Source organism: Thalia democratica, chromosome 9, assembly GCF_965202585.1.
Source record: "Thalia democratica chromosome 9, ktThaDemo2.hap1.1, whole genome shotgun sequence".
Lineage (NCBI taxonomy): Eukaryota > Metazoa > Chordata > Thaliacea > Salpida > Salpidae > Thalia > Thalia democratica.
Genome location: NC_139173.1, coordinates 20204589 through 20265536, shown reverse-complemented (window position 1 = coordinate 20265536; position 60948 = coordinate 20204589). Strand labels below are relative to the sequence as shown.

Below are 60948 nucleotides of genomic sequence, written 5' to 3'. Positions count from 1 at the left end.
TCAAATAGCTTTGCTAAGAATTTAGGTAAAACTTGTATGGATCATATATTTAGAATACAATAATTAGTTGGGAAAAAATCTAATTACATCATGAAACTTAACTATACAACTCTGTTAAAAAAAGATATTAAAAAAAATATTTTTGCACAAAAGTCTGTAAACCTAAAAATCAAAAATTGTGCAAAATTGGAATTTTTCTGAAAAATTTATTCAGGCTTATGGTATGAAAAAAAAAATTGGAAAAAAATAAATAATTACAATTTTCAACTTAGTTTATTAAGTATGTTAAAAAAAAATTGGAAAAGAAATTATTATTTTGGAGAAAAATTTGTAAAATTAAATAAATTGAAAAAAACTCAAAATTTTTAAAGGGGCCCCACTACAAAAGTAAAAGCCCAATTTTATGGAAATTATTATGAAAAGCAATGCAAAAGAACAATCTTTAGAATAAAAAAAAAGTTCCAAGTTAGCATTAAAGAATTTGAAAATAATTGTTTAGTTAAAAAAAAATACAAAAAAAGCCATTTAAGCCAAGTTCATGCTTGTTAGTATTTCTCATTTATAAATGTTAAAATCATGTTTACCAACCAATTAGTTTATGTAATATGTTTTGATTTTCAGAAAAAAAATAAAGAGATCTCAACTCAGAAGGAGAGATAATATATTTTTTCTTTCAAGACTTTATTCTGCAAACTTAGTTTCTGTCAAAGACCTCATCAGTGCTTAAAAAAAAAATCTAAACAGATATGTAACAGTGATGGAAAATAGTATTTTATTTAAACAAGTTTTTATTTAAGATTTTACTTAAAATTTTCAATTAAAAGCAAAACAAATTAGACTTTAATCTTAAGGTTGAATTTATGCTTAAGTTAAAGTTTCAAATCAATATAATAATAAGAAAAATAATAAAAACCTATATGTATCTGTGTGTCAACGAATCAACACACTTCAATAAATAAAGGAAGATTACTGTATAATTTGTTTTTATTTATATTCCAGTGAAGTTACTTTACTAGGATCTTTTATTAGCAAACAATTAAAACTATATTTTGAACAGTTAAAAACCTATATGTAATTGTAGGCTTATTTTTTCTTCTAGTTAGTTTTCAAAATAAACATTGCTTAAATAAAAATGTAGTTAATAGTAGTGAATGAGCTTTAAGTTGGGATACATTTAAATATAGCTAATTTTAATTGTGACATAACTATTGAAAATTAAAAATTTCTTTTAATTGGAATAACTATGAAAGTTTGAAATTTTGCATGAATGCTTTATAAAAACTTTTAGTTTAAAGAAAACAGTAGCTACATAAAACCTTTTTAAGAGCATGCATAAGACCTATATTATAAAAAATTTAAGACTTAAGTTTTTTGAAGTGCAGACAGGAATAAAAGAGTTTGTACCATTTATTTAAGTTATGCTTTCTGATGACTTTGGCAATTGTGACCTTTTCTAGTATGCAAATACTGCAAATACTTTGTGGGGTTTTGGTTTTGCCAGTATTGTGAAAAAATTCCCAGTCTATTTTAAAATCAATGTTGTTATTTTTAAGTTTCCATATGTAATCAACATTTCTGTACCGTTTTCTTTGTAGTTTTTAAAATCACTGATATGGTTGTACCATCTTTTTTTGAAAGTCCCACCTATTGATACTGAATAGTTTTTTGCTTCGTTTTCCAATCTGATTGTGGCTTTATTTTATATTCAACATATTCAACAAAACATTTGTTATTAAGAGGACATTTATTTTTTGTTTGGCAGTTCCAGAGTTTCTCGTTTTCTTCATTGTTTTTGGTTTTAAGTATTTTTGATTATGTTTTAAGGATTAATTTCTTAGTATTGTTATGCAGCTATATCAAATTTTACAATTATTTCTAATTATTTTTTTACCTTGTAATCTTCTTTAAAATGTTAATCTATTAGTTGCAGAAATGCTTTACCCATATAGGTTTTTACTGACTGGCAGTAGGGTGGGTTGAAGTAGATTGTTGGTTTCATTTTTTTAAATTGTTTTAATGATTTGAGTGTTTAAGTTTGTGTTTGAAATTTGTGATACTTAAAGCATTCTGGTGTATCTGGTTAATTATTCTTTGAAAATTTCTCAGTTTTTGACAGTCTGTTGAGTCTTTTTCCAATCATTTTTAGGGGTTTTTATTTTTTATAATGGACGGATAGTTCGAATAATTCTTAATATAATTGGTGCTGGAGTTTTATTTTTGGTATGGTTTGAATATATTGTTAGCAGTATCTAGGGATATATCTAGGAAATTACATTTAATCGCCCCAATTAGTTTATGTTAAAGTGTGCATAGATGCAGTACAGTACCTTCTATTTTGTTCAGATGAAACAAGTGTAATATTTTACTTTAAATTTGTAAAATAAGAAAAAAATGATTTGAATTTACCTGTTATCAATAATGTAATAAGATTTATTTTTAGCTAGCTGTGTGTAACTTGATGACTAAAAAAGATGTGTGGTCTGACGGTGTACGGGTCCTAATAATGGCTTTTAAAACTCTCTTAGTTGTTTCAAGATCAAAACCCATGGCCAACATATATACAAAAATCAAATCCATGCATATCAATAGTTTTGAATGTTCACTTTTTTCTTTCTTACTTTTTCTTAAATTACATTTCGAGGGTTTAACATTAAACAAAACAATATTTTTTTGCCTTTAGAGTTTTTTTTCTGAAAATAAAGTAGATTTTTAGTTAGTTATAAGTGAGTTTTTGTTTACATATAGCTGAAGTAAAAACTTAATTTTGATAGATATATACAGATTGAAAACAATTTTTTTTAGCCAAATTTTTAAAAGTTTTATCCTAAAGATTTTTACTTCTTAAATCAACAAAAAAGATGTTTTTTGATCATAAATTATTATTATTTTTTAAATCTGTTTAGTCATTTGTAATATTGAGAATAATATTTACTAACAAGTTTAAATTTATTTAAAGACTTAGAAGAAAATATATTTTTAGTAAATTTTTGTAATCTCTGAGAAAATTGGTTTTAACAAATTATTTTTTATACATTTGTTGAATAAACTTTTTACAAAACTGATTATACCTCAAAATTTATTTGATTTTTGGTTGAATAAAATGTATTTAGTTTAAAAGTTATTATAGAGAATTATTAATTTTGATAACTACTTAGGAGTAAAAACTTTTATAAAGGTTTAGTTATTCATTACTTATCAAGTTTTAAAGCTCTATAATATCTTGCTTTAATTATAAAATAAATAATTTCTTGATTAAAACTGTTTTATTAATAGCAGTTTAAAAAGTTTTGTATAAATCAGTAGAATGTTTAATAAAATGTATAAAATAAATTGATATTTAAAATTAAAACACCACTACTCAAAATGGAGAATGTTCCAACAAGAGTTAACCTGGTCAAGAGTGGAAAAACATACAGACAGCTGTTTGATGCTGAAGTTCAACTAATGGAGTCGTTAGGCAAATCTCCTTTCAATAACTTGAAAATTTTACCTGAGATAAAAAAGAATGAAGAATCATTGCAGTATGTTAAAACAAATGGCGGAGGTCTGACTAATGCAAGTATACTAGATGATAGGCAACTTATGTGGGTTAATGGAAACTATGATGATTCGAAAACCGAGAATCCAGTTTTAAAAAAGTGAGTAGTTTTTTTTTTGTTTTAGCTATAAAATCTAATTTGCTTTTTTATTTTTAAAACTTACTTTTTTGTTAACCAAAGATAACTTTGCTCCAATTTTGTTTGTAAATAGCAGAGTATGTTGTGTTTGTAGTTTTTCTACACAAAGCTTAAGCATTTAATATTACATTGATATCCTAAGAGTTCTAGACCTTATTAATTAATGTTTAACAAACAATAAATACATAACAATTTTACTGGTATATAAGTTATATTAAAATTTTTAAATTACATCAATAGCTATGTGATGTCAAGTGATTTTTAAAATAAGGCCGTATTTAATCTAAATAAAATAGCTTAAAATATTTTTGCTTTAAAGATTTTATACCCAAAAAAAGTTGTCAAAAAGTTAAGTTAAATCATATTAAAATTTGAAACAACTTTTTAAGTAATTTATTTTACTAACTCAAGTTTCTTTTTAAGAAGTTTAAAAATTTCGGTTAAAGTTTTTATTTCTATATAGTAATGGTGTAACTTTTTTTAATAGTGCTAAAAATATTCATAACGTTTCTTTGTAAGTTATAGTGTGTAAAAACAATAGACAAAAACTAAACCAACAAACAGTTGAACCCATCTCAGAATAGATTTGTAATAAAGTTTTTAATTGCCTATGTTAAACTATTTGTTTTATATAATATGAAAAGTTGACTTAAACAAACTCACATATAAAGGTAGTTGATACTTTGTTTTGTTATTTTCTGACTTAATTAAAATGATTTTGTGTTTAAAATAGAAACAGTTTTATCTCTAGTATACATGTACATCTGAAACTCATTATCCTTGGAACTTTTTCAAAAATTAAACAATTAGGTAGAAAAATAAGAAAAAATAAACTAAGTAATAATATAGTTTGTTCTTAAAGTTATTTTTATACACTTGGTCAAGTTTTTTTACTTCACAATTTGGCCAAATATAAATTTTTAGTATACTATGTATAATTAATCACATATTTATATATATTTCTTGTATAGTAAGATATGAATTGTTTGTAATGGTCTGACTAATGCATTTCAGACATTTAGTACAAGTTTTTACTAACACTCTAAAAATTTGTAAATTGTATTACAAACTTTTTCAGTAACTAATATTTAATCAATATTATAATTTTTGTAATTTTTGAGAAGTTCAAGTCAAGTTTATACTTTTGAAAATAAATAGTGTTGTAACCTTTTTAATCATTCAAAGGAAGTTTGAAAACGGAATATTGAAAAAGCAAAACATGTTTAAGACAGAAGAAAATGAAGTAAGAGGACTTCCGAATGAGCTGGAAGTAATTGAGACTCCAAACAAAGATAATGTTACAAGCCGTATTAAAGTTGTTTGTCAACAAAAGTAAGTATTTAGTTTTTGTACTTAATTACTTTTTAGATATTTTGTGATTAATCTTTAAGTTTATACAGTAACATAGTCATCACAAAGTTCTTCTATCTTATAAGTTTGAATTTAGCTTTTTAAAATTAATTATTTATTATTTTATAGGTATGACAATCACCTATTTGATATGTATAATCAAATTGGCAGTGTTAAAAATGAAATCAATCCAAAAATATCTTTGTTGTGTGCAAATATTAAAGAACAGTTTGAAAAAGTTGATAAAAAAGTAGAAAAAGTATTTAAGTAAGTAAACTGTTTTAATTATGTTTTGGCGTTTAAAAGCTCTATTCTTTTTATTACTATAAATTTACATCCAGTAGTTTTATTTCAACCTTAATTTAAAAGATAATTCTATTTTTATGTTTCTGTTTTGCTATATTTAGCTAGTCTAACTTACATTTATTAAACTCTTAAAGTATAAAATATAATGTTTATTCATACATTAAGGCTTATACATTGCTTATACGTGATACATTTTATTTTCTGAGCTTTCAGCACATAAATTTAAGGGCGTAGGGGAGTCTGACATTTTTTTTAAATAAAAATAAAATTGGATCTTATATGAAAGCTTGAAGTACAAATTACAAACCAGTTTTTATAGAATTAAAAAATATTATTTAACGTTTAAGATATTGTAATTGTTATAAAAAGTTTTCGATACAAACATATGGACCGCAAGTTTTTAGGGGTCAATTTTCTTGAAAATTTAAAAAATTACTACAAACCTATCTCCTTCTTCATTTTTTGAGCTAGAGACTTCAAACTTTCAGAAAAAATTCCTTTTGTAGTTTAAAAGACTTTGAATGTTGGAATTTTTAAAATATTAAATAATATAAGTGTTATACAAAAAAAAAACAAATAGTTGGTTATTTTTATTTAAAACTTTATTTTTTAAAATTAAAAAAGTTCCTGCATTCAATATTTTTAAAATTTAATTATAGACTTTCTGTAAAAATTTAAAGAAAATTACTTAGAAAATGAAGGAGGAGATAGATTTTTAGTGAAATGGTCTTTTTTTGTATTTTTAGTTTGCGCTTTCCATTAGAAACCTATTGCGGTCACCGACTTTGATCGCTTATATCTCAAAAATTACTTTGAATTTTTTGAAGCAGTTAAAAATTTCTGATAGCTTAGATAAAACTCTATAAAATAAGATCAACTTGTAAAAACCAAGGTGGACCCCCTATGCCCTTAATAACTTTGTTTATTTTAAGCAGCTAAAAGCAGCTAATTTTTTAGAAGTATTCAAATATTAATGTTTTTAAGTGGTGTTGTTGAAATTAAAAAATTATAATACTTTTTGTCCGTGAAAAAGTTTTAAGCGACCAATACTTTAGTAAATTATAAAATTTGTTTTTATTGTTTCATTATTAAACTTAAATGTTTTAAAACTAAAGGGTTATCGCAGAGGATAACACATTAGTAAACAAAGATGTTAAAGATTTTGAAGAATTTTGGTCTTCAATTGAAAAGTTGTTAAAAAAGAAAACAAATTTAGTTGTAGTGCTCAGTGAAGACTTACACAACCTTGAAGAAACCCGTCTAAACCTAGTATGTTTTTTAATCAAATGTTGATGATTTTGTAACAAAATTTCTATTTCTTATAATCTTTCCTTTAATTTTCACTCATATTCTAACAGTTTTCAACATATTCGTAGTTTGTATATAAAGTAAAAATAAAATTTGTTTTACTTACGTTTCAGATTAGATTGTTAAACATAAACATAAATCACACGCCAAAATACCGTATGTTTTTATTTTCAATACAATTTGCTTTATTTCTTTAGTATCGAGCTCTATAAAACAAACTTTAAACATTGTATTACAAAATCCAATCATAGTTTATATACATTCCTTAATGTCTCTTTTTTATAATTTTTGTATTTATTTTATGTAGTTTATGAGTTTTAAATAATATATTCAACAAACCTTACTGATATTCTAGTTGATATTAAAGTATATTATAAAAAATACGTTACTAAAAGTATGTTTATAGTTAAATGAAGTAAGTTTTCATACAATTTATTATAATGTTTTCTTTATTGTGGTCAATAAATTATTCATTAGTTGTTAAACTTTTTTATGTAAAACTTTATAAATTGTTTTATCACCTTATCAAATTTAAAAAAAGTTTACTTAGAATATATTATTAAATACATAAGTATGAAATTATAGCTTTTAAATTTTATTTCTTCTTAAAAAGTTGATGTTATTTGTCTTTATTTAAATGGTACTTTGAAATTTTTTCCAGTTTCTTTTTATTATAGTTTTGGATCATGAACATAATTTCAAAGTCAGTTTTTCAGGGTTGCCACTCGGTCAGGAAAAGTCAGGAAATCAGGAAAAGTCAGGAAAAAATTTAAAAAATGACAAAAGTCATGAAAAGTCAGGAAAAAATGGGGGGTTTTGAAAAAAAGTCAGGAAAAGTCAGGAAATTCTATAAAATTAAAAAAAAAATCAGATTTTTTTAGTTTAAATTTACAAAGTTCTTTCTTTTCCAAAGCCTTCAAATGGTAAAAATTAATTAAAAGTCTAATAAAGTCAGAAAAAAATTCCAAAATTTTCCTAAAAATTTACAAAAATATTTACTATCCTAAATAGTATCCGTAAAATATCCTTTATAAAACTGCAAAAAAATTCTATTAACATATTAAACAAATACCCTACTTGAACAAGCAGATTTTATAAACTTTTTAGTATTGATGATCTGTAGCAAGGACAATTCCATAGTAAAAATGTGATACACAAAAGTTTATCTAGCATAATTTTAGAATCAAGGTTTTAATTGTAAAAGTTCCTTATATGTCGTTTGTTTATCTAGATACATTTATGCTAGGAAATGCTAAAAAATGTGTCTTTTTTCAGACAAGCTGTGTTTATAAGGTAATAATACAAGTATTTTGCTGATAGAGCTGTTTATTACAAACATCAATCATACATAGATGGTTTAAGTGATGTACTGGAAGATAGACGATAGAATTCGGCAAAAACTGTTGTTTTTAACCTGTATTAAAATTAGATTCAAAGCTTTATATAATTTCAAGTGTTAGATTATGTATTTTAGGATAAGTTTAATTTAAGATTGTTGATTTAAAAAAAGTCAGGAAAATTTTGGTAAAATGTCAGGAAAAAGTCAGGAAAAGTCAGGAAATTTTTCTCAGCTTGATCAGTGGCAACCATGGTTTTTATGTAAACTTTGTACAATTGAATTTGTGGTTTGTAGTTGCTATTTCTTTTAAGCTTTGTACAGTAAAAGTCAGATTATTTATAGTTATTTACTTTGCTAGTACAGTATTTACAATCTACTTGAGTTAACACTTAAGATTTATTTAAAATTTTATTGCAAATTATTAGCTTGTAATTTGCTACTTGTTCTATACTTTTTTTCTTTTGTCAGATCTCTGAAGTCCTTAATAAGTACGGTAAGTTATTAAAAGAAGTAGCGATGATTCCAGTCAACGAAACTTACAGCCTGCTGGAAAACGAGTCAATGTTGCTAAACCAGACTTGCATTGCAAACAGGTAGGAAAAGTTTAAACTTTTCTTGATTATTTGGTACTATTCTTAACGCCAATGTTTATATGCCACTTTTACAAGCTAAGTAGTTTTCGTTTAAACTATTTGTAATATTTGATTTAAAAATTTTTATGGTGTGCTTTGCTTTCCTATCCTGTCAAAAGTACAAAAAAAAAAAGGGCATAGGGGGGAGGGGGAAAATCTTTACTTAGTTAAAAGCATTGTTAGTAAAACCACTCAAGTGTTTAAATAAGCATTTACTTATAAACTATGGTTTAAAATTAGTTTTTTATGTTAATATCAAAAAGTATTTAAATTAATTTGATGCAAACTTTACAGTACATAAAATACAGTAGAACATATTTCTTTTTTTAAACAAGCTTTATTGATTTGTTATTTACGAATATTTTTTCTTCTTTTATCCTAGTCCTGATCTAGAAAAGGTCACAATATTACTTTTTTTGTGTTAAACGAGTTATTGTATTTCAAAATTGTTAGTACATAATCTGTTTCCCGGTAATAAAATTTTTTAATTAGTTTTCAAATGGTGCTCAAATATAAGCTTTCAAGAATAGTTTTAGCCAACTTATTCTTTGAAAACACCATTGTTAATTATCTTTAAAACTTTCATTTAATAGTTTAAGTAGAAAGTATTTTTTACATTAAAAAAAAAATTAATGTAAAAAATACTATATTTATCATATACTTAACATTTTCAACCACTTACAAAACAAAAATAGTTAGAATATGAGTTTACCTTGCCTAGTTTTTTTTTGAAACTTTTATTTTATTAAAAAACCATAAATCAAAAATATTTTAAGGATCTACCTTTTAAAGTATGATAAGTTTTGATTTAATAGGGCTTGTTTTTAATTAAGTTTAAAAAATCATTAGGTATGATCACATTTAAATTTCATATTTTAAAGTTCACAAATTTTTGCAAAATTTCATTCTTTATTTCGAGCTAAGTGCAACTTAAGCCCACCGTATTTATAGTCTATCTGGTACTTAGTGAGCCTGCAATTTAAAATAGCAAAAATAAAGGAATTTCTCTTTAAAAATTTGTGGTTAAAAAAAGATTTTAGCGCATTCAGTGCTTCAAACATAGTTAACAAAAACAAAAGTTATGCCAGTTGGCAAGAGACAATTAATTTGAAAGGTTTTTGCTTAGCTCATTTAAAAAATGGGAACTGGCCAGAAAGCACGGGTGTCTTTTTACCACGAGGTGACACTATGGCACAGAGTGACACTTTAGCACGTTGTAATATTTTAGCACGGATCGACACTTTAGTACGGAGTGACACTGTTGTACGGCGTCACTTTTGCACAGCATGACACTTCAGCACGGAGTGACAATTTAGCACAGAGTGACACTTTAGCACAGAGTGACACTCTTAGTATTTATTCCAACCTTGTCAGCCAAGCTAAATGTCTAAGTAAATTGTATGTAAAATATTAGTACTTTATTATGTAAATTAAGATAGTATTATGTTTAAGAACGTTTAGTTAAGTATTTTAAAGTTCAATTATCATTTAATTTAAGAACTTCTTGTTTTCTAGTTCTTATTTTTATTATTATATATAGTTCTTCTCAAAAAAATTACCAAAAAAAGGATGTTTTCTAACTTGTTGCTACCTATCAGTAATTTCTCAAAACATAATTCGTAATTTACTTTAAAAGGCTGCCTAGCTTTGTCTTACAATTTACTTACAAAAAGTTAAGTTTTAAACATTTATTATATATATTCTTAATTAATATTTGATTTAATTACTTAAAAGTATTGATCGTGCTAAAGTGTCACCCCGTGCTAAAGAATCAGTCCGTACTAAAGTCTCACTCTGTGTTTTAGTGTTGCTCTGTGCTAAAGTGCCGAACCATGCTAAAGTGACGCTGTGCTTTACTGACACCTACCCTTAAAAGTTAACAATTAAGTAAAAAATACTAAAAAAAAATTTAACTTAATAGTATTTTATAACTTTTTTCATAGTTTAAAAATAAAGAATTTTGTAAGTTTTCGTTACTTTTTTTGTAAAAAAAGTACTTTTTGTAGTTTTTTTATCAACATTCTAGTATACTTTCTAAAATCATAGTAGCTTCCTACATATGCATATAAGCTTTAAATGCTCAGATTTATTAACTAACAAAACTAAGTGCCAGTATGCGGTTTATTTATATAAAGTAATTATTCTAGAAATAATTAGCCGATATATTTTTCAAAAACACCCTAATAGAACCTGTTCTTTTCAATTTTAATCAAATTATTTTAGTAGAAAAATTTATTGGTATTACAATTTTACATTTAGTACCTACTAAACATCTACAAACTTTTAAAAAACGAAATTAAGTAAAATAAGAGTTTAATTTACCTAATTTTTTAATTTAAAACAGTGATATCTATAAAACTTAGAAGGCATAGAGCAAAAATATTTTATAATAGCTAATATTTAAAGTTCGAATGTTAAATAATAAATTTTATTAAGTTTGTTTGAGAATTTATTAGACACAACCTCACTTTGAATAAGATTTAAGTATTTGTAAAGGTTATGAAATTTTGATATTTAGAAATTTCATTTCTATTTCTATTCATTTTGACCTACTGTGTGATAGTGATTCTGTTTTTTAAATTATATAAACTTTTGAGTTTTTTTAAATTTTGATTTCAAAAATGTAAATATTGTTTTATGTTTTTAAAAAATTATTAACATGTAACATTTTAACTATTTTTTGTTCATTTTTAACAACTTTTTTAAAGAATTTTTATTAATAAATAAATTTAACGATTCAATAATTTTTAGGAAAGTATTAGGAAAGCTAAAAAGAAATCTGAATGAAGAAATTATTAACCAAGAAATAACGATGAAAAGAAATTTAGCACAGATTATTGAAAATTGGAAAAAACTATCAAAAGATAAAATAATAAATAAATTTGTGTTTGTTGATTTGTAACTTATTTAAAGTTTTTAAGTTTGTATGTTATTTCCATGATTTTAAACTTGATTAATCATGTTTTATTTTAATTGAGATAGCTTTTATTTGACAAAAAGATAAAACTATTTTTTATATTTTTAAAAGTTTTGATTTAAAGAATTCCAAACACATGTATTTAAATCCTATATTTAAAGCCAATTAATAAATTACTTCATTACTGCATATTTTAAAGTTAACTGTAGCGTAGTTTTCGATAGAAAACTTTTAATTTTTATAACATTTCGACTATAATTAACAAATCATACTATAAATAGAGTTTCTTAAACTTAACCATGTTTTAATAAATTATTCCAAAGCAAAATTTTAGTATCAAATTTCTTCTTATTTTGCTTTTTATAATAAACTTTTATAAAATTAAAGTATAAAATAAGAATATTTCAGTGAGTAAGTTATGAAAATTATATTGTATATGTAGTTTATTTTATACTTTAATGTTTTCTTTTTTAAGGAAAAACCCTTAAGTATTGTATGTTATTAAAAATGATAAAGATAACTTTTCAAAACAAAAACAAACTAAGCTTAATTAAAATAACTCGATGAAAAACTTTAGGAATTATATGAACTCTGATGAAGTAAAGAACCCCTTTGAAGCTGTAGAAATAAATAAAAGACATTTAGAAGAACAGAAACATCTTGTACTAGAAAGAGATTCCGTTTTGAAACAACTACTACATTTTCAAGTATTTATAGTTTTTTACCAATGAATTATTGATATAGTTTTTGTAGTTTTAAAGTTCATGAAAGTTTATGAATAAAGCTGGACAAAGCTCATGTTTATTCGAAAAGAGTTTTATTGTTCGTAAAGTTTTAAACGAAAATAAAAAATAAATTTCAAAATACAACCAGTTTTGTTTTATTTTTAATGAAATGCTGTGAAATCTGTATTCAGTGAATTTAAGACCATTTATTTTATAATTTTTTTTTTTATAATTTACTAACATACCAAATATCTTATTCTTCAACTCGAATTTCACGTTTTACTTTTAAAAAAATGTTTTATGTCTTTAAAAGTTTTTCGCACAAATTAAACTTTTTTAAGTAAGATGGTATTTAAATTCTTTGCAGTATAAAGTCAGCTTTGTTTAAGTATTAAACTATTAAACTTAAGCAACTATTTTGTAAGAAGTCAAAGTTTTCTTCAAAGTATATACAAAAAAGAGTATTTCGATGTGAACTAAAACTTTATTCAGCCTCCGGTGAGCACCAAGCCGTCCGTGTACAAGTGGAACTCAACTTTGACTAACATTCAGCAGAAACTTGAAAATTTGCACAAAAGCTGGATTGAAGAGCTGCAGACGGTCTACGAAAAATGTTGTCAAAACAGCTTAGATCAAGTCGAAGTGGCAAAGGTACTGAGTGAAATTTTAAGACTCAAGCAACAAAAAAGTGTTATTTTAACTAAAATTTTTTTTTTTCGTAGTGACTTATTTAAACTTATAATTTTCAAAAAAAAAAACTGAAAAGTTTTTTTCTTTTTTTTTTTTAAATAAAAAATCGATAGTAATGCTTTAAAATTATGATCAATTCAAAGTAATTGTTCTATGAATTTAACTTATAAAAAAATTGTTATTATGATAAATAGATGTTATGTAAATGAGTTGATTAAAACGTTTTGATAGTATTTCAAGAGTATAAACATATTTAAACTTAAGAAGTGTTTTTGATGTTTAAGGAACTTCAACTATTAAAAATAAATATTATGATCAAATTATTATATCTAGAGGAAGGTTTTTCAAACTGGTTCATATGGTCCCCTTAAGGGGCCGTTACAGAAACTTAAGAGCAAAGGCGGGGGGGGGGGGGGGGCATGAGTAATAAAGGGGCTACAGGGGGCCATGAAGACATAGTTTGAAACTTACATTAGATATTCTGGATTTAATTATTTTGAGCAAAAACCAAGGTTTCAGGCTAATTTAAGGTTAGTTTTGAAACTTATACTATATATTCTAGAGTTGGTAGTGAAATGCAAAAAAAAAAGTTTTAGGATTTAAGGGTAGTTTTTTGAGATGTCTTGTTGTAGGGGCCATAGTTTTTTTTAGTTTCTTTAAAGGGGGCCTTATGAAAATAAGTTTGGGAAACCTTGATCTAGAGTGATTAGAAATGATAGTCATTTGTTGTTTAGACCATAAACTTATTTTGTTAAATGTTACTATTCTGAAAAAATAACGTTCTTTGTTCTTTTAAATAGTTTGAAACTTTCAAAGAAACTATTTATTTATTAACATTTAAACAACCAAGCTAACCTAAATAGCTATTGGCATACTAAAAAAGTACAAGTATTTTTACTAAGCATACTTTAATTTAAATAACAAGTAATATTTTTAGTAATGTTAAAAGTTATTTTACAAAAGTTATTCATTTTGGTCAAAAGGTAAATTTTCAGTCTAATTTTTAACTATTTTAATGCCGCTTAAATTAATTAATTTTTGTTTGTATTCGAAAGTACTTTTTATGAAAATTATTACATCTAGTTTGAAAGAAATAAAAAATAAACTTTTTTATGATCAGGTTTATTTTAGGTTTCCAGAGAAACCGTGTTATTAGTTTGTTTTTACTAAATTTATTACAACTTGAATTGTTTTTATGCATAAATTACGACTATGTGTTCTAGTTTGTTAGTTTTCGAACTTTTATTACGCATATAACATTAATTTTACTTTAAGTCTGACAACTTACATCTTAAAACTTTAAGTTGATCATATACATACAATCATACATTATATAGCTTTTTAAAATTCATTAATATAAACAAACAATAGGCAGATTTGGAGCTAGTTTCTGATGATTTTTCTACTGTTATCAATGAGAAATTTCTGACAAGAGTTGGAAATCAACTGAAAGTATTTGAACATCGCATTCATAGTATGGAGGTAAGAGAACTGTATTGAAATTTAATTATCTAGATAAGCTAGTTTTGTTATCAGGTGTTATAGAAATTTATAAGAACTAGTTAAATTTAAAGTTTATTTAGCTAAAAAATTTAAACATAAGTCAGTCATTTAAAAAAGGTTTAACAATTAAAATCGTTTAGCTTATCATCAGAATAAACTTGCTAAAAAATGATAATATTATAGTGTAAATTTAGTTATAAACAATAATTTTGAAATACCTAGCTAAAAATTGTTACGTCATAGGCAAATAAGTCTGTTTAAAATGTTTAAATTAGAGTTGAATTATACTTATGAATTTGAAGTTGTTTGTAAAACAAAACTATTAAAACAAAAACATTTAAGATAGTAGAAATTTTACCGGAAACAAAATTAAATAAAAAGTATATTACAAAAAATACGACAATAAAAGATAACAATAATCCTAAAAACACGCTATTTATAAAGTTTTAAATTGTAAAAATTTCTTTGTTTGCAAACTTTCGGCTCACGACTTCTAATAAACAAAGATTCTAGAACTGAGAGATGGTGAATGTTTCTCGCTCTAGATAGAATTTTGAACCTACTATCCAGGTAGTTCTCAGCACAAACAGGGTTGTTGAGGAGGTGCTCTTGGATAGATGACTGTTTACCGTTCGGCTTAACGTCGTCATTAAAAATAAATCTTTTTAGTTATTTTAGTTTTGAAATTATATATTTGTAACAAAGAAACTAATATCTAGATCAGTGGTCGGCACGGTGTACACTGGTGCACACTAGTGTACATGAAATTTCTTTTAGGGTGCACGAGACTTTTGGGGTGCATGAAACTTATTTTGGGGTACATGAATTTTTTTTTTTGCGCAGAAACTAAATTAGTATATTTTTTATCTTTCTACATTTAAGACATATTCAACCTTGAAATCTAATTGACCATTTTGTTGTTAATAAAATGACCATTTTTGTTCTCTCCTAGTTCTATTCTGTTACATTATGTAAAAATTCTTCCACCCTTAGCCGCCCAAAGAAAAACCAAAGTGAGCAAATCTCATAGATTCTTAAAGATTTCGTTACTTGGACGTGGCAATACCTTTGTTAAACACAGATAGTAATCGCTTAATAAAATATTATTAAGTTAACTAAACTAAATATTTAAACTTACCATTCAATAAAAAGTACCAAGACTACTGATTGTTAATTTGGGTAGTGGCAATGTATTGAATTAATTTAGTTAGTATTTTAGACCTGTTTGATACAAGTAAAATATTGTTGTAAAAATTAGATCATCGATATTAAAAATTTATTGAAATGGATAGGGTAAACTGGTAAATTTAAAGTTAGCGTATAAAATTAACTGGGTGTTACCTAATTATTAGTAAAAAATACAATTAAAAGTGTTTCCATATTCTTAAACACTAACGGCGCTAAAGAATACAAATTGGGGTGCACAGTATTTTAATTTTATGGTTTAGGGTTCACGGATTCGAAGTGGCGTACCGACCACTGCTTTACAATATTCTATAACAATGTTTTAACAGCTTAACATTTATTGTGCCGCTTTTTACAAAAAAAGTCAACCTGGCATAGCTGAACTAAAATTCAGTTAAGATATTTTAGTTTAGCTAAACTTGAGTTTGCGATGCTGTTTACTTCATTTATATTGCAGATAGATTTTGAAAATTGCGCCAAAAATTCATCAAACAGCCTGCACAGCTTGTTCCAGTTTGTGCAGAGTGTAGCTCATCTGTGGGATATCCACGAGATCAATATGGCGAGAAAAGACAGAGAAATTGAAGTAAATTTGTTTTGAAACTACCTTGTAATTTTTAAATTTGTTGGGTTATTTTTTGAATTTTTATTTTATGGGAAAAATTTAAGTTTTTTATAAAATTTTCATGGAATGAACAAATTTGTTTACGTATTACAAACTACTTATTTTTTTTCCATATTTTTTGATGATCGTCTTCATAATTTAAAATTTTTGACAATTACATCAGTAAAAAAATAGGGAAAATTAATTTGTAATGATTTTGAAATTGTTTTAACATAATGTTTTTACAAGGTTTCCACTGGTCAGGCAAAGTCAGTTTTTTTAGCCTAAAAATGGCTAAAGCGATTTTTATTTGTTAAAATGGCAAAAAGACATTTTTTCCGGTCAAAAAAACCAAATTGCAGATTTTTTTAGTTAAAATTTACAAAATTCCTTTATTTCCAAAGTCTTTAAAGTAAAAAATAATAAAAAATCCTTTAAAGCCAGAATAAAACTGCAAAAGTTTCCTAGAAACTTACAAAACTCCTTTATCTCAAAGCCTGTAAATATAAATGAAAAATCCTTTATAAAGTCAATATAAAATTGCAAAATTTTCCTAGAAATATGTTGAGCAATTACCCTATTTGAACGAGCAGTTTTTGAATACTTTTTAGTATTGATGATCAGTGGCAAGGACACTTCCGTAGTGAAGCTGTGATATATAAAGAAAAGTTTATTTTATAGAATTTTAGAATCAAGCTGTTTTTTGTTTAAGTAAATTATAAGGTTCTGTATAATTAAGCACTTGGTTTAGTATTTTATGTAACAAGTTTATGTGTATGGTTTACATCATTATAATTTTTATTTATTTATTTAAATTTGAAAAATAAATAAAAGCAGATTATGTTATTTTTTTCGTATTTTAAAGGTTTTATAATAAGTATAAGAAGAGATAGTGTTCTATAAAATAGTTATTAAAGTAATTGTGCTAAAACAGAAATGTTTAGTTTCGAAATTATTTAAGGTTTCAATGGAACAATCACGATCATTTTTCGACAAATTGAACGAAGAGAAAGAAACCAGTTTGGATGTACTGGCTGACAGGCTGCGTCAGGAAAACACAGCAGAAAGTTTAAGAAATTGTCAGGAGCTGTGTTTTCATTTGTTGACTGAAATTAAAAGCAGGTATGAACTTATATAATAATATTTAAAACCATTTATGATGGAGTTAGTTATAGTTATAAAATAATGTTTCACTGTTTTAAAATAAACCTTTTCAAACAATTTTTTAAAGAAGTGTTTGCTAACATTCTTTTCGTGTTCTTAAGATAATGTTTAATTTAACCATTTAAATCAGGGTTTCCCAAACTCATTTACTAAATCGCCCCCTTTTAAGTAACTTGAAAAAAAAATCGTCCCCACGATTTTACAAAGTAGTTTTTCTTTTGAGTACAAACTTTTGAGCTAAAAAAAGTTGTGTTCGAAATGTAATTTAGTCTTGTACTTCTTATGCACGCACTTTTGTGTTCAAAGTAGTTTACAGGGCTTGAGAAAATAATTTACAGTTATTTTCTTAGAAGCCCAGTAAAGTGTATTAAAATTAGTGATGTACCGGACTCACTATCCGGGTCCGGGTCCGGCCGGATATTGCCATTTTTGTCTGATATCCGGATCCGGCCGGATTCTAATTTGAAAAAAAAGTCCGGATCCGGTTCCGGCCGGATTCTAATTTGAAAAAAAAGTCCGGGTCCGGTTCTGGCCGGATTCTAATTAAAAAAAAAAGTCCGGACCCGGATCTTGTTAGTCAAAAAGATCATACTGAAAAGTATTATTTCAAAAACAAACCCTGTGTAAATTAATAAGAGTCATTTTCGTCAGTTAAAATTAAACACCTACCGTGATTGGCTCATTTTGTACACGTGACTAATTTACATTTGTTTACATTTAAACTATGAAATAAACATTTCATGAAATGCAACTCTTTACATATGTTGTAAAATTGAAAACTTTGGAATGAGTACTTTCATTATTTATTGTTTAAAGTTGAGCTCAGAGAATATTTAGAGTTAATACGGTTGAATGTACGAGCCAATGAGAGTCATATGACGAAATGTTTCAAGCTTAATACTGATGCAACAAAACATCAGAACATGACAGGCAGTTTATATGTAAGCAGTTAGTTAGTTTGGTGTGCAGCTTGAAGCAACAAAATATTTTGAACGTTTTTGTGAATGCTTATTGTAAGTAGTGTTTTGTTTTAAAAGTGAATATTTCAACAGGTGTTTAATTGTTTAAATATTTAAGCCAGGTTTATAGTTTGTAGTTTATTTAAAATTTTACAGTTTCTTGTTTACTTAAAGTTTTATTTAATTTTGAGTTTTTTATTTTAAGTCTTTTGATATAGATTTAAATGGCTTCCAGTTTTTAAAGTGTTACCAAAGTAATTAATAGTTTTTATATGCTAGTATTTCTTGTTGTGTTTTATATAAAAGATTCATCACTCAAGACTGTCGTGTCTGATTATTAAAAGTAGTCTCAGTTAGAATTTAGCATGTGTTAGATATTAATTAAATAAGGTGGGATTTAATTATGATTGGTAGTACTAATAAGATAAGTGTACCACAATCAGTCCACAACTTTACTACCAAATTGTCAACCTTTGCTAGCTGTTCTACTGGTTATTAGATTAGAGTAATTTTTTCAGTTTTTAAAAACCCCATTCTGACTCAGGCTTGTTTATACTAACTCTAGCTAGTTTTATTGACTTAAACAAGGGCAACCCTGCTAGTTTGAAAATTTTTGGGAATTTTAGAAAGTCTTGGATTGCCTCAGGCTAGTTTAGTTTTTTAAAAAAACTCAGGCTAGTTTTTTTTATATTTTGAATGAGTTTGAGCTGATCCAGTTTTCAATGTTTTGTAATTTTCTAGTGTATTTTGTTCAAGAACTTGATTTCAGATTTTTACTTGTAAATAACACCTAAATTTGTAAACCTTGTGGCTAGCTGTTCTACTTATTATTAGATTACAGTTATTTTTTTTTATTTTTTAAAAACCTCATTCTGACTCAGGCTAGTTTGTTCTAGTGATGTACCAGACTCACTATCCGGGTCCGGGTCCGGCCGGATATTGCCATTTTTGTCTGATATTCGGATCCGGCCGGATTCTAACTTGAAAAAAAAGTCCGGATCCGGTTCCGGCCGGACTCTAATTTGAAAAAAAAGTCCGGATCCGGTTCCGGCCGGATATTAATTTGAAAAAAAAGTCCGGATCCGGTTCCGGCCGGATTCTAATTTGAAAAAAAAGTCCGGGTCCGGGTCCGGCCGGACCCGAAATTGTGGGTCCGGTACATCACTAATTAAAATACTTAATTATCAAAAAGCCTTGAGTAATCTGTAATCAATCCTGTTTAAATATGATCTGTTTTGAAACTATTGAAACTTTTAGGTCAGTGGTGGACAACTTTTGTAGTCAGCAATTCATTTTTACTAAAAAATATTTTCTATTTTCAACTCGTTAGAAAATGTAATTGCGGGCTGCATGATTTAGAAAAATTACAAATAAGAAAATTAAAAAACTCGAGCAAAATTGTAATAAAATGATTTATTATTATTGTGATCTAGGAAATACTTTTGTGAAGTTAAAACGAAATGAAAGCGTATATCAAAATATTAAATATCAAAAAACTAAATTTTATTTATTTTGCACAAGTAGTTTTCAATTTACTTAGCGGGTCGAAATTCGACTGGATCTGCGACTGGATCTTAGCCGTACGTTATCCACCTGAAATCTTAACTTAAACCTGACATTTTAATAATATCTCATATAACAAATTTCGGACATTTAGAAGTTAATACTAAGTAACTTATTCAAGCCGCTCAAAATACTTAAATTTTTTTATAAATAGGCTTTTTTAAAATATCTATACCAGAGATTAAAAAACTATAAAAGAATTAATAGTTTATTTTACACATAATGAAATAAATATTAAAACATTATATCTGATCTAGTTAAAGGAAGTTTGACCGACTGGTTGATTATCTCACATGAAAAGTGGTTTCATCAACAGCTTCAGTTAATGCAGTAAATTTACTATTTTCAATGCTAAATATATTGTAAGCAAGTTAGTTGTACAGTTAAAAATTTAATTTTTACCTTTTTAAACTATTTGTTTCTGAGTAGAATACCATGAAATAGCATTTGACTTGGAATAATCTTTAGGGAACTAAACCTTAATTCTAACAATTTTTTTTCTTTATTTATATTCAAAAAAAAATCCAATGTTTTACAATTAATTCTGTGAACAGTTTCAGAACTTTTAACTAGGTTTAAATTTTGTTTTGTAACTGTGGCAGTCTTTTTGATGGCTTATTTAATTATGTTTAAAAAGTTTTTTTTCTAGCTATTAGCCTACAATAATTTAACAGAGGAAAATAGTGAAAAACTAAAAGCTAGTGTTGAAGTATTAAAATAAACTAAGTATATTCTAATTGCTAAAATATATTGAATTAAGACAAAACAAAAAACAGTTGTATTAATAGTTTAAAACTCCTTATATTATAATAAACTTTTGAACAATAATAAATTAAGTTAGAAAATAAAATTGTGTTTAAGAAACTTTTAAATGAAAAAGAAGAAGTCTTTTCAAATAGAAATATCAAATTTATACTCTTTTAAAACCAAAAAAATCTTTTTAGAAATAAAAACTTTAATGGTTGTCAAAATATTACAATCAGATAATAGTTTTATAGTGATATAAGTTGTATACAGATTAAACTAGTAATAGCAAAAACCTGTCAAATAAAGGTCTTTCAAACAAATATTTTAATCACTATGCTATAAAAACTTTTAGTGTAATGTAAAACAACGAATATCAACTACAAAATTAACCAGGTCAAAATAAAATTATTAAAATTTTTAAAACATAAACCATTTAATAAATATAGTAGACTTCCGTTTGAGTTCGCACTTTGAAAAAAATCAAAAAGTGCAAACTCAAAAAATTATTACCATATTTTTTTTTACAAAATGACAAATTTCAATTTGTTATATGCAATGATGTTATGAATAAACATGAAATCCACTAAAACATAAAACAAACTTTCATTAAAAAAAAATAGATCTATATAAGCTATTAAATATTATATATATTTTGTTTTATTAATATTTAGTTACTAATAGACTTTACTTTAGTTAAATTTAAGAAAATATAAATTTGCACTTTTTTTGGTAAAAAATGCGAACTCAAGAGGAAGTCTACCGTAAATAATATTTATTAGGCATTATGCAAACCTGTTGTAGAATAAATAGCTTAATAAAGTTGTTTTTATAAAAAGACTACTTAAATACAATACAAACCAGGTTAAATACTTCAAAAGATCAAATAAAATTAAAAAACTTTCATAAAACAATGTCTGCTACTGAAGTCTAATATAATGTGAAGGATGAGGAATATGACTGCTTGCAAGTTTTTCTAATCTGATTCTTAATTAGTAAAATAGAGCCTTAATTCACCTCCTTTATAAATATCTAGATTAGACCTTTTGCTCAAGATGTTGATAACTGAACTGAAAGCTTTCTCAACAACATAGCTAGAAGGAAAAGCTATAAACAACAATCTAAATTCCTCTAAAATGATTGGATACTTTTGCCTTAGTTTTTGTTGAGTCCAAAAGCTTTCATATCGTCTTTGGAAGAATTTACTTTAAGTTCAAGGTCAGTTTGTAAGTCTGAGAAGGTTTCCTGTAAGTTGTTTACTTCAAAAGTATTTGCCTCGAAGGGATCCTTACTTTTATCTATATGATAGCTTTTTTGTGTCAAATCTAAATTTTACTACTTAATATGTAAAAATTGTTAAAAATTCCACATGTTTTCCAGGTTTTTTTTGCTTAAATTGTCAAATTCTAGGTTTTTCCAGGTTTCTAGGTAAATTGGCAACCCTGTATAGTTTTATTTCTTAGTCTAACTTAGTGACTTTTCAAAAAGCAACTGGAAATATCATGAGGTGATAGTTAGTAATAAATAACATAGACTTTTACGAACCATTTATAACCCCAAATAACATATATGTCAGGTTATAAAATAGTGAGAGGGATTCCAATCGTCTATGATATAAGTAATTGTTTTATATGGAAATATATAAATGAAAATATAGTATTTACTTGAAAGTAGGAGTCATAAGCACTAGATTTTTTTTTTTTTTTCATAAATAAAATGAACTTTTTTGTTAAAGTTTTAACTCAGGGTCAAATAATTAATAGCAAGCTAAAAATAGTAATTTAGCAGGAAAAAAAGTAAAAATCTTATGACAACCCAAAATTTCAAAATCGCCCCCTTTTCGCCCCCTTACTAGTTATCGCCCACCCTTTCGCCCCCTTACTAATTATCGCCCCCCAAAATACTAAAATCGCCCCCAGGGGGGCGATATCGCCCACTTTGGGAAACCCTGATTTAAATTAAACTATTTATAAAAGCAATTAAAGTAAACAATTATTTTACAGCTACTTTGAATTTTGTGAGGATCAGGTGGAAAAAGTGCAACACTTACCGACCCTAGTTGCAGATGAAATTAAAAGGTACCAAGAAGCTGTTTGCAGTTTTTTTTGCGTCAAAAGAAAAGTTTGTCGTTTGTTTTGAATTGTGCTTATTACATCTAATCCAAATATTGGTTTTGTCTAAAAGTTATACTGTTGAAATTAGTTATTTATGCTTCTTCCATCAAAGTTAGTGTAAACTTTTAGGTAAAAAATAACTTGTGTTTAGCTTAATTCTTTAAACTTTTACTAGTGCACACGTGTTTTTAAAGTTTTTTTTTTGAAGAAATTATTGTACACTTTATTAAAATAATTGTAAACAACTTTACTTATGTTTAGAAATGAAAAAAATTATATAAAATAAATGTTATATAGTATTATTGAGTTACTTTAGTAACATTTGCTATTTTATAGTTTTACGTTAAAATAATAACGGTAGAGTTGAAAACTGCCAAACCTAAAAACTAAAAGGTGTAAAAAACTTAAACATCAACACGAAAGGATGAAGCTGAAGAAGCCGAAGACACAACTGAAAACGAAGTGGAACCGGAAATCGACCGAAAAGAGTCAAACGGCTCAGACGCAGCCAACGCATCTGAAATTCCCAAGTTAAATTTGATCGAAGAGCCCACCCCGCACGAGCTTCTCACAACTGCGCTCGGAGTGGTTTACGAAGTGTACAGCAGCAACGACGTCACTAAAACTGAGGAAGAAGCTCCGCAAAATGACGACTTTTTGGGAGGTCGTTTTCTGCTGTTGAACTCTGTTGTTGCGATTTTAATTAGCAACCTTGTATAACATAGTAATGTTGTAAGTAAACAGTGTATTTTTGACATAGTCAATAAATTGAGTCATTACTACATCTGTTACAATTAGTAAAAATTAAAAAGTTTTATAAAATTTTAATGAGTGCGTGTTGCTTACACTCATCCTTTTTAAGGTTTAGGGAATTTTTATATGGAAATTACGTGCTAAACTATCTAAAAATGACTACTTAATTGATAAAAATCAGTTTCAAAAAATTTTTGAGCAATCTCCTTGAGCTTTGACAATTAACCGTAACTCGATTTTAGAAACAATACAGTAACCCGCCACATAGGTACGCACTTCCAAGGTACCAACTGCGGTATGGTACGCATTTTTCAACCGAAAAACGTTGTATTCAAAATGGCAATTTCTTTAATATAAAGTTAAAAAAAACATACCTAGAATTAGTAGTACAAAAGTATTATATTTTCAAATAAAATCTAGTGTTTTAAACTTAATTTAATAGCAACTAAAGGAACTAGAAAATAAGTTATGAACTAAAATTGTATAAGAAATCCAATTATTTAAACAAACATATTACAGTTTATTTATTCAACGAAAACAACGAACAGTGCAATTTAAACTTGCTTACCCCATTATTAAATTGTAGCAATAAAAAATACCTAATTTATTCATAAAAAATTTATGTAAACGAAAATAATGAACAGTGAAATTAACATTTACATACCCAATGATTGAAACGTAAGTGTAAAAAGCGATATTAAGGAAAATAAAGAGCAATGTGTTGGCTATTTACATACGTTATGATTGAAATAAAAATTCAAAAAACGATATTAGTTAAAATAAATAAAATTGCAATTGAGATTTATTTAGAACTAAATGCCTTGGAAAACATAACATGTCTGCCAGTGTAGCTTGTCGTTGGAGTTTAGCAGACGCTTTTTGTTGCGCGCTAGTTTTTTATTTTTTTAAAGTTTTTTTAAGTCCATTGTAGCTTTCCATAGTTGTTACCAGCAGCTACTTGCGTTTCTGCTTAGGACTCTCTTTCTAGAACGACAAACTTTGTGTTAATGTTATCAATAGTATCGGTAGCCTGTAAACTTTGGCTAATTTTTCAAACCTCTATTGGCTCATCCTCATTTGAGTTAATATTTTCTTGTTCACTTAATGAACACACAATATAATAAAATTTTAATCACTCAATTTATTAGAATATGATCAATGTTGAAATAAATCGTTATTTAAAATTAGTATTTAATTATATGTACCATGTAAATTTTAAAGGTACACGGAAATACAAGGTAAATTAGAAAACTGTGTGGTTTCAATATAAACATGCGTACATAATTAAGTACTAACATGTAGATAAATAGATTAAATAAACACTTAAGGCTTCTAATATACTTTCAACAAATACATTGTGTTTTTATGACTAAAAAAATTGTTTTGGGGGATTTTACTTTAATACCAATTTGAAAACGTTAGTGGCTCTTAACATGTTTGTATTAGGCATAATGTAGGTAATTAAAGATCAAAATTTCCTAGGTACGCACTTTTACGCTGTGTTCAAAGTGCGTACCTAGGTAGCAGATTACTGTAAATAAAAAGTTACCTGTACTTTAAAAATATTTGTGTTTTTAAATATTTGGAAAACTGTTTTAATAATTAGTTTTTCATAACAATTAAAAGGATGATCTTATGTCGTCATCTCAATAGAAGATAAATTTTTAAATGTTTTTATTAAAATTTCCCTTTCTTAGTTTCTAATCAAATATTTATGTAAACATGAAGTTTTTTTAATTTGTTTACAACTGTATATTCAAAAACTTAATTTTTTCAAACTCGGTCATTTGAAAAATTAAGTAGTTTTTCTTATAAAAATATTAGTTTTTACTATTATTCTTAACTAATTTTTGATATTTAAAATTAACTTATTTTAAAATTTTAGTAAATCCACCAAAGTAATAAACTTAAATTGTTAAATATTAAATTTAAACTTTTACAGTTCCAAGAATGCCATCAATGTTGGGAACTTTTTCATCAACAAGCGTGACAGAAAATAAAAACCCAAAAGAAATTTGTGATTATTTAGAAAAAGTTGCTATTGAAAACGAAGTTCTGAGTGACCTGAAAAAAAAGTACTTTTTTCATTTATTTTTTTTACTTTGCTGCATATTATGTTTTTCGTCAAACAACTCTCAATATTTCTATAAGCTTACGTAGTAGTTTGTTCGTTGTTATTGTAATTGTTATATGTATATTTTTAAACTGTTCCTTTCAAAGAAAAAAAAGTTCACGTATTGGTCATTAAGTTTGTAGTAACAAAATTTTGTAAAACATGATTATCTCTTATTATATGTATGTCTTTGTTACTATAATGCTTGATAGAACTGTATAATAAATAGAAAGATAATAGTTTTGGCAAACAAAAGATCATTTAAATAACTGCATTTAAAATATTATTATGCACACTGTTTAGTCCATGTACGTTTTGGAGAAACACACTCAACTTGTGTGTTGTATAATGTTTACTAGTAGTTTTAGAACACTACTGTTTGAAATATTTTTTGTTAGAAAAAAAAAAGTGAATCACAAAATATAATTTACTATAATTTTATTCAAAATTTTGACAAAACGTTTCATTATCTTTGCGAAATTTGTTATAACGTTTGCGTACTTATGACAATCACTAGCAATTTAGATGATTAGTTTGCCATTCTTCAGAAAATATTGTCGCTATACAAGAGTCTGTCAGTTTAGTTCGCACTTTGAAGACAGCCTAAAAGTGCAAACTAAACCGGCAGTGATAAATCAGTATAATCCTCATACATTGAACCAAAATCTCCATTGTATGTATTATTTTGATGCTCGTCAATTTCATTCAAACTTTACTTAAAGTCTTAAAAATAGTTTTCTTGTTTGGTTGTAATATTATTACTTCTCATTCTAAACAGTCTTACTAATGTTTTAACAAAAACAAATTTGTTATCTATGAAATTTAAAGTTAAACTTATATTGAGAAAACAAAAACATCAATTTACATTGTCAAATGAACACATAGAAAAAGTTTTTGTGCTGCGGATCAAGCTATTTTTTCGTATATGTAAGTAGATATGTAGTTGCTAGTTATTTTACTATAAAAAAATTTAAATGCAGTTTTGAAATTCAGTGTAAAATTTCCACGTATAATATTTATTGTAGACGTATTCATGCTCAACCAAGGAACACAATCATATTATTCTCATTCAAGTAGGGCATTTGATAATATATATATGAAAATAACTTTGTGTCTACACTAATTTTTACTAGCTCTTCATGTTTTTGGTTTATCTGCATTGTTTAAGATTATTTTTTAAGCAGTTTCTTTATTTTCAGAAAATTTTTTTAAATATTAAGGTAAAAAAAATACATTTCGAATTTTTTGGCTCAAAAATCCGAACTCGAGAAATGCAAATTCAAGCGAAAAACTATTACATTTAGCTTCTATAACAGCAGGCCTATTTCCCCCTATATGTAAATGACTTAGTCGGAACATAAAAACTGAGTTGTCTTCTTATACAGTTGTGTCTGTAATAAGCTCGCATCTACTATTTAGATCTATGAGTTAAGAAAAACGTGCAATAAGTTTCTTGTAACTTATCTAAAATTAAAAAAACTAGTTTCTTTCAAAAGACTGCAATGTCACTACTAGATAGTTGTACAATGTACATACTGGAAATCAGTGTAGTCTTTTATTCCAGATGATACAAATTGAATAAGGTTAAATTACAAAGTATAGGTTAAAAACATCGTTTTCAACTGGAAATAAAATGTTTTTAGTTTTATCTAGTTAAACTTACGCTTTGTCTTAAACTTTTAAAGTTCCATCAAAAGTTATGTGTTATTTTAAGTTTACGGTATGATTGTCTACGGTTGTTTAGAAAGTTCTTTTTGTCGACTTTTACCTAAAATCTCTTTTTAATTTTTAAAACATTAATCAAAAATGTTTTCGTATACCTAGATTTGGTTTTTTATTAGCTGATAGCTAGTTTAAATATCTTGTAAGTTAATAAAACGTTTAAATCTTCTCTATGCTGTATTAACACTAAATTGCGCCGCTTTACCACCAACAGCAGTTCCCGCGAACAATTTTACGGAACTATGTCTACCTGATACAACGAAATCAGTCGTGGAATGTCGCAGGAACTGCTGTTGATAATTTTGCGGTGCAATCTAGTAGTAATTGTATGATGGTCAATAACATCTCAGTTTTGCTGACAACAGCCAAAAGCATTACTACTAGTTTTGTTTCACCAGGATAAGAATGACTTTCCTTGAATACTTGGACGATTTGATGGAGAAAAGTATGAAGCACGCAGGTGAAAAGGTCAACCACAAAAAAGAGGAGCTCAATTGCGAACTTAATTTAAGACTTCAATTGCACCAGCCTAGAAGAGGCAAAATTGAAACAGATGTAAAGAGTGTCAGACAAAGTTTGATTTCATAATTTGTATATTGTCTAATTTATAAAAGCTGACTTTAACTTTTTTCTTCGTTTGACTCAACTGCAGGATTCCTTAAACCGATTGTTTTGCTAACGTTGTTTGCACATAAAATGTTTTCTAGTTTTTTTGTTTTTCATTGGTGCGTATAAATTCAATAAAGTTAAATCAGTTAATAGTTTGCTCAATTTTCTAATTAGTTGACTTTCAATTTGCCCACAGGTGAGTTGGATCAGCACCTGGACAGAGTGACTCGGCACTGCAAGGGAGTAAACGCGTCCTTGCTGTCCTACAAAGCCAGTTACACTCAACTTCTGTTGAAAATTACAAAAACAATAAACACTCACAAGGATGTTTTGTCGAAAACTGAAGAAAAAATTTCTAAAGACGAACAAAGTAAAAAGTTAGTTGAAACTAACATCAAGAAAAACGAAAACTTTAATGAACACTTGTAGTTGTTAGGAGTGATCCTAGAATTTTTTGTAAACTTTAGTTTATTATATTTACCATCTGGAACTAATTGCGTTGTCACCTCTAAAGCATTTATTTTTGTAATACATCTGCTATCAGTATTGCAGTCAGCTTGTATTTTGGATTAAAATGTTTCTTTTATTTTAACTACAGCATTTGTTTTTTTTTAAATACACTTAAACACTGGATAACATAATTTATTTTATATTCTAAAAAGTGACTTATATAAATGCTTATTATGATACTTGATCTAAGAACTCTATTTCCTTTATTTTATTTTTTGAAATCTCTTCTGACTAAGTGATTAAGGAACACTTTTTTTTTGGGTAGGTGTCACATTTGCACGAGGTACAAAATTGCACGAAGATACTTTTGCACGAGGGGACAAAATTGCACGAATATAAAATTGCACGAAGAGTCACTTTTGCACATAGGGTCAATTTTGCTCGAAGACATTTTTGCACGGGTTGAAAATTTTTAAAATTTTATTCTTTTTATTTTTAAATAGTTTTTAATTTCTGTTTTATTATTTTACTATCACTGTTACCCTAACCCTTACCCTCGGTCGGTAACTTATATTTTACTTTTTTTTTTATAAAATTTTTTATTTTTATATTAGTTATTATTTGTTTTTTATTTTATTTTTACTATCACTTTTACCCCTAACCCTTACCCTCGGTTGATAGCTTTTTTTTTCTTTCTTTTTAATTAATTTATTTTTATTTACGTTTCTTGTTTTTTGAAATAATAATTTTTATTAGTTTTAGTTTTATTTTTTCTATCATTGTTACCTCTAACCCAGGGGTCGGCAGGTCAAAAAAGGAACGTTTTTTATGTGCTTATTAAAACATATTTAAAGATAAATTTTTTGAAAAAAAAAATTAGGCGATAGATTATCCTTTAAAGACAACACTAAAACTTAATTTTTCTTTGTTGAGAATATTAATATATTAAACTAGTTGATAAAATTTTAAGCTCTAGCCCTTACCCTCGGTCGGTAACTTTTTTTCTACTTGTTGTTTTTTATAAAAAAAAAAAATTCTGTAATTTTTTATAACTAATTTTTTCTGTTTATTTTCTACTCTCGTGCAAAAATGATCCTTCGTGCAAATTTATCTTCGTGCAATTTAGTTCCCTCGTACAATTTTTCTTCGTGCAATTTTGACCCTTTTCCCCTTTTTTAACCACAAAATATAGTAAAATTTATTAAAAAATATTGACCAACAGCTTTAATTTTAAAATGAAATAAAATGTTTTTTTTACTATTTTATAAGTTATTTTCGCTACTCGTTCAACATTTTATGCACAGAAAACTAATTTCTATACACATTAGTGTGCACAAATTTTCGATTTTATAAAAATTGATTTAGTGGTTACCTTCTAAATTTTGAACTTTAAAACGCTTTCACAAAAACTAACCAAAAGCTTAAATATTTACAGAATAAACAACTCATTGAAGACTGTTGAAGAAGGAGAAAGTAAATTAATAAATTTAATTAGAGAAGAAGAACAAGTGTTTAAAGCAAAAATGATTGAAAATCTAAACATGTTGAAAAAATCCAACAGACTTTGTATAAATTCATTCAAGTTAGTTTTTCAGCTAATCATATTTATTTTTGTATTTTAATTGATGCCGATTTTATGAAAATTTTGACAAGTTTATACAAATACTCAAAGTTATATTGGTTCTTATCTAAATAGTTATTGATTGACTATTAACAAACTGTTGGTAAAGATTTTTTTTGAAATTTAACCATCTATATTAAACATTCGATTTTTTTTTGTTGAAAAAAACTAAAAAGCAACAAAAATGCATAGGGAATTTTCAAATATAAGGTGTTTTACTTTTAACATTTGGTTTGATATTGATATTTTGAATTATTTTATTATTATTTTAGATTATTACCTGTTGAATACTTTTTAATAATAATGGTAAAAAAACAAAAAGATTCTTGATAATCTGTATTTTTAGGTAAAAAATATTTTTACATCTCGAGCCAGCCTCTTCACCCTAGATTAAAAACCATGAAGCGCTTTTGAGTTGTTGAAACTATTTTAGCTGTTTTTTTTTTCAAACTTCAGGCTGTTTACCGACGGTGGCAACTTTTCTTCTGACGAGGTGGCAGTCTACAAGAAGATGATCGACGTGGAGATCAAGAAAGTCGAAGCTTTCGCCGCCGAGTTTCAGCGCGAGTTCGCGTCGGGAGTCGACAAACGAGTCCACGAAGTCTACGACGTCACACGCAAGTTCACCGAAAGGTACGATAGTTTTTGAACACTTTAGGGGTTTCCCAAATCTCGGGGGACGCAGTGGCTTCGAGGGGAAAAGATTTGTAAGGGGGCGAATTGATTGGGAAATTTTTTAAACTTTGGGCAGCAAGTGGGCGATAACTAACTTTAACTATATATTCTGGGGTTGGTAATAAATAGTAAAACTCAGTGATAATTGACGGGAGATTGGATTTTACACTAGATGTCCTGAGGTTTTTGCTAGAGAGAGGCAGGTTTTTTTTAATAGGAGGAGATTATGAAAACGAGTTTGGGGAACCCTCGTTTTGATATTTGTAGTACTTATTTTTTGAGTTCTTAGAAACAATAGCAATGTATTTGAGGTAAACAAAATTTTATTCATAATGACAATCTTAAGCTTTATTTAATAATAGTGTTAATAAATTTACTATTTTATTTCCTAGTAGTTTTTTTGCAATAAAGTATTTATTGTTAGAAATTTAAAAGCATTTACAATAGATGACATTGTTAAACTAAATGCAGTTTGTAAAAGTTTTTAAATAGTCAAAAAACTGATTATACTAATAACCAAATCTTTGAAAATTATACTAAAAATTTACTTAAATTTACTATAAAAACGTAGTTGTACTTAGTATATTATTGAAGTATCGCACAATGCGCATTTAAGAAAAAAGTATAGTTTTAAAGTAAGTTTAAAAAACTCATTAAATAAGCTTGTAATTAAAGTTTGTATTTAAACCTTAACTGACATTGCATGTTTTCTATAGTGAAATACAAAATCATTTACGTAAACAAGAAAAAATAAAAATTTTGATATAGACCACTTAAAACTATGCAAACTAAAATTATAATTTAAAGTCAATTCTCTAATAACTTATAACATTTTGACAGTTTTATTAATTATATAGGTCGTGTCACTATAAAACAGGTTGTCTCAGTTTTTTACTAACTCTTAATTGATAGATCGTAATATGTTATCATAATATTCTTGAGAAAAAACAAAAATAATAACTAAATTTAAACTTTTTTTTCAGAAACAATCTATTTTGTTTTAGTTAAATTTAATCAATAAGTAAACCACTACACTTAGTTACTTTTCTACAATAAATATTTCAAATATACTAAAAATGTTCGCTGGTTTTTCAGGCGTTTTGTTATTCAGTTTAATACTTTACGTCATATTATAATCAGTTGTCTCTTTTTTGCTAAACACTTTTTTAACCACGTAATAAAGTTGGTACACTAGATTTAGTGAAATTTAGCTTTTTCAAATTAGGTGTGTTGTACCTGTAATGACATTTTGACGTTTTAGGGACTACAAGCTGTTAGCAAACTTAAATTTTTTGGACACTTGTTTCTATCCGGTACTAAGTTAAATTTTGAATTTTTTAAGTTTCCAAGTACTTATGAGATAAATGTTATATTCGACTTGTTCAATTCATTATTTTTGTAATTCTCAATAAAAAATAAATTTATGTTCCTTTTTACAACCACAAAACCCACACAGGATGAAGTTCCACCTGATGGACGTGGAGTTCATCGAGTTCCTCCGCAGCAGCCTGTTGACCTGCCAGATCAACATCAAGAGCGAGGTGCAGTCGTGCAACCTGAAGCTGACCAAGCTGCGCGCTGACGTCATAATGATGAAAAGGATGATCGACGCGTTCGAGTACAAGCACGTGGACAAGATGGTGAGTGAACGAATTTATGCCAGGGTTGCTGTGTCAATTGAGCACCGAAGCGTGCGACCTTTTGTTTTTTTTTTAAGTTGATGTTTTCACGCTCGACTAAACAAAGCAATGCCTTTTCCCGAGTATTTTCAAAACTCATCTTCGTAACTGCCTACCTGGCAGAAGTTTAAAAAGAAATTGACCCTTATATTCGAAATCGCCTTTTTTTATTTGTTTAGTTTTTTTATCCCTTTACTAGTCATCACCCCTAAAAACTATTCCAAAGAGCGATACCGCCAACTTTAAGGACACCGCGGTACGCACTCTGTACAGAACTCTAGATACAAATAAAAAACAACTGAATTTCAAAAGTAACGTTTTCAGAGCGTCAACGCCACGCAGCTGTGGAACCACTGCGTGGACGGCGTGTCCAGCATCACCGCCGCCACCAACTACCTCGACTGCCGCGTCAGCGACACCTCGGTCCCCGGCAACGTGGACGACCAGGTGTACCGGGACGGCACCAACCTGACGGGCAGCGAGATCCAGGGGGTGGACAGCAGGCAGAAGAGCGCGGGGCAGATCATCAAGAACATCTACAGGAAGCAGAACAAGGAGGAGCCGGTTCTGAACGTCGCGGAACAAAAAGTTGGTTGGACCCAGTTTTGTATATATATATATATATATATATACATTTATTTATTCATTAGTTGTTGATTGTGGTTTTTTATACTTTTATTTTTCTCTTTTCTTCTTGCGTGTGTCCTGTTCAAATGGCTCAAGTTTCGATGCCCGAGTCCAACATTGCACAATAAACAGTTCATAAGTAATAATAAGTAGTTTTTTTTTGAGAAATAAAACTGATGTATAAAAAACTAAAAGCGTTTGAGTGAAATTTTAAGATTTTAAGATTAATGTTCAAAACAAAACTGTTCGTATTTCTAAAATAAAAAGTTTCTTCATAAATATTTATTGACAGTCGAGAAAAGTTTATTGCGAAGTTCCAGCACCCTCCAGAAAGTCCACAGGTGAAGCACAAAAAATCCGAAAAACGCTAAATAGAAAAACAAGGTTTGTCAAGTTTTTTTTATAAAATTTTAAATTCTTTTTTTTTTCAAAAATGTTTTTTTGTATCGACATATGACTTTTAGATTTTAAGGGAAAACTTTGGACGTTCCTTTAAGTTTTGCAAACTACTATTAATTCAACCATGAGATCTTAGCTTAAACACAAATAGTTTTTTAATTTTTAGTTTAGCTTAATGAGACAGATGTAATTTAGTTGTTTTTTATTTTAAAAAGTAGTTAGATAGTTTAAGAAATATTAATATTTAGTTTACGAAAATAAATAACAAATAAAAATGATAATTAAATTAGTAAATGGTAAAAAATAGGAAAATAAAACAGTTAATTATTAATTAAATAAAGCAAAATATTTATAAAAATTCAATGTACGACGAAAAACTATTGAAAAATAAAATTTACTTTTAAATGGTAATTGATAAAACTCAAATGTCTTTTGGCGCTAGAATTAGTCTCTCTTTTTCTTTGGGTACCAGAATGATTTTTTTTTTTGTATTTTTTACAAATCGAAGTTTAATATGTCAGTCTAACAGAAGAAACGTAAACAGATTTAAAAAATGCTTACTGATTAGTATTGTCTACTACTCTCTTATATTATTTTTAGTCTGCTAGATGCTTAAGTTATAAGTGCTTTTCACATCAACATAGTAAAAACTTAAAGTTTTTACTAGTTTCAGTAGATGTATAAAAGAATGTTATTTTTATTAAATGAAAGAGTTTTATATTTAAGCTCGAAAAAGCTAAATAGCTATTCTTCTATGGCTTTAGATTTTTAGTATGCAAAACTAAAACCTTGTCTAGCCATTCTGTTTACACTCAATTCTTCAATATGATTGTTATAATTGACTACAAATTTATGCACATAAATATTTGGGAAAGTTTTTATACTCCTTTATAAAAAATAGTTGTATTTAACATCATTTTAACTTGCATTACTAACTTTAAAAATATCTTTATATACTTATATTATGGTGTTGAAGAAGGTTTTTATTATTTTAAATAAATAGTATACATATATGTTAATACATTTTATTTCAGTGCTCACTCAACCATGACAAACCGAAGAGACACGCGGCTAGATGCCAAGTTCTTCCCATATGGCGTTGAAAGACCTCAAAAACAACATTTTCTTGCAAAAGTATTTTTTTAGTACTGGATTTTTTTATTGTATTATTTACGTACTATTACTTAATAATAAATTGTTTAATTTATTTAAAAATCACTTTTTGAAGTTTGTTGTTAAAAGTGTTTAAGCTCAGTATAGTTTTCGATGATGAGAAATAGTAAAGTGGCTTTTTGTTTTACAAATTTAAAGACAAATGTTGTAAATTTGCAGATATCAGCTGTTTTGTACGATGTCCTGGAGAACTTGTACAAGGCAAGTGATGAATACTACAAACACCGCGGGTTCAGGCAATCCACTAGAACAAATGCCATCAAGGTTGTGACCCATAGATTGATTTGTGAAAATATTCAGTTTAGTTACCTAAAACCTTTAAATACCAATAAAATTAAAACTTGTTGTCTTATGTTTTTTTTGTTGCACCACGATAAACAAGTTTTTATATATTTTTTTTAATTCATCTTTGTTTAGTTATAACAGTTTAAGCACTAAACCAAGAAGCTTTTTTTCTTTATAATAGATTTCATGCTCATATATCTGTAATATTAATAAATCTAAATCTTTATTATAACTTCATTTAACTAAAAATTCGTTCTAAATCCTGCTACTGACTGTTTTTATTTGATATGAAAATACAATTGCACTAATGTGATTCGTTTGAAAATATTTTCAGTTTTATAATGTAACATTAAAAATTTTTAATAAGTTGATTAGACGTTATAAAAAACATTTTTATTAACATTATTTAGGTGTATGATGTGTTGAAAGATTAAAATTTTAAGTGCTATTTTATTCTTATTACATTTATCAAAATTATTTTCTTTAGGATAACTTTGATTCATGTTGCGAGACTGTTTTAGAAAAATCGCTAATCTACTACGACCAGTGTCAAGATTTCTATGATAAGTCTCTAACAGGTTTTTTTTTTTAATTACGTACTAATATCAGTCTTAAAACCCCTATGAAATCATATAACAGCATTTAAGTTGTGGGCGTGGGTCTCCACACCTAACTACCCAAGTTGTAAAAGTGTGCTAGTTTATGTTTTCTAAGTTGTCTATTTTAACTGTAGACTTCAGGTTTTTGGTTGAAGAGTTCGAACTGGTGAGCCAACATGTGCCGAGAGTGTTGATGCAAGATATCAGCAACAATGCGGAAGGCCAACTTGCGTATGAAATTCAAGAACTGGAAGAAAAGTTCGATCGCACGGTCATATTGATTGAGAATGACAAAGTAAGTTGTTGACTTTTACAATCTGAGTTTATTTGCCTTTTAGATTATCAAAAAAAAAGCTTAGTCTTGCAATCCCGTATTTATTGTACTTTTTCTAACCTTTCTCAAATTAAAAAGTTTTATTTTATTGAAAACTGTTGATATTTGTTACTATTATGTACTAGTTTCGGTTTTATTGAAGTTTTTTATAAAAAAACTAGATTACTTAAGTAGAAAAATAAGATTAGTTTTATAGTGAAAACTTATGCATAAAACTTAAAGTGTAGCATCATTTACTTATATTTAATTTAGTATCAATTGTTGGAAGTTTAGAAATACTTGACAGGAAATGAATGAAAGCAAACTCGAGCCAGTCATTGGCCATCCGAAGAACAAAAACAACCTGGATCAATTGACTAAAGCTGAGAAAGAAAGACACGTTAGTACACAAATTGATGATTTTGTAGTTCAAGCAGGAGATAAGATTTTATATAGAATTCTAACTTTGAAAATTAAAAAAAAATGTTATAGTTTAACTTTAAAGTAATCGAATAATGAGAGGGTAGAAACAGCAATTTAAAAAGTTTAAAACGTTTATAAGGTTTTGAAAGACTTAAAGTACGGACATTTTAACTTATAAATTAGCTTTTAGTTGCACTTAAGTTTGTGTTTAAATTTTAGCACAAAACTGCTTGTTTTTCTGTCAATTTGGTCTTTTTGTTTTGAATACTTTTTAGCAAAAACATGTTCTTAGTTCTTATATTTCAAAATACGTATATGAGTTAAAAAAAGACTCATAACCATATAAAAAAGGTTGTCAGCCTGACTGACCTTTTCAGGAGAAATCTACGATTTTAAATGTATCTTTTGTTAGAAAAATTTGAAGTATAAAAACTTAATCAACTTTTTTATAATTAAAATATACAAATAAGCTGTTACTTTAATTGTGGCTTAGCAATGAAGCTACTTGAATATTAATTCATTCATTTTTGAACTTTTTTATTTCAGGGTTTTCAAAAAACGTGGATTTCCTAGAAAACTTGGAATTTGACTGTTTAGGATAAAAACCTGGAATTTCAGAAATTTTGATAAAACCAAAAATTTTAAACAAACATCACTAAGATACTTTGAAAAACTTAATTACTAACAATTTTTAAATATAAGTAAATAAAATTTCGATTTGACACACAATATCTATCATATAGATAAGATTTTGATTTTATCATCATTTTTTTATAAACACATTTTAAGTAAAATTACAGTATTTTTTCAAGCTGTTATCCTATTTAAGACAGTTTTTTACCTTAAACTTAATTTTATACTGAAAATAGACTCAAAGACTTGTGTTTTTGAAAACCTAGAAGAAATTTCTCAAGAACTTTTGGCAACCCTGTTTTTATAAAAGTTTTAAAAAATACGGCGGGCCACAATAACTTTTATCTAGTAAATCTGTTACCCCTGTTTTAGGAAATATGTAGTTTAAATAAAGATATATTTACAAAAACTGTTAATAATATTGGGAGTTGTTATAAAAAATCAATTAAACTGTTTTATTAGTTGAGTTTTATTGTTTACTTTAAGCCTATACAATTAATTAAAATGAAAAAAAAAAGTTTTGTTCATATTGAATATAGCTCCGACACACCAGAATCATTGAGCAATCTCATGTTGAAATAGTTGCACTTATTCAAGTAAAAACAAGAAAGTTTTACGAAGATCTCATTAAAATGTCGTCTTCTCATCTGAAATTCTTTGAAAAGTTGATATGTATTGATGACTTAACAAGACCAGGTTAATGCTATTTTGCAATTATATCTAAAACTTTTTACAATCTTTATAACAATATGTAAGACAAAGTTATGTAAGCAGGTTATTTGACTATGTTTAAATTCATATAAATAATCAGTTGAAAACTTTTTAATGTAGCTAGTTTAAGCTACTTAAATAATAAATTTTAAATCTCTTGCTGTAAGCTACTCTATACCATTTATGAAAAATATCGAATTTTGTATTATAAAAACAAATCAAAATATCATCAAATATTAGAATTAATTTTTTTTTACAAAAAGAAACTTATTTTTTTCTTAGTTTTGTACCAACCAATTTACTGTATTTACTCAATATTTAAGCATAGCATAACTAAGTTTTAAAACAACTGGTAAGTCTTTGTTAATTTTATATTGTTGTTTATTGTACAAAGTTGGACTAAGACATCTAAACTAAGCCATTGTAACGAAGGAGACACGAAGAACTAAAGAAGACAAATTACAAGTACCAAATAAACACGTAACTATTATAATTTTTCAATTGTTTTTTAAATCTTAATTATTAACTTAACTAATTTTTTATTTAATCAAAAACTTCCATTAATTTAAATTGTATACAAAAGCTACATGACTCTTAACTAAAAATTGTTTTCTGGCTAAATAAGTCATAAATGCTACTCCACAAATTAAAAATATTCTTAAAACAACACAACTTTTTTGACTTGTTTGCTAACTGTATCATAAAAGTGTGTTAAATGTTTTATCTACAACTACACCTTATATTTGGTTATTGTCATGTATACTTAATATATTTAATGACATATGTAAAAGGTTTGTAAACTTTTTTTTAATTCTGTGCACACTGATTAAATAATTTTCTTTTTAAGTGTAGTAGTTATGCATTTGTTAGTCTGCAGTTTATTTAAATAGCTACAGCTATCAAAAACAGCTTAAAATGCAAACACCTTAAAGTAACACATTATTGTGTATTTTAGTTTACTTTACTTAATCGAAATTTAATTATTACAAATATTATATAGTTTTATAACAGTCGGATTCAACATTAAGTATTTTACTTATTATTAACCATAAACCTCTAAAAATCTGTAGAAATTATTTTATTTTAATGAACACAAGTATACACTTACCTTAGCTTCTATTCTTTTTCTTTACAGTATTTATTTTTTCACAAACCCAGTTGAAGTGTGTTTGTCCGTTAACACACAGAAACATATGTCGGTACAATAAAAAAAGGATACTGTATAATTTGTTTTTAATATATATATATATTAAATTATTATAATTTTAAAGATGATTAAAAGTATACACGACTTAAGACCTATAAACTTCAATTATTCATTAAAGAGCATACCAATAAGTAGTAGTAATAAAGAGTTCAAAATTAAAATGTACGAAAAAGTAGATAAACTGATAACTAAAATGAGATGGAAAGCATTCCATTTAAGGGATGAAAACACAGAAGCTAAAGTTTCAGATTATGACGGCTTATTTCCAACAAAAAAACGAGCTCCCGAGGATAAACTTTTAACAAATTTTGAAAACGACCTTTACGAGTTAATAAATAATTTAAAATTCCGAAAATACCAAAATTCTTTTACCCGCAAACTTAACAAAGACTTAAAGGAAATAAGGTCCACCAAAAAAGTTTTTGTTTTTGCAGATAAATCTAACAGCCTATACAAAATCAGTCCGGATAAATATAAGAAATTAATTACAGAAAACATTACATCTACATACAAAAAATCGGAAAACAGTCTCATCGAAAAAATTAATAATGAAGCAAAGGAAATAGTATTGAAAAACAAAATAGAAGGTAAAATTCCCAAACTTTCTCAACAACAATGTTACATTACTTTAAAAGATCATAAACCAAACTTCCCAAATAAACTAAGTTGTAGAATAATTAATCCGGCAAAAACTTTTATTGGCAAACCTGCAAAAACTAATTTAGATAGAATCAACAATTTTATAAGATCAAAAAGTAATTTAATACAATGGAAAAACACTTACGAGGTATTGAATTGGTTCAATAGCTTAAGCAATAAACCAACTTCAAGGTTTATCAAATTTGTTATAGTGAGCTTTTATCCTGCCATCTCAGCAACAATATTGGAAAACTCCTTCAATTTTGCTGCTCGCCTAACTAAAATCACGGAAAATTAAAAAGAGCTAATCAGACATTGCTGTAAATTAATACTGTTCCACGAGGGTGAACCATGGTCAAAAAAGCATAACAAGAACAGCTTTGATGTACCAATGGGAAGCTTTCATGGCGCAGAAATTTGCGAACTGGTTGGCCTATACATTTTAGATAAATTGAAGAAGGAAAAGATCTTTAGAGATGTTAATTTTGGTATATACCGTGACGATGGTTTAGCAGTGGTGGACATCCTACCGGGACCAGATATGGAGAGAAAAGTCAAACATCTAAGAAAAGTCTTTAAAAACATTGGTTTTGATGTCACCATCGAAGCCAATCTGTTTGTAACAGACTTCTTATATGTAACATTAGATCTTCAAAATGAAAGCCATAAGCCGTACAGAAAACCAAATGCGCATACGGTTTATGTGAATAGCAAGTCAAACCACCCAGAGCATGTGTTAAAACACATACCGGTCGCAGTGAACAATCGCCTCCAGAAGATTTCTAGCAGTCAAAGCATTTTTAAGGAAACAACCCAACAATACCAGGAAGCTATAAGAGAAAGTGGATACGATCACGAGTTAGCCTATAGCCACAAAAACGAGAAGGGTAACAACAAGAAAAAAAGGAGAAGAAATATTTTATATTTCAACGCTCCATTCTGCAAAAGTGTGGCAACACGGGTTGGGAAGCGCTTCCTAGAGATTGTGGACAATAACTTTACTGAAAACCATCCATATTGTAAAGTTTTTAACAGGAAGACACTAAAAGTGTCCTACTCCTGCATGCCAAACATGAAACAACTTATAATGGCACACAATCGAAAGATGTTAGACACGCAGTACAAAGAGAGGCGAATGTGTGACTGCAAAAAACAAGAATGCCCGGTAAATGGAAGTTGCCTGATGGAAAATGTTATATATAAAGCGACAGTCCTAACTGATAACCAGACCAAGTTTTATGTAGGTTCGACTGGACTATCGTTCAAGAATCGCTACACAAAGCACAAGTACAGCTTCAAACACGAAAAACATAAAAATACGACAACTTTATCGCAGTACATTTGGAAACTAAAAAATAACGAAGTTAATTTTAAAATTCAGTGGGAAATATTGACAAGAACGAAAAATAAATACAGTTTAAAAAACGGATGTAAATTGTGCAATGCGGAAAAAATCGAAATTTTAAAAGTTAAGAAATCTGAATCTCTAAACAAAAGAAACGAATTACAAACTGGCTGCATACATTATAGAAAGCAATTTATCTAAAAACTCTGTTAATAATTTTGTCTAAAATCAACTATCTATTATTACGTAATACCTAATTTTGTATAATTTTATTGCTGTACTTACAAGTTTGCTTTTCATTGAATAAAACTTGGCTGAGGACGCGTATTAAACGCAGAAACAGCTGTACCAAGCAAAGTTTATTTTGTGTATGTTATTTCTATATATATATATATATATATATATATATATCAATATTACAAAAAAAAACAAATAATTTTCGACTTGTTTACTATAGTTTCTACGTTTTAAGCGTGTCATCAAAAAGATAACAAATTTAACAGCAACATTTTTTAAAGAATCACAAAAATGCCTATTATAACGTGCAAATAAATTTAGATAGCTAATTTTAAAAAAACTCCTGTACAAGTTAATTTATATTTTTATTTTTGTATGTATATATATTTATAGTTTTTAGGAAATTTAAAAATACTACATAGTAATAAGCAATTGTGATAATCCTTAATTATCTAATATGCTGACTAATGAACTATTTTGTTCAGAAACAAATGTAACCAAACTGTAATGTATAGAAAAACCGTTGTGTTTTGTTTTATATTGTGTTATTTTAATGTATATATGTTGATATATTTCATAAAAAGTATTGTCACTACTTAAAAAAAAAGTCACACAGTACACATTTTAAAATATATAGCCAATATATATAGCTTAGTTTTATTTAACAACAAAATGTATATCAATATACAATTTACAGCATACACAAACCTCTTCGTATTTATTTTGAACAAATATTTTTAAAAGTGCTTTTCTTATTATGTTAATTCTCAAAAAAAAATATTACTGTTGGTCAAAAAAGTAGTAACAAAGTATAGACCTCACTGAGTTTTCTACAACTTCAAAAATTTTTATTGTTACTTGCAGACAAGCCAGTGGAAATAAGAAAGCCGCTGAGCAAACTACTCAAAATGCGAATGAAGGACCCGGAATCGAACATCAACAAGTTCAACATTGTCGATTACGACATCAAGTCGCTTGGTGTCCCCAGAGGTCCAGCCAAGTGGCAGCCTCTCAAGTTTCCGGACAGATTGTTCGAATCGGCAGAAAGCTGCGAGTCGGCAGATGAAGTATTACCAGGTAACCAGAAATGTTATACTTTTGAAATACAGTGTGTTGAAAAGTTTACGTTGCTTTTAGTTATCGAAAACAATCTTGCGAACACTATAAATTGTAATCTTTACATTTCTATAATAAGATTATAAAACGTTATATACGGTTTAAATCGTTTACTTTAAAGAGCTTAGTATGTATCAAAATAAATAATCTTTTAGTCTAAATTTTTTAGGGTATGTATATTTTTGTTGTTATAAAAATTTTTAATATCTCCTTGTTTCAATATGAATGCGGTATATTATAGTTTATTATATTGTTGCTCTATTTTTTTTTTCATTAGCTGTGTAATACTTGCATTTATAACATGTTTTTGTTCTTTTAGTTTAGTTTTTTTAACAAAATATCATAAAAGTAGTCCCACAATATTTTTAAGTTTTAGTATCTCTTACAAAGCGTACCTTATGGCGTTTCTGCTTTATTTATTTTTTAATGTTTCTTATGTATCAAAATAACTACATTAATTGTAAAAGTTTTTTTAATATTGGTTATAATTCTAATAATTTGTTAAGTATGCTACAAAGTATTAAGAAAGTCTATATAAGAAAGTAAAAACAAAGTAAAAAACTACTCTTTGATATCAGTAAACAATATTTGTCTCTTAATAAAACTCAAACGCGATAAACAGCAGAAGTCCATGCAGACATCGAAGTGAACATAAGCCCTTCGCAAAGCGCAACCAACCATGACGAAGCGAGTGGCGAACTGGAAGACTCTGATTCGTCGAAGAACCGCGTTTCCGAAGACAACAGCCTCAAAGCCGCCTCCCAGGAGGAAAGATCCCGGCAGGAGCAGAAGGACAAGATCACCACCAACCTGCTGTCGACCATCGAGCAGGAGATGAACGAGCACGACGTCATCGACCGCCACGTCATCACCGCGCCCGTCGAAACCCGAAACTCGGTGCTTCCCCAGCACACGGCGGTCGCGTCGCGCGACGTCATATTCGGGAGGTTCGTGCGGTCGCGGGCGGAAACGTTCCGGCTGAAGTGCGAGGAGCGGGACGAGCGGGTGAAGACGGAGGAAAGGTGGAAGAACAGCTGGGTGAAGACGCTGGAAGACATTTGCAGCTTCTACGAGTGAATTGTTGTGAATGTTTGAAATTCGTCTGAAGCCTGAACGTCTGTGGTTTTACTTAGTTTTTTGAAATTAATTGTGTTTTTTTTTTCGATAAATTTTACCCTCACTGTGAGTGAATAGTAATCTAATAGAAATTGTTGATAAGTTTAAGAGTAATTTATTAAATCTAAATGTTTCGTCTGTAAAAGCCTTAATTATTTTTTATGGAAATATATAATTTTTGTTCATTTGAAAAATTTTACCCTCACTGTGAGCGATCAATGTGTAACTAAGAACTGTTAGACAACTGTGCTTTTGACTACTTACTTTTTGTCTTATATGCACACTCGTTTACTGGCTAAGTTTAATAAACAGCGCCAAGTAGTTGTTGAACATTTTTATGTATAACATAAATTAAATAAACGTTCGCCATAATTAAAGCTTCATTGAATTTCAGGTTTGCACGAATGATTAATTTTACACAAATTATCGTTTTTGCTTTTTTTTTTTGCTTTTATATACTTTAGTTTTAATATGAAGTATTGTCTTGCTATCATTAATAAGTTGTTGTAAGTGGTTTAGTCTTTCAAAAGTTTATTTTTCAGTTATGTTAAAGCAAAAAAAACACATAAACAAAAACTAAAGAAAGGAAATAAATTTTTGTTTTGATAACTAATTATTTAATTACAAAACATAACTTTTAAGCTTTAATACAATTAACTTACAATATTTGAAAAATCTCTAGTGTAGTTTTTAAAAACTGAGTTTATTTTTTTAATTTACTTGAAAAAGTATAAGACTTTGTAGATATATAATCTAAACAAAGCAGATACTTAAATCGATTATAAAAGATTTAACAAAAAGGTGTATAAAATGGTTGTTGTGTAATTTTATGTCTAATTCTTAAAAAAGCTGCATAAAATATTATTTTTTTACAAGGCTTAGGTAATGTAGCTTTGTTTATAAGAATTACAGAGCGCAGATATTTAATAATTTTTTAAATTTAGTTAAATATTACTTAGATAGTTCCTGTCTATAAACTAGAAGTGTGATTAAAAACCTTTGAAAACGATTAAGTTATGTTTAGAACATTACCTTTTTTTTAATTAATAGGAAGCTATCTTTTAAAAATAAATAGCTATTAGGTATAAAAAATTATACAAAACAATAATCTGTCCTATTAACTTAAAAAACGTAAATAACAGTTGAAGCAGCTTGAAAGTTTACTTAGTTTTAGTTGAAACAACTTTGTGTTTATTTGTAAGTTATGCTTTTAAAAAATATAAACAATTTCAAATGTTTTGTAAGATGATACTCAACTAAAAGGTTCGCTAAACAAGTGTTCTTAACAGCTTACACCTGTGCACAATAGTGCGCATATAAATTATGTTACTGTGCAAAGAAAATTTAGTAAGGTAAAAAAGTATTTTTAAATGGTTTTAACTAACATAATTTCTCTTTTCAATAAAAAATTAGTTATGAAACAATGATGCCATTTCCTTTTTAATGAACAGAACTTGTGTTAACTAAAGTAAGCAGTGTACTGATAAAAAATTAATACAACTTGTTTTGCAAACATAATTAAAATACAGAAGATTGTTTATTTAAGAGAAACCTACTTTAAACTAATTAATCAGATGCTAAAACATTAGACTAGAGGTAGGTAGCCATTTACAAGTGGCGGGCCGCACTGTAAAAAAAGTTTATATGTCGAAATCATTTACATCGAATTTATCAAAACAAGTTTTTTTTTTTTGATTGCAAATAAGATAACTTGTGTAGCAAAATAAAGTTTGCTCGAAGAGCTCCTCAGTGCATTAAATAGAAAAATATTTTTTCATTTTAGTTTACATAATGGCTTTTTGAGCCAAATATAGTTTTCTATTTTTTTTTTTAATTATCATATGATCGACAGAATTGCAATTATAACACTACCAAATAAAAGTATATGTAGACCATAACTTAGTTCATATGAAATTTATTAGCTTATTCAGTTACGTGTTATCTTTTACACTAAAAGAGGTAAGTTTGTAAATTTTCAACTTAATGTACAAGTTTTTGATGCTATAAAATTATATATTTTATTGTAGCTAAGTATAACATCGCTATAAATTTCATGATCTCCTTAAAACTCAAATTTTTAGTAACAAACCCCAGTATACATTTTTAATATAAAAAAAAAACAATTATCAACAAAAACCTGAAAAGAAACAATTAACAACTATTCGTTCCCTCCTCTTACCTAACAAATATGCAACAGTATGCCGCAAATGGTACTAGTCGGCCCTAAAAAAGCCAATTTAGTTAAAGATAAGTAAAACTGACCGATTTACATTATAAAGTATTTTTAATTAAAGTCTTTACGTTTATAATAGTCTAGTTTCCAACAAATGGTAAACACAACATATTTATAAAATTACAGATAAGCTACGATACTGAAAATTTTGTTGTTGTAAAGAATTGCGCACTGTAGCAAAATCGTCTTATGTTATTATTTTTTTTATGAATAAAATCTAATATATACTTAAGTAAAAAAATATTTTCAAAGGATTTTTTATAAAAATTCTTAGCTTTAGACAGAAGAGTGGTTCATAAGGTTTTCATTTTACTTTATAAATACAAAACTCTAAACAAATTGCAGTTTCTAAAAACGGATTCGTCCTTATAAAATATACTTATATACATTTTAGAATTCAATTATTGGTAAACCATACTAAAATATGAGAAACTTTATTTTTCAATAGTACAAAGCGAACTGTAAAAATTCAATTTTGTGTAATAAGTGAATAAAATGTGAGTGAAACAGAATGTTTGTTTAAATTTCAATTATAAGGAATAGGCTGAAAAGGTTGTAAAGAATAAGCTAACTTATAATGATATACAACAACGACTAAAAATATTAAATAAATCCTAATTTTAAATTTAATTTTAATGACTATAAAATAAATTTTTGAAATATTATCTAATTATGAGAAAGTTTAAAGTGTGTACGAAACGTGATATTAAATCTTATATACAGAAACCTGCCAACTAGGTACGAACTGCCGGTATTGTACGCCCTTTTAGCCGAAAAACGCTGTGTTTAAAGTGCAATTTTTATATGATTTGAAATTAAAAAAAAAAACTTAAACTAGTAAAACAAAAGTTTTACATTTAAAAAAATTCGTAAATTAAAATAAGTTCAAACCAAAGGAGCCATAAAATAAGTTATGAACCCACAAACTGTATATCAAATCTAATATTTAAATTTACAAAAAACCATGTAGTTTATTTATTTGAAGAAAATAACGAACAGTGTAATTTAAATCTGCATACTTAATAATTATCACATATGAATAAAAATACTTAAAAAGTCATACAAAATTTACATAAAGATAAACAATGAACAGTGAAGTTAAAGTTTACATATCCAATGATTGTATCATAAATGTAAAAAGCGTACAAACAAGTGACATTAATGAAATTAGAAAATATTGCAATTGACACTTTCATACCCAATAATTCAAACATAACCGTAAAAACTGTATAAAAAAGCGATATTAATGAAAATTGAGATTTATTTAAAATAGATGCTTTTGAAAAATGTTTGTTAGTGTAGCTTGTCCTTTCGGTTTAGAAGACATTTTTGTTGCTTTTTTTTTATTAGATCCCTAAACTAAAGTTTTAGAATAAACACGAGCAAATGTTTGACCAACGTTTTTAAAAATAACCATCTATTTAAAATTAATAATTACATAATTAGGTTTACCATGCAAACTTTAAAAGTATAATGAAATAAAAGGTAAATTAAAAAACTTGTGGTTTCAATATAAAAATAATTAAATACTCACGTATAAATAAGTATGTTAAATAAATACTCAACGATTCTAACAAACTTTCAACAAATACGTTTTGTTTTTATGATGAAAAATATTGTTTATGGGTTTTTGCTTTCATTTGTAAACTGTTGTGGCTTTTAATATGTTTTTATTATGCTTAATATAGCTAATAAGAGACCAAAATTTTCTAGATACGGACTGCCGGTTGTATATGCACTTTTATGCTGTGTTCAAAGTACGTACCTAGTTGGCAGTTTACTGTACTTAAAGGTAGTTTCAGAACTGTAATAGCGAGGCAATACGCGAGATAAATTGCAAAATATTGTTACGGTTTGGTGAGCACCATGTAGAGCAGGGCCATTCTCACGTACATGCCGTACTCGGCCTGCCTGAAGTAGGCCGCCCTCGGGTCGCTGTCCACCGAGCCGTGAATTTCGAGATCCTGGGCAGCGGGTGCATGACCACCATCTTCGCCTTGGCCCTGGTCATGAGCTGGGGCGTGATGATAAACTGGTTTATCGCCACCGCCTCGTATTCCTCCCCCGACGCGAACCTCTCCTTCTGGATCCTGGTCATGTACAGCACGTCGGTGTCCTGCAGCGCCTCCTCGATCGATCCGTACACCGTCTGCGGGATGTTCCTCTCCGCCACGTAGTCGACCACCTCCTGCGGCATGGCCAGCTCGGGCGGCGACACGTACCTGAGGCTGACGCGGTACAGGCACAGGAGCTTGGCCAGCGAGTGCACGGTCGAGTACTTCTCGTTGACGGCGATGACCGACCCTCCCAGCCTCTGCATGGCCGACTGGAACGAGCATACCGTCCTGGTGGAAGCCTCGTAGAAAATTGTCGCCAGCACTTTTCCCTTCAGCAGGTCGGAGGGCTTGCCGCCGGTCACGTTGGTTTTGAAGTGGTGCGCCAGGTTGAACAGGTTGTGCAGGTGGCCTTTGCTGAACATGGCGCTGCTCAGCACGTGCTTGCCGTGCAAAGCGAACTGCAGGTTGTAGGACTGGTTCACCGCCAGCGCTTCTTGCGAGAAACCGTCGGCGTCAAAAATTTTAGCGTACTTAGAAACTGGCTTGAGCATGGGAGCTTGAACCTTGAGAGGCTCGCTTGGAAGCATGCTGGAGCTCTTCTCCAAGCTGAACTTGGGCTTCACCTCGGTTTCCGCTACGAAATCGCCACCCGCTTTGATATCCAATGCGGTTTCGACGAATGCTGATTCGGCAGAAACGTTGCGGATGTTTTGACCATCACCCGGAGGTGACAGCCGGGTTCGTGTTGGGCATTGCGAATATCGTTGTGATTCCTCCAGCGAGCGCGGCTTCAGTGCAAGTTGTCCAGTCTTCCTTGTGAGTTGCACCCGGCTCTCGAACATGGACGTGAACGTCGATCAATCCTGGCAACTTTATCAACCTCTGCGACGAGATACAGTCAATATGAGGGTGCAAGGCTGGAAGCTTGCAATCGACTTTGCACAAAGCTTGAACAAACAGTTTTGCGCATTTAACGTCGGTTATCAGCGGTATGGAAAGATCAATGGCAAGCCTCCTGAACTTGTAACCTCTCGTCTCTCTGGATCTTACCGAATGAACTTTAGCTGAGCTTCCGCTGCCTGAACTACCACCGCTCCTCATTGGAAGGTTAATGATCAAACCGAACGCGTTGTCTTTCAAATAGTCCATAATGGAAAGTTCTGTTTTTGAGGAATCTCCCTTTGACTTGTTGCCATCATCTGACGGCCAAGGCAACGGCTTCATACTTAAACCGTGAACAGTGTAAAAGTCAGCAGTTCCTAATGTACCGTATAGTTTGTAACCAAGACTTTCCAGCGTTCTGACGGCAGGTAAAAATTCGTGCTTGTGTTTGTACGACCCTATTGAAACGAGTATGTCCTTATTGGGAAGCTTAAAACCAGTGCTAAGTAAAGCTTTTATGTAAGCTTCGTACCTCGTTTTTCCAAAACAAGCAACTTCACCAGTAGAAGCCATCTCGACTCCAAGTATAACATCAGCTCCTTTCAACCTGGAAAACGAAAAAAGAGGAACTTTAATCCCAACTTTTTGGTTAGCTGAAACAGACGGGCCGTATGAAATATTAGGGTCGTCCAACATTGGAACGCCAAGTGGAAGACTCATTATAGCACGAGTCGCAACAGCTACTAAGTTACAATCTAATGTTTTTGAAACAAAAGGGAACGACCTTGAAGTTCTTACATTGCACTCAATAACTTTTAGCTCGTTGTCTTTTGCAATCCGCTGACTTGCAGCTGCTCAGCGATCGCATGAACTATGTGATTGATTTTGCTCATAGTTTCTTTGTTCATATCTTGCGGAGGTGTCACGAGAGTGGCATCACCCGAGTGGATTCCCGCGTTTTCAACGTGCTCTGACACCACCATGCGGACAACCTTGCCGTGATAAGCAACAGCATCCACGTCTATCTCTTTGGCTTCCAGAATAAACTTTGAAATAACCACCGGATACTCTTTTGATATTGTGGTTGAATCGCACAAGTATTCAGTCAAGTCTTCTTTTGAACGAATGACTGACATAGCAGCTCCGCTCAACACGTATGAAGGTCTGACCAGGCAAATATAATTTACTTTTTCACAAAACGCTTGCACTTCATTCATGTTGGTGAGCTCTTTCCATCTTGGTTGAGATATATTGATGTGGTCTAACATTCTTGAAAATTTGAATCGATTTTCAGCATTGTCAATAGACTCAGGTGATGTTCCGAGTACATTTACGTTTTGGCGATGCAAAGCCATGGCAATGTTGTTTGGCAGCTGTCCACCCATGCTTACAATAACTCCTAATGGTTTCTCCATTTCACAAATATCCAGTACTGTTTCAAATGACAGTTCTTCGAAATACAAGCGCTCACACTGATCATAATCAGTACTGACAGTTTCAGGATTGCAATTGACCATAATCGTTTTGTAGCCGAGTCTTCCTAGCTCTGTCACGCATTGAACGGCACACCAATCAAATTCAACGCTGCAGCCAATTCTGTATGTTCCAGAACCGAGCACAATTACATAGTTGCCATTAAACTCCAAATCGTTATAAGACTTGGAGTCAGAGTCGTAAGTCAAATACAAATAGTTTGTAGTAGCAGGCCATTCCGCCGCAACTGTATCTATTTGTCTTACTGAGCTTGTGATATTATATTGCTTCCTTTGGGATCTAACAACTAGTTCAGTACTTGTGATTAACTTGGCAATCTGTTTATCTGAAAAACCAAGCTGCTTAGAAAGTCTCATTTGATCTTTCGAAATAGTAAGGTTGTTTGAACCAACTTTTTCTAGGGTTTTAGTCATATCAATGATACGTTTGAATTTGTTTAAAAACCACTGATCGATTTTGGTTAAACTGTAGAGTTGTTCAATAGTATAGCCCTTATATAGAGCAGCAGCTAACACAAACATTCGTTTATCAGTAGGTGTTTTTAATATTTCCTCATCTAGCACCTCTTTGTCATGGCAAAACCCATTAGTAGATTCATCAACCATTCTTAAAGCCTTTTGAAATGCTTCTTCAAACCTTCTACCTATTGCCATAACCTCTCCAACACTTTTCATACTGCTGCCAATTTTTGTGTTGACTCTGGAAAACTTTTTAAGATCCCATCTTGGAATCTTTACTACACAATAATCAAGACTTGGTTCAAAATTTGCAGTTGTACAACCAGTTACAGTGTTCTTCAACTCTGGTAATGGTTTACCTAGTGCAAGCTTTGCAGCAATATAAGCAAGAGGATACCCAGTTGCCTTACTTGCAAGAGCTGAACTTCTTGATAATCTGGCGTTTACTTCAATTACATAAAACTCTTTTGAGTCGGGATTAAGTGCATATTGAATGTTACACTCACCTACAACACCCAGATGACGAATGCAATTGATAGCGGTTGTTCGCAGCATGTTGTAATCATCATCTGTCAAAGTTTGACTTGGTGCAACAACAATTGATTCTCCAGTGTGAATTCCGAGCGGATCAACGTTTTCCATGTTGCAAACTGTAATGCAGTTGTCATAAGCATTTCTGACAACTTCATACTCAACTTCTTTCCACCCTTTAAGAGATTTGTCAATGATAACCTGGCTAGAATGCGCGAACGCTGACTGGATTAAACTTCTAAACTGTGCATCATCATCAGCGAATCCTGATCCTAGACCTCCTAGTGCATAAGCAGCTCTAACTAGTACAGGATAACCAAGTTTTTCTACAACCTTAAGAGCCTCATCTAAGTTTTCAGCGCAACCACTTGGTGCTACCCTCTATCCAATTGGTTCCATTTGTTCAGCAAAAGCTTTTCTGTCTTCTGTCATATCAATGGAAGCGATTGGGGTTCCAAGAACTTGGACATTATAAGCTTTGAGTAATCTTTGTGTTTCAGAGTACATCCGCAATTCAAGGCAGTTTGCCCGCCAAATGTCAGCAAGATGCTATCTGGACGCTCGCAGTCAATAACTTGTTCCACATACTCGGGAGTAATTGGCAAGAAATATATTTTATCAGCCAAACCACGGGATGTTTGTACAGTGGCAATGTTAGGGTTGATGAAAACTGTTCTTATACCTTCTTCTTTCAAAGCTTTGATAGCCTGAGTACCAGAATAATCGAATTCACCAGCTTGCCCAATACTTAATCCTCCAGAACCAAGAATCAACACTTTTTTTGGTGTAACATGCTTGCAAGGAACATTCTTTTCATCTACATTTTCATTGAACGCTTCAAAAAGCAACTTTTTAACAGATGGCTTAGCTGCAATTGATTGCTGGTAAACTTCAACCAATCGATAGAAAACATCGAACATCATTTCCAAATCTCTTGGACCAGCAGTGTGCTCGGGATGAAACTGACAACTAAAGTATGGTTCAAAAGTGTGGAGAATTCCTTCATTTGTATCATCATTTGTGTTCACAAACAAAGGCTCCCAATTGTCAGGTAGAGTTTCAGGATTGACAGCAAAACCGTGGTTCTGAGAAGTGATAAAACACCTCTTGGTACCGACAAAGGTGCATGGCTGATTGTGGCCTCTGTTACCAAACTTCATTTTGAAGGTTTCGCACTCTAACGCCAAGCTTAGCAACTGGTGACCTAAGCAAATACCAAACAAAGGCACTCCTTTTTTAACGTTTAGGTAATTTTGCAAGTTCTTAATGGTAGTTGAACACATTGTTGGATCACCAGGACCATTACTCAAAAACAAACCATCAAATTCCATTTTGGTAAAATCAACAGACAAGGGCACAACAGTAACTTTGAAGTTTCTTCTGACCAAGCACCTGATCTGGTTGTTTTTCATTCCACAGTCAACCGCTACCACGTGATATTTTCCTTCAGGGTTGTACACTCTGATCTCTGTGTTGGAAACTTCATCAACCAGATTGCGCAGGTTTGGATTGACAAAGGTGAGATTTTTAGGGACTTGCTCGGCAGTCTTTCCAACCAACAGCTTGCACAGCATTGTACCGTGTGAACGAATCTTCTTCGTTAACCCTCTCGTGTCAATTCCTTCAATTCCAGGCACCTGAAAATAAAATATTTTGCTGATCATAAGCTGTATAAAAATAAATTTTATGCAAAAAAGATTCGAAACCTCTAAAACTTCTCTAAAGCAATAACAGGATTACTATTCTTGAAGCAATAAACAGAAGTATTAATGACCAATAACTAGCCTGAGTCAATCTAAGTTTATGAGAAAACTGAAGAAAAGATAGTAATACAAAAACTGAAAACAATTATTGGTCATCATACCTGAACACTTAAAAAAACAAAAAGATAATAATGAATTACTTTATAATAAAATATAACAATTAAAAGAAAATACATAGTTTTAAAGAAAAAAAATTTTTTTAGAGTGATAAAAATCAACCTGAAATTTAGCGAAAAATCAAACTAGCCTAATTCAGACACAGTTTTACAAGTATTTTAAACTAGCCTCAGTGGTGAGTTGACTATTAAGTGATGGGTAATAGAAATATATCTATGCATTCTGTTTTCTATTTGTATTTTAACTTTACAGTAAAAATTTAAGAAACTACCTGTATTTTATACTTTAGCTCTTATACTTGGGTTAAATGTAATATTTTGAAAAATTTCTATTGAAGTTTAAAAAGTTTTATAAATTACATATCACATTATACTACTTTTATTTTGGTATAAAAATTTAGATACAATATTTTTACTGTGTGAAATAACTCAAACTAGTATATATTGAAAAAATATTCAGAAAAATCTTAAAATTTATAATATAAACATTAATTATAAATCAAAACTATAAATCTTTAAAAGTAGTGAAAATAACTGTAAATAATATTTACAGTAATAAAAAGTAAACTTTGATTCTATGTAATTTTATAACACCACTATAGTAAAAATAATTAAGTGAGTTGGACCACATTTAAGTTTTTGAACAGAAAGTAATTTAAATTTTTACCTTTCAATATGTATACATAAAAAATATACTTCAGACTTGTTTTATAAAATTGTTTCCGTTGATATACTATGACAGAACTTTTTTTAGGTTTTTTTATATTATCATGAAAATAAGTATTTCTATTTAAACAAAATTTTATCAGCTATAAATAAAGTTAAAAATTGACTTAATGTAACTTGTGATGTTAACTTCAACTTTAAAAAAAACTTTTTCTTACTTTTAATACCACCTCGTTTATAATTTTTACTCCTTGCCCAAATGTCATAATAAATTTACCCTTATCTAATCTACATTTATTTTAATTAAAAACGTTAACTAAATATTTTTGCTTACCACTAATACCTAATTAACTAAAAGTGCAAGATTGCATAACATGGTTTTAAAAGTTTACACAGATTTCTTTAAGCTAAAATTGTGATGTCATTAAATATGAAAATTTTAGTAAATAATTAGATTTCAAAACAAAACAAAAAATACCAAAATAGGTAAGTACCATTAAAACTGGCTTTAATGCAACATTAATTGATAGAGTTCTGCTCATTTTTATTTTTTGTAAAAATAGTTATAACATTACAAGACACAACAACTTGAATACTTATTATGTATACCTATTGTTGTTAGAAACCTATTAGTTTAGAGAACTTTATAAAAGTTACAGTCTAGTTATGATAAATCAGAACGGAAGTATAAGGTTTGATGTAATATAGATAATAAAAACATTTGATATATGTTTAAAGAATGTTATAAAAGGTTTTTGTTCAGGTTGAGTATTCTAACCTTATTCAACTAAAACAATAATAAAACTTTATAAATGCCATATTGAAAAAAAAAACTACTAAATAAAAATATCAGGCAACTAACATTTTGTTCAGTCAACCATGCACTCAATGTTTTGTTAGACGACCAGTGTTGAGGGTACTCACAGTTTTCCATTACTATTAGAGCTGAGGCATGGATGGCATCAGACTCGAACCAGCGTGAAATTCCATGGTTGTCCAGACTTTCATTGGGAATACCATAATTTCCTATCAGCGGGTAAGTAAGCACTAATAGCTGTCCTCTAAGAAATAAATTATGGATTTTGTTTTATACTTATAGACTAAAATCTAAGGTTTAATAAAAACCTACACAACTATGATATAGTAAAATAAGAAAGCTAAGATAAATTTGTTTGCTTATTAAAGCATTAAGGCCATAGGGGGGGGTCCACTTTGTTTTTTACAACTTGATCTTATTTGGTAGAATTTAATCTGAGCTATCAGACACTTTTAACCGCTTAAAAAAATTCAAAGTAACTTTTGAGATATAAGCGATCAAAGAAAGGGCGTTCAATAGGTTCCTTATGGAAGGCGAAAACTAAAAATGCGAAAAAAGACTATTTCACTAAAAATCTATCTCCTCCTTCATTTTTTGAGTAATCTTTCTCAAATTTTTACAGAATGTGTATCATTAAACTTTAAAGAGATCTATTGTAGGAATTTTTTTAATTTTAAGTAAAAAAAAAATTATTGTCAAAAAACTACACTTTTTTTTAGTTTTTTGTGGATAAAATTTTTATTTTTCAAAATTTCAAAAATTCCAACGTTCAGATTCTTCAAAATATTAAAAGGAACATTTCCTAAAAAATTTGAAGTCTTAAGGTCAAAAAATGAAGGAGGAGATAGATTTTTAGTGAATTTTAAAATTTCCGAGAAAATTGACCCCAAAAAATTTGCGGTCCATATGTTTGTATCGGAAACTTTTTACAAAAAATAAAATATCTCAAAAGTTAAATGATATTTTTGAATTCTATAAAAACAGGCTTGTAGTTTGTATTTAAAGCTTTCATATAAATGCCAAAGTTATTTTTTGTAAAAAAAAAAGTCGGACCCCCCCCTATGGCCTTAAGTTTTTAAAATACCAAAATCATACTTTTTTAAGTTGTAAAAACTTTATTTGCAATAAATCTTGTACATAGTAACAAGGCAAATAAGTTTTATATATTTTTTAAGATAAAACTTTGAAAATACCCAATGCCTTGTCAGCCTAGTTCCAAAAACACAAATTACATCAGACAGGATTGCTACCACACTCAAAAATTTCTCAATCACTTTTTGATCAGGTTTCTTATTTCCAGACAAACTTTTATTATAATCTTTCAGGGTTGCAACTGATTTTTGGCAAATTTTCTCAAGGTTTTCAAATTTCTTCCAGGTTTTTAAAAGTACTTGTTTTTGGGTCAATTTTTGTTTAAAATTAAGTTTAAGGTAAAAAACTGTGTTAAATAGCATAACAACAATTAAAATACTGTAAAGCTATTTTAATTCTGTTTTTAATTTAAAAAAATATATATGTATGATAAAATTTTTAGGTTGTATCAAAATTTCACTACTTAAAATGAAAAAAATTGTTTTAAATTCCAAATTTTATTCAGTGATTTTTGTTTAAAATTTTAAGTTTTTCCAGGTATTTTTTTCAAATTTTCTAAAATACCAGGTTTTTTAGCCTAAACTGTCTAATTCCAGGTTTTCCCAGGCTTTATGGCAACCCTGTTTCTTTTACCAAATTTCATGCTGTTTAAATCCATAAATTATAATTTTTTATTTATGTAAAATCAGGGTGGCCACTGGTGACACTGAAAGAATAAATTAATTTTTTCTCCTCTAGTAGTTGAGATCTCTTTATTGGTTTTCTAAAAATCAAAACATATAATAGACTTTTTGTGTCAAATTAAAATTTTACTACTTAACATGTAAAAATTGTTTAAAATTCCAGAATTTTTTCAAAATTTCTCAAATTCCAGGTTTTTCAAGGATTCTAGGTTTAGTGGCCACCCTTTTAAATTTAAATAATATTGTTACTATGTATTAAACATGTAAACACAATAGTAATCAAAGTTTTCAACTTTTTTTAAGAAACATCAGACTTTTAACAGTTGTCACAATATTTATTTAATTCTTATATTATTTTTCCAAAGAATAACTTTTTATATAAAAGAACACTTAACATGATACTTTTGAAAATACATTAAGCCATTATAAAAACAATTTAAATTAAAACAGCCAGCCTATAAACTTTTACTAACATTTATCAAATTAAGGCCATATATAGGGGTGGTTAACTTTTTTCAAATATTGATCTCATTTTGTTAAGTTTTAACTAAGCTAGAAATTGCTTTTTACAGACTTCTAAAACTCATAGTTATTTTTGAGCTTTAGCCAGTCAAAGTCAGAGAGTACAATAGCTTTCTTATAGGAGGTACAAACTAAAAAAGGAAAAAAAAACTATCTCATCAAAAACCTATCTCCTCCTGCATTTTTTGAGATAATTACCTCAAACTTTTAGGAAACGTTCATAGCAATATTCAAAAAATTCTGTTGTAACAAACTAAAATAAAAATTAAAAATTAAATTTTATAAGAAAAATAAGATTATCCTAAAATTTTAATTTAATAATCTTTAGTTTTTTAGTCAAATTTTTTTTTTTTTAATATTTGTAGCTACAAATTTTTTCAAATAACTCAAGAAAATTTCAAGAAAGTTTCAAGTAAATATTGAAATAGATATAGGAGGAATTAACTTTTAGTGATTTCTATCTATTTGCTGTTCTAGTTTTCTCCTCATAAATAGAACATATAGTATTCAACTACTTTGACCCAGTATATCTTAAAAACTAGTTTGAATTTATTAAATATGTAAAAATTAACTTGTAGCTTACTTTAAAATCTTAAAAAACTTAAAATTTACGATCAAATTGTAAAAAATACTGACTAACCCCCTATTGCCTTATCCTAAACCAACTTAAATAACACTTTTAAAAAAATATAAACATTTTTGACTTAATTTGAACTTTTTATTGTTAACAAATGTTATCATTGTAGATGTTTAAATATGGAAGGTAAGAAGATTACAACTTGTTTCTAATTTGACAAAGTATTTTCACCTATTGCTAATCTATGCACATTGTGTTTAAAGAAAAAGTGCGTAACTAGATAAGACATCTAACTAAACGAGTGGTTTTTGTTGTTTTTTCGATTTGTAGAGGTTTTTTAAGTATAATTTGTATTTTTTTAGAATTCCAAATGCCTAACTAAACAAGAGTGCATAACCAAACAAGTTTGTAGATTTGCAAGAGGTGACTGTAATTGGTAAAAAAAATGCTTTATGGTAAAAAAACATTTACTTTAAACAAACAAAACTTTTTAATCAAATCTAAAACATAAGTTATAATACCTGTAAGAAGGATCAGTAAGTGATTGAGGGTATCCAACCATTCCAGTTTGAAAGACAATTTCACCATCAGCATCTACATCTGCACCAAAATGCTTACCTTCATAAACTGTGCCATGTTCAAGTACTATGCATGCAGGCTTTTGATTATTCATTTTGATAAGGAAGCAATTTTCTAAATTTGTCAAATTTCCCTAAAATAACAACATTTTCAGTAATAAGTTCTAAGGCTTAGAATCTAATTTTCAGTATACATTGATTCAGTAAAGTTAAGAGAATTGTTTTAGTTAATGTTAGTTTAGTTATAAAGGCAATTGTGCAAGTTCAAAGCTCAAATAAACTAACAGTCACATATGCTGAAGTTAAAATGAGTGGGTGAAAAAGTGGGTGACTAATATGACAACAATGAGTAATTAAAACAATAAGTTACAAGTAACTTTAAACAATTAATTACTTTAAAAACGTGAAGTTGGAATAAAGCTTAAAAAACTAAAACATCAACTTTTTATGTCAAATTTTAAGATATAAGGTCATTAGCCTAATGATTATGTGTTAATACTTATTAAGGCATACAGTATGCAGGATTTATTCTCATATAATACACAGTTTTAAATGCTAAATTCTAAAGTTTTCAATTTTTTTTTGAAAACTAAGAAAAACTTTAAAAAATCTCAATTTATATTACAATCTAGTTGAATCTTGAAATTGTTAGTTAAGGCACAGTTACTTTAGTGATTTTTGTTTGCTTTTTTTCAACAGACTGTAAAAGCTACTTATAAAAATTATTTCCAGATTCCATATTTTAATAAATATTAAGTATAAAAATTTTTAAGTTTAAATGTTTATAACTAAATAATTTAAAAAAACTAACACAAACTCATCATGGCATTTGACATCTTTAGTTGGGAAAAACTTTTGTGAAATGTTCAACTTGAAATGGTAACTTTCTGTAACTCCTAATAAAATAAGATTATTATTTGATTTGTCAAAAAAGATAACTTTGAAAATCAAATAAATTAATTTGTTTAAGAAAAAACTGGCTAAGAGTAACAATTATGTCAAATTTTTGTTAAATTTTATAACAAGTTATTAATTTTTATCTCATATCACTTTTAATTAATTATATTACCTGAAAATATTTTTGATAATCAAATAAAATACAACTACATTGCAGATTGTGATAGTTTAAAAATTAAAAAATAATAATTAAGAAAAAAAAGAAAAATTTGAGTACTTATTTTATTAATTACAACATTGATTAAAGTTATGTAAAGACACATAGATATAAACAGCATTAATAAATAATAAGCAGAAGTGTAACTAATCTTAGTAATATAAAGTAAAAAAATGCTTTCATTTAATTAAAGGATCTAAATTGGTTAGATTTAAACAAAAATTCAACTTTAAGATAAATAAAGCAGAAGAAGTGTTTAAATAACTTTCTAAATTTACACTTTGAAAAAAGACTATGCAGCTGTTTAGAAAAGCTGTCCAATCCTATCTTAATTGATCAGATTTATAAAAAACAAAGTTGGAAACATTAAAATTTTAAAGAAAACAGGATTTACAAAAAACCATCAAGTGATGGGCTGGATTTTCTACACCTTTGTCTCTTATTGGCTTTTCTATTTCCATGAAGATAAAACTATCCAACCGTGAAACCTAACAACAGTTAATACTGCTTGTTTTTTGTTTTTGTTTTAATTATTTTGTTGTTACTAAGACCAATTTGTTGACAGTTTTTAAACTTACATACTTGCTGAGTCAGCAAAAAAAGGGGAATTCCGTAATATCTACAATCGGACCCGTTGATGCTTACAAGCATTTTGGTGCCTAAATTTTTAAAACACATTAGCTACACACTTAGTGGAAAATTCATCAGTCTGTTTATCGATATATGAATTAGTTTCAGAAATTTTTATACATTCAACTGTAGTACTTTTGTATCATAATTTAGCACATAAAGATTACAGTAAACCTGTTTTTTAACTTATGCAATAGATCAGTGGTCTTTAAAGTGTGGACACGAAATTTACTTTAGGATGCTCGAAAAGTGTTTTTGGGTGCATGAATCGTAATTTGAAGAACTATCTTAAAGTTTAAAACTAACACTAGATATTCTAGAACTGGTGATTGGTAGCAAAAAAAAAAGGGTGTTAAGCGGCTTCTATGGTGATTTTTTGGTTAATATTTGGAAAAACCTGAACTAGAACGAGCTTTAGCTTGGCTCGAATAGCAATTTTTGCAATTTTTTCAACTAAACTTTAAAATCAATTGTGTTCAATTTCTTAAATGCTAACTTGGAACTTTTTTATTCTTTAGAACCTTCTTTTGCTTTGCTTTTCACAATAATTTCCATCCAATTAGGGTTTGACTTTTGTAGTGGGGCCCCTTTAAAACTATAAGATTATTTTAACGTTGCACTAGATATTACAGGAAAATTGAAACTTATACTAGATATTTGCAGTTCGCACATTGGGATAAACAGAACTTTAATTTTGCAATTTTGGGTGCACAGATTTCAATTAGCTTGAAGGCCACTGCAATAGATTATAGTTCTTCGAATAAAGTTTATTGAACGACGAAAAAAAAAGACGCTCAAAATATTTGGTCCTAGGACCTGGTGCACAAAGAACCTTTCGGTTATCGAGTCGCACACCACGGTTACCTTTTAACGTCTTTTCCAGGACTATGTGGTTGTCTTCGTTTATTAGTTGACAAAAAAAAGCTTACCGATAAGTAATTTAATTTGGTTTTTTTTTATTATAATTACATCAGCGCTTATATAAAATTAATATCTTAAATGTTTTCAAATCAAAATCAATACATAAAACAAAGAAGACAACTAATAGTAACTGTTCCCTCCCAACTATATTAAACTAAGTAAAAGTAGTTTTTACTTTTAATCGAATTGTTATGCCGAAATATACGCTTAGTACTTTAACTTAGACTTTAAAAAAAGTTTTAAAACCCAACCGCTTACATTCTCTTTATGCCTGTTTTATATGGATCCCATAAAAGTTACACTAGTAAGCATATCTACACATATCGTTCTGAAGAGAGTTATTTAAAACGCGAATACGGTTCAAAAATCATCGCAAGAGAGGTCAAGCGTGGTAGTCGTAGTAGCTGTTATCGTTGTTGTAGCGTTGTTGGAATACTAATGTTAGAGTTAGGACATTAATGCGTTTTCCGTAGAGATAGGCGTATTTGCTTAGTTTTCGAGCACTACTTTTGATTATGTTTGAGACGTACTTTTGAGTCGTTTACTAATCATTGTTTGTTATTGGGCATTGATTCATACTCTTGCTAAT

At 28.5% G+C, this 60948-nt stretch overlaps 1 protein-coding gene and 1 pseudogene across 3 annotated transcripts; one reads left to right on the top strand and one right to left on the bottom strand.

The window, feature by feature from the left end:
• Nucleotides 1-3312: 3312 nt before the first annotated feature.
• LOC145843999 (coiled-coil domain-containing protein 180-like) lies at nt 3313-43499 on the top strand. Of its 2 annotated transcripts, none has more exons than XM_082951304.1 (29): nt 3313-3638; nt 4863-5009; nt 5157-5294; nt 6449-6602; nt 8449-8573; nt 11364-11498; nt 12107-12236; nt 12747-12905; nt 14316-14426; nt 16090-16218; nt 17198-17358; nt 22670-22787; nt 23204-23444; nt 25476-25608; nt 27767-27942; nt 28174-28354; nt 29863-30009; nt 30505-30681; nt 32180-32363; nt 32727-32990; nt 33322-33413; nt 34463-34562; nt 34761-34865; nt 35374-35464; nt 35620-35780; nt 36106-36198; nt 37394-37550; nt 41858-42070; nt 42735-43499. In XM_082951304.1, exons 1-29 carry the CDS (start codon nt 3364-3366, stop codon nt 43184-43186), a joined length of 4749 nt encoding a protein of 1582 aa, XP_082807430.1. In that variant the 5' UTR covers nt 3313-3363; the 3' UTR covers nt 43187-43499. The 2 variants fall into 2 exon arrangements, with proteins under 2 accessions (XP_082807430.1, XP_082807429.1); XM_082951303.1 differs by having other exon boundaries at nt 42732-43499.
• A 3143-nt stretch (nt 43500-46642) lies between these two features.
• LOC145844570 (multifunctional protein CAD pseudogene) lies at nt 46643-58568 on the bottom strand (annotated as a pseudogene). Its single transcript, XR_014370291.1, has 4 exons — nt 58506-58568; nt 57638-57828; nt 54288-54486; nt 46643-52517 (listed from the first exon to the last, which is right to left on the bottom strand). The product of XR_014370291.1 is annotated as a multifunctional protein CAD pseudogene (transcript).
• Nucleotides 58569-60948: the final 2380 nt, after the last annotated feature.

Coding starts and splice junctions, on each gene's coding strand:
- LOC145843999 (XM_082951303.1), top strand. CDS start 3,364: ATGGAGAATGTTCCAACAAGAGTTAACCTGGTCAAGAGTGGAAAAACA. Junction 6,603..8,448: donor AAGAAACCCGTCTAAACCTA/GTATGTTTTTTA, acceptor TTCTTTTGTCAG/ATCTCTGAAGTCCTTAATAA. Junction 17,359..22,669: donor TTGACTGAAATTAAAAGCAG/GTATGAACTTAT, acceptor ATTATTTTACAG/CTACTTTGAATTTTGTGAGG.